This window comes from Populus alba, chromosome 1 (genome assembly GCF_005239225.2).
Source record: "Populus alba chromosome 1, ASM523922v2, whole genome shotgun sequence".
In the NCBI taxonomy this organism is placed as follows: domain Eukaryota; kingdom Viridiplantae; phylum Streptophyta; class Magnoliopsida; order Malpighiales; family Salicaceae; genus Populus; species Populus alba.
The window spans coordinates 11079387-11140334 of record NC_133284.1 but is presented as its reverse complement, the minus strand read 5'-3'; the positions used below and the strand labels follow the sequence as shown (position 1 = coordinate 11140334).

Below are 60948 nucleotides of genomic sequence, written 5' to 3'. Positions count from 1 at the left end.
AGTGACAATAAAATACTGCAACCTAGACTCATTTGTATTGTGAATTAAAATAGTAAAATATATATTTTGTCCTTCTCGAGAAAAACAATTAATGTAATATGATATTTTTATATATTTTTTTACATGGTTAAGTGACTAACTTATTTTTCTAAAAAATATTAAACAAGCATTTATGGGATGTTTGGATGTTTTCTTTTTTAAAAACATTGTAAAATGACTAAATAATTCTTGAAATCAAATTTTATTTTACATATATCTAAAGATTTTTTTTTTATTTTCATCATTGTTTTTTCTATTATAATTAAGTTAACTTAGAGCAATTTAGTATTTGAATAAATATAAAATATTATTTAAAAATAAAAAATGGTTAACCCGTGTGTTGTACGCAGAAACGCATGGGCTACGCCCTGGCTTTTTAGATGATGTGTGTGGTGTCACCCAACTACCAAACACTAACTTTTATGAATACATTTGAATCATTTCATGTCTTATCCATCCCCAGTCAATGCGTCTAGTCAATGGATCTTTAATTTGGTGTCGACAATCTTTTTTTTTTTTTTTTTCTCTTTTTTTTTTTTTTTATGCTCAACCCTTCAAATTTCCGACGTAACCCTTCAATTTTATTTTCTTTTAGATTTGGTCCATTTTTTTTAATACTATTTTTTTAATTTGAAATAACCCATAAAATTAGATTTTTTTTTAATTCTATCTTCCTTCAATTTTTTCATATGTCAGATTTGGTCCCTTTCTTTTGATTACTATTTGTTTTGTTTTTAATCCCTTTTTAATTTATTTTTTATTTTATCCCTCAACATTTTATTTCATTTTATTTTTATGTAAAACTTGATTCGTTATTTTTTTTTTGTTGCAATTTGTTTTGTTCTATATCCTTTTTCATTGAAACTTTTCTTTTCAATTTCATCCCTCAATATTTTATTGGCCGGGATTTATGTTTCATGATTTTTTTTTTGAATTTGTCTTCTATGGAGTAATTCTGACTGCATGACTCAAGTCATGAGTTTTAAAGGTTGGCCCAGGTTAACTTAAGTTTTCATTTTAGGTCATTTTTACAATTGATTTTCTTCAATCTCATTCTTCAATTTTGGATTTGTTGGGTTTATGCTTTGTTATTTTTTTTTCTTTTATTTTTTATGGGGCTATCCCCATTTGATATGCTGGGTCGTGGATTAACCTGAGTATAGTTATTAAACTCAACTAAGATGCCAAGTCCCAGATCACATGAGTTGATCCGGGTTAACCTAGAAAAATAATAAAAAAAAATATTTGAGGTTTTAATATTTCACACGAGAAAGTTTTAAAATAATGCACGCGGATGTAAACTATAAAAAAAAATGTGAGACATAAAATGTAATATAGTTATCTCACATAAAAAAAAAAGTTAAGAAACAATCTATATGTACATAGAATATGAAAACAATAATGTGAAGTGTAGTATAATTATCTCACATCAAAAAGTAAAAACACAACATGCTATAAAAAAAGATACATGAAACTAAGTATTTATAAATTAATTATATATATTTTTGAGCTAATAAAAAAAAATACAAACAAAAATTTGATATCACCCATATTACACCGGTCACCCAAGCTTTATTGGGCTAATTGTTAGCTCAAGTTTTTATGATTTAAAACCTGGCCAATATCCGGGTCGCATGGGTTGTTTAGTGAGTGTTGAACCTTTTTCCCATTAAGCAGGACCAGCAAGCAAGACTGGTCATTTTATAGGAATAACCCGTTGAGCCAGATTGAGTTTTTATAACTATAAACTCAGCTTGATATAGATTTTATTTATTTATTTATTTATTATCACTACTTATTTTCTTACTATATTATTAAATTAACTAAATTTATTTATTAAATTAATTATTCAATTTTTGAGTTTCTCTTGCTTCTTGAAAAATGTTACCATTAAGTAAGGTTTTTTTGACGTGAAAAAAAGATCGCTCTGCAACGTGCTACCGATCGAGTAAATAAGTGTATTGGATTCCTGGAGAAGAGTCAAACTGAGCAGTTGCCTGCAGAGACTTAGGAAGGCAAATAAATTTTCCTGGCTTGGGCAGGGCCCGTGTCTCTTTCTCCTAGAGAGAAATTCATATTCGGAGATCTTCTGTAGAAATTGATGGTTTGTTTCTCGGGAAAAAAAGATGTACTGTCTCGCACATACTGACAAAATGTCTCATGGACTTGGAAATGTCACACATTTATGAAGTGGTCCTAGAAGTTAGGCCTGTGACTAATTATGAAGATCTTCGCAATCTTATTGTGTTGTTGACAAATATCAAGTTTGTAGTTTGCATTGCTTCTTATGCCATTCTAGCTAAGGCTGTTTGCAAGTGCAGTGACAATTACTTTTTAAATAGTTTTCGTGTTGAAAAATATGTTAATAATATTTTTTTATTTTTTAAAAATTATTTTTGATATTAGCACATTAAAAACGATCTAAATAGTACAAACCACACTCAATTTTAATAAAAAAAATATAATTTTAAATTTTTTCCAAAAACAGGTTGCACCTCAATGCCAAAGGGGCACTTACAGCAACTTCTTTTAATTTATCACACTCGATATATGGTTAGTGCTGTAATGATTTCCTTTTTTCACCTTTTTATGTTTTTTAAAAAAGATTTTTTTAGATTTGATGAGGCAAATTTTATTAATTCCTCTTATCCTAACATAAAAAAAAATATAAGATAATGATAATATTTAAAAAAAAATAAAAAAAAAATCAAAACACGAGTTATTAATTCAAATGAATTTAATAATCTTAGTTAATTTAATAAATATAAAAAAAAACAAATCATAATAAAAAAAACATCCTAATTATTTTTTAGATTTGATGGCTACAAATTTTATTAATCCCTAGAGAATGAGTGTGAATATTTGAAGTGTTGAGATCCATACTATTTTGTGACAGCTCTAAAGGTATGATTCTGTCAAGAATTTATTTTTATGATAAAATAAGGTTGGAATCAATGCTTTACGATGGGGTTAAGAGGGTCAGGATTGATTTTAGTTTATCTAAGACGTAACAATTTAGTCTTGGTGTGAAATTTGATATGTTGAGAATGATTTTAAATTGTTAAGTTGTGTATGGATTTTTTTTTTCATTTTTCATGTTATGTGGTAAGTTATTTTTATTTGTTATGTTGTGTGTTCATGAATTTAATACATAATTTTGTTGTGTATTAATGATTTTATTATTTACAAGGTTTTTCTAGAGTTTTGATTGGTGAATAATAAAATTTCTTAATACATTATATTACTTTAGCTTCAAAGTACTCTTCCTTTCATTTTTTTTTTAAATTTTTTCATGTATTAGTAATTTTATAATTCACATACCTACCTAAGATTAAATGAATCATTTTTAGGCATTGCCCTAGAGCTTTGATCGGTGAGTAATAAAATATATTAATACATTATATTATTGTATTCTAAATATGTTAAAATATTTTTTTCTCTTTTGCAATGTTGTGGTGTATTAATGATTTATTATTCATTGACCTAGCTAGGATAAATGAACCATCATTGAGCGTTGTCTTAGGGTGTCGATTGATGGATAATGAAATTGTTTAATACATTATATTATTGTCTTAAAAAATTATTTTCCTTCTAATAATATTATGTATTAATAGTTTCATTATTCACTGACCCACCAAAGATAAATGAATTGTCATTGGACATTGTTCTAGAGTGTTGATCGATGGGTAATGAAATTGCTTAATATACTATATTATTGTGTTTAGAATAGCTTTAAGATGTTTTGTTTTTATAAGAAAAAAGGCATATACAAAAATAATAATAATAATAATAATAATAATTCTTTTGTTGTGTGAATTTAAATTTCCCATGATCATGTGTTGAATTTGTTTATGTTTTCTTGTTCTAGGGTATCTTTGTTTGGTGTGGCAAGTGAAATTGAGTTGGATCAGTGTGATCTTATATGGACCCATGAAGTGTGAGTTGTGGTTTTTAGATCCGTTTCAATCAATATAATCTTGAATAGGTATATATCTATCATTTGCTCACCATTATTATAGATCTAACACCTGTATTTTAAAAGTGATGATTAAGCTTTATTACTGGGCCGGATCTTAAATCATTGTCTTAGGTTATAATAATACATTATCTTTAATAACAAACATACATACACTAATTTAGGCAAATTCTTAACATATAAGAAAATTAGACTTATTTATCATTACAAACAAACATGAAGAAACTTACTTAGAAACTTTAAAAAATAGTTAGGGTTTTTAGTTATCAAAAGATAACGACTCTTTTTTCTAGTTTAGTTCGCATAACATTTTTTTCATATAGTTTGCATAATTTTTAAAGATGTAATTGAAAATAAATAAAGTTAAAGCTAATAAGGTTGCCTGAAGTTGCCAAAACAAGGCTCACAAAGGTGTAGATTCAGCTAGTACTATAGCGTATGGTCTATGTGCCGTCATTTTTACAAGTACATGGGGACACATGTTGCCTCTATTAGCGGTGGTTCTTGGCTGACTAGTTGTGGATTCCCTTCCTCTTCCTCTCTATGCCAACGATAAGATGCACTTTAACATGAGCAAGGACATCGGTACAATTTAAGTTTTGGTTTTCCCACCTCCATATCCTCTTTTTTCTTAATTTTCTCTTTTTATTGGTTTTTTTTTTTTTCTATTGCTTCATCGACTATGTTATTTCTTACTGATTAGAGATGGAGTTGTTGTTGTTGTTGGTTGGCTATGGTTTTCAATGATATTGTTTTTAGCAAGAAAGGATGAGGTTGTCAATGACACTACATAAAAATAAGGTTGTGGCTGAGAATGACAATTGTCATGATGGTGGAGAAGATGGTTTGCTTTGTTGGTCGGTGTTGTGGCCGGTGATAGAAAATCTGTTGATGATCTATAATAAGGATTATGGCTTTAATGACAAGGGGGGAGAGAGAGAGGTTTGGGGTTGGAAATTTTCTTTTCTTTTCTTTTATTTATTTTTTAACTAATATTTGTTTTCTTTGAATTTTTTTTCTCTCTCTCTTTAATTTTTTTTTACTTTAAATTAATATTTTTTTTGATGTTTTCAAATCATTTTGATGCGCTGATATCAAAAATATTTTTTAAAAAATAAAAAATATATTATTTTAATATATTTCTAATTAAAAATTACCTTAAAAAATAACCACAATCAAGTTTATAATTTGTTAAACCGAGTTCAAAAAAGAGCTATAACATGGAGGTGAATACCAAACTCTAAGTTAATCTTCACTTTCTTGGTTCAAGGAAAGTGGAAAATGGTGCAGAAGAGGCCTCAACTACTGGGAACAATACAAGTTGGGCCTGAGCAAATCTTTTGGAGCCCACCTGAGCTAAAATGAGGAGAAGTCGTTTTTCTAGCCTTTCTCATTTTTGCTTGTCTTGTCATTGTGGACTTGCAGTCATGTACCTTGAGCATTATAAATCAAACCAAATTCTGTATTGAAACGTAAGAGATGGTGGACAGATTATTGAATAAGTGCCCGATCTACGAGTCAAGAAGAGCATGAGGATTCGTGTTGCTCTTTTCTAAATTACTGTCAGTATGCATTGTAAGATTTTTTTTCAAGAGAGACTCTCCAAGCATTTGATGCTGGATCAGGCCATGTGCGTTGCGAGGAATACTGATGAGATTGAGAACTCCTTAAAAACAAACACTGTGCAGGTATGAGATAGGAGCTAAACAATCAAAACAAGGCTCAAAGGATGAATTTTCATGGTAAATTTCTGAAGGCACAAGACAACTCCTGGATGAGTCTTCCTTTTGAAGTGAAAGATATTGGAAAACCAAACTAGAATCAATCAGTCATGCACAAAGCAAATTAATCAACCTTTATTAGGGAATCTTGAGAGTGCATATATACAAGTAGACCTGCTACCATTGCTGGAGAAGCATATACACTAAAAGTTAAAAATAACGAGCCTTGAAGGAGTGACATGATCTCTTTTTAAGGAGACATGAAGCTGCAGAAGAACCTTAGCTTGCAGGTGCACGATCAGTTCCAGCTTGGAAAATACGGGTGTCCTTTGGTTTGCTTTTATTGTTAAATATGAAGCATGATGTCGGGATTGAGAGATTGAATTTTGGAGTGATTATGTTCCCCTTCATAAGTCACAACTAACATGGTAGGATCCTCCAAGCTTCTTTCTACATGTTTTCTCGCAGGGCAACCCCTCGTACTGCTGCATTTGTAGTAGCTTCTTTGACACCAAAGAATGAAAGATGTTAGTAAGCAATACAACTTGTCCAGGTAGCTTTGCTCTTAGATAATGAAAACATGTGAACCTGTGACTGCCAATACAAGTAAGGCTGCTTTGGGGGCAAAAAGAAGAAAACAGTAATAATTTGTCTCAAGCTTCATAAATCACAGATGGTAAGCATGGAGAGAAATGATGAGTTAGTCCAGTCTATCCTGTTTGATTTGTGTTGTGATATTTTGGGTTGATCGAATACTGGGAAAGAAGGAATTTAAAGTTCTACACAGCTAAATCAAGTTAGTTGCAACCAGGGCGAGGGAAAAAAAATAATCTCAGAAGTTTCCCTCTCCCAGCAACGAAAGAGGATTGGCAGAAGGCAATGTCAGGATGGAAAAGTACCTGGGATATGGAGATCCTTTTATTGGCTTCTGTCCATATTTTCTCCAATAGTGATCATCAGGAGGTATGTCAACTGGTTTAGTACTTGAAGCAGGGACCTTAATTACTTTCTTGATCCTCAATTTCCTATTAGATAATATATCGAAGATGGAATTAGAATATTTCCTCGACAACAGATGGAAACATTTTGATTCTTGAACAAAATTAAGTACAAGATGATATCATGAAAACTATCATCATAACATGAAGTAAAAGTCTGAAAAGGAGCATCTCCCAAAATCACAATCCCATAGTTTCCTCACTATTTAAAGTCATTTCAGAAATAAACAAGTTAGTATACATAGAATACATGACAAATCAAAACAAGGACTTGCCTTCGCTTTGAACAGTGACATCCACCGGTTGAGGCTAGGCATTTCTCCCCACCTTTCACTCCGCTCTTGCTCTTGGAAAATATAGAGGAATCATCTTGAGAAGGAAGAATTTCTGATGTTGAATGATGAATTATCCTGCCACCTCCATCTAAACTTGAAAAAGATGTGCTTGGCTGCAAGAGGGAAAGGTTGAACCCCAGGATCAAATTAGTTTTGACGTCTACGTTGTCTTCAGTCTTCTGTTTTTCCCTGTACAAGTCGATACTATTGGCATGGATCAAAGAAGTAGTTGACTGAATACTCTGAAGAGGGAATAGCTGCTTATTGGGTTGAGAAAAGTTGTGGTCAGGGCTTTTAGACACAGAGTTGGGACTATCCATCAATTCAACTGGGTTTATATCATGGGAATGTGGCAAAGGACCTTTCCTGATCCTCTTACACCCTGACTGCTCTGATCCATCAAGGAGTCTAACTAGATTTCTGAATTCATTTACTGTATCTTGAGCAATCAGGCTTATTTCCTGAATGCTTCTTTTCTGATGTTGATCAGAGATACAGCTAAACAGATGATGAGCCTGTCTGAAACTACTTTGAGCAACCTCAAGAACTCTGAAATCCTGTCTGGGGATCATTGAAACACAGACACCTGAAGCTTCCTTCATGTTTAATCTGGAGTATAGGCTACCCTGACAACCTATTATCTAAATCTACCTGATAACAAGCCTCCAAGGTGGCTCAAACAAAGCATTTTGACAGCGAGAGCCTAACAACCATGGATGACGAGATGAACCATAATCTTATAGACAAGCTATATTTTTCTAATAGCAGGTGAACCACAGGCAGTTAAAGTAAGCAAAATGTTCAAAACCCAGTAATGAAGATATATATATATTTTTTATGCACGCAACTGATATCCAAAGATAGTCAACGGTAGCTTGGGTTACAGAATCCGTCTAATCAACAGACAACTGAATAATCCTAAACTAAGTTTGAAAAATTGAGACAAAAGGGCACAAAAAAAAAAGGCTTTATGTAGTAGTTTTGATACAATAACGCAACAAAACTCACTAAAAAATCATAAAAAAAGAAACGTATTTCTCATCAATTATAGAAGATGATGTTTCTTCACTCCAAACTCCAACTGTAGCATCAGAGTAGTGACATTGAAGTAAGTTATTAGCAACAGTATCCATAGAGATGTAATCAAGAATCTACAACTAGCAGGATGAAACATCAGATTACAAGAGAGTACTACAAATGAAAGAACAATTAATCATGTGATGTTCTTTCTTTCTTCTTCTTTTCCCCTCTTGGTAAATAACAGGCATGTAATGTTTATTCTTACATTTTAATATTTGATTTTTTTTATATAAAAAAAAACTAACATATTTATGTCTGATAAATCTTACTTATGAAGGCATGGTGTCAATATAAATTCAATAGAATTACCTCAAGAATGTGCTGGTATAAAAAACATGAAATTTTACTAGCTGTATAGTCAAACTTATTAGATATCCATTTTTATATATATAAAAATATCCATCATCCCATTATATATGTGGGTTGTGGGGGCAAGTTAGTGCATAAGAAGACACAGAGATTCAAATATTTAGGGAAGAATTTTGGCTGCATGTGGCCTTATTCCACTTCCCCATGAATCTAATCCACTAACCAGCCAGCCGGACATTGCAGATGCAGTCACTTTCACTCAAGAACTTGGACCTTTAGCATATATCCCTTTTGGGTTCATCATTGAAGAATGCTTGTTCCCGAAGGCTGGCTTTTGGTGGATTCATCTTCACTCCTCCTATTATTGCATTGTTTATTTTCCTGTCACGATAAAGAAACCATATCAGAAAGCTCACGTCAGTAATCTTACCTCCAATGTGGATCAGGTATGGCCTTAATTATCGAGAATCACCCTATCATTGCTGATATTAATATAGTTGGTGCTCATAGGGATTGTCCCAATTCCCCAGTCAGAAGATCTAATGGTTAGAAACAACTTTGCTCCCAAATATACAATCAAGAGGCAAGTTCAAGCTTACCGGAAAACAGAGAGAGAGGCTCAAGGTCCAACTTTTTGGATCTCAGTCATTGAAGTTGTCTTCGATTCCCGGAAAATCAAGGTCAACTTTTTGGATCCTAATAACCCATATTCTAACCATTTTCCACCCCAAAATATCTCATGAAACTCTATAATTTCATTTCTAACAACAAAATATATTCTAATTGGTTTACAAACTCAAAATCAAATTAAATAAAAAACATTTTCAAACTCTAATTTTGTTTTCATTATAATTGAAGATATCTTTATTATTGAATTAGTCTAATTTATAAATATTAAAATCAAAGTTATTAGTCATCATAACCCAATCATCTAAGGCCTCTCTCCTCTCTAAGTGCTAAGAACATAAATCTAAAAAAATAAAATTTAAAACCTAAATGAAAAACTTGAAAACCAATCTTGTCATAGCATAGATGTTGCATTTTAATATTGTGCAGCTGCTACCTACTGGAACAGGCAAGTGAATGTCATAGCATACATGTTGCATGTTACCAACTAAAACCAATCTTTTTATAAAACTATGTTTTGAGTGTCACCCAAAAAAATAAAATAAATAAGTTACTGGCTCTCATGCATCTACAGACTAAATTTGATTTATAAAAATTATCAATTTGAGTTTTATAAATATCAAAATCATTGAAAGCTTACATGATCATTAATTTTAGGATCTGTAGGATTAGTCGAAGTGCACATAAACTGAACCGAACACCTATATTAATTAAAAAAATAAATTAAGATTAGGGTATGTGAAAATTCATTAAAAAAACAAAAAACTTAGCGTATGGACCACCAAATCCAAATCCAATACGAGCATTTGAGGCAGTTCTCCAACGAGGCCATGACAGCTGCATAACTTGTGATACGGAAACCCCCCCATGGTGCTACAAAAGAGGAATAGATGTTTACTTTCGTGACAGCCAAAAGCCATACCCCATGCTTTGAAACTAGTAGTAAAGATTCCTATTTTTATAATATTTTCCAAATTGGGAATAAATTAAGTTATTTTATCTTATTTTCCATGCTGTCTTTATTAGAAAACTTTTTTTAGAATTTTATTAATGATCATTATTAGAGACTACATCAAATGAGTTTCCAGTATTTATTTGACATGATCTTTTTGTATATATTAACGATCCTTATTTGTTGAACCATTCAATGAATTTAAATATGGAAGAGAAATTTGATCTCAAACACATTCATATATTAACCCACCCAAACATACCTATTCAAATTCTAATGATTTGAATTAAAGATGAAAATTTTTATCTTTTTAATCAAAAGTCTCTTTCTTTATTTATGTATTTATTTATTTTTTAACAAAAAAACATATAGTTTTATTAAAAGATTTTTTTAAAATAAAGATTTATTATCATCGTAAAAGAAAGTTTCAATAAAATAACTAAAAAAAAAAAATCATGAATCAATTATTTTTACATGCTTGTATAATTATTTTGATACTTAATTCAAAGACGAGCAAGTGCCTCTGACTTGAATGAAAAGTCCAAGCAGCATGGGCCTAGATTACTAGACTTGCACAATGTGCTTTCTTTTGTTTCTAAAACCAATGAAACTCATTTTTAATCTTTCTTAATATAATGGATGACAAGTCATCCATTTAATCCATTCAGAATGACAAAATAATCATATTCTTGTTTAAACTCTAACCATTGTTGGTGCAAAAAAGTTAGGGTCTAAATTTTAAAATCTTGAAAACCCGAGCTTTAAGTTGTTTTAACCTAAAAATACATCAAGAAAATTCTAAAAACTCTATAAAATCATTTTCAACTCTAATACACCATTTAATTAGTTTAGAATTGTAAATCAAACTAAACCAAAACAAAAATTCATGAATCTTGATATGCTATTTCTAGCATGCATGAAGATCAAAACACCTCATTAGACTCTCCTCTCTAAACTAAATTCATTAACACTAAAATCAGCTTTCTAATGGCAAGAATATTGTTGACCAAATAGTTTCTCTCTCCTCTTATCTTTTTTAGTGACTTCCTCTCTTATTTGTCAATATTCAAGGACTTAAACGTGACAAAATAAAGTTTAGCACCAAACCATAAAATTCTAAAAGAGCAAGGATTGAATAATGAAAGAAATTAAAACTAGAAGGGCCAAGTTGAAGTTTTCCATGCTTTTTAAATAATGTAAATGAAAAAGTCTATGTTTTTATGTTACTTTTAATCTTTTAGTGATATATTGGCTAAAAATAACCATTGATTGAAAACTAAAATATATGATTTGCATAGAATATGATGTGTGTTGCACTATGACTATTAGTTGTAAATGTGATATCAATTCTGCATAGAAGTATGTTCTTGCAGAGAACATATTAGTTAAGCATAAAAAGTTTATGTGCACAGGCTATTTGTAATGATGTGTTTTGACTTCTTATAACTTGAAAAAAGTACACTGAGATATGTAGCCATAACTTGGAACATTTTATAGTACTAAATCAAGGACTGATAATCATTTTGGGTTAAAATGGTACATGTTACATTAAAAGTTTATATATTAGTGTGTGTGCAAGTCAAATTAGTATATAGAAATCTAATCAAATTTTAATTTTAAAATATGATTTTTAATCCATTTGATATAATAATATGCTATATGTAAACTATATAATACATGGCATTCCAAACAAAGAAGAAAGTTTTCATTTATCCTAGGTGGATCGCTATCATCCCTTCATTCAATCTTATACTCTTAGTTTTATTATATTAAAAAGAAATTAAAAGGCAAGTCAAAAACATTGTTCATTATGTTGTATATTCTCTCACATGTCATTGTGTACTGGACTAGAGTAATATTTTTTATTTATTTTATTTAGATCGTTAAAGTTTTTTTCTTCTCAATAGATTCCTTAAATTGGAAAATTTAAAAACAATTACTTCCTATTTATAAACCAATAACAAAATTGAAAGAATAAGGATCAAGGTGGAAGAGGCACCGAAAATAGGTGGGGTTTCAAAACTTGTAAAATCTCAATACTTGTAAAAACCTTATTTTTATTATTTTTTAGTCCATAGTTTGAAAGAAGAAGGAGAGAGTTGACAAATTCTAAAAGTCAATAGAGAGGAGTTTTTAATTTTGGTTGATATTTTTTTCTTACCACAACAATGGTTAATTTTGGTGTCAAAGAGTTCTATTAGATGAGAGGAGTTTCGTTGAGTTGTTATTTGCCATCAATATTGCCTGAGATGATAGATCTAAACTTGAGATTTTTTTTTTTGTGGTTGATTCTGGGTTTTAGAACTTATTTGTAGGTTTTTTTTTAAGTCATTAATGGGTTAATCAATGCCTCTAGTTTGTTTTTTAGGTGTTTTGGATAAAAATTAATTGAAAAATAAGGTTTTGGGCATAAAAAAACTCCTATGATTTTCCAACAACGCTCTAATCGCTGGATTCTAGGATTGTAGACAACGAACATCTATGTCTTTCTTATTAAAAAAAAAAAAACATGGGCAGACAATGCGACCTTGAACGTGGGTCAAGCCTTTTATTCATAGGCCAAGTGTGCAAGCCTAAATGCACATCTAGCCTGCTTTGGTATGACTCGTAGTTAAGCGATAGCCACTAACTAATGTGTTTGTGTTACTAAAAGCATTAAAACATTTGGGATGAAAATGTTGTTCAAATGAATAGTGAACCACTTCGCATCCTTTTTTTTAATTAGGTTCTTTTAATAATTATAATTAAATTTCGTAAAACTCACGCTTGGTGGATCATGAAATGGTGTTTGATATTATGAACATGCGAGGCAATATGAGATGGAATAAATATTAAAAAATGATGAAAATACAATATAGGAGGAAGACACAGACCATTATGGGTGACAATAGTTACCAATATTTTTTTTTATCACTTGACTTTTTAAATTCTCAATTTAATCTTTTCATGTTAAGTTGACTTAGGATTAGGTTTGACATTTTGTTTCAATTGGCTTTATACAAGACTTTTATGATATTAAAAATAAATTTTAGTGTTGAGTTAATGTTTAATTTGATAAAATAAAATTTAATTTTATCTGTTTAAATCAATTAAAACTTTATGCCAATTTCAAACGGAAATAAATATTCACCTGTTTTCTAATAAATATTTTTTTTTTATCTCAGCTTAGGACTCAATTTTTAGTTAGAATTAACATATTTATGATTATTTATTAGAGATATAGTTCTGGTTATAATTTTTCTTGGTAATAAGCAAATCATTAACGCGGCCCGCACCATTGAGAGAAGAAAAAAAATCATAAAACTAGTACATGTAAAAAAGACATTCCATGTTCTTCTAAAACTTCTAAAATCCAGCAAACTGAACTGAAGAGTGCATGGTCATCTTTTTTTAAGATAACCTTTCACTGTAATAAAAAAAAAAAAAATCCAGCTGGGACACGACCAGATGTGTCCGGTCAACAGTCAGATGTTTGGCATCCAGTAGCATGCCCACGATATGCAACAACAGATAAGGTGTAAACAGCAAGAAAATCATTGATTGATTACCAAGATGACTACTGTTACAGTCCACTTACGTGCCCTGCATCTCAGAGAGTGAATTGTCAGGGAGAAAACGTTTCCGTTGATACTGCTATGAACCATGAAACTACAGAAGCTATCATTATATATATGGCAATAATCGCAATGCACAAAATGAGACTTCAAGCATCCGCTTCTATCCATCGAATATTATAGCATATAAATAATAAATATCAACTTTCTCTCGGTAACTTTCTTTGCCATCAGCAAAATTTCAACTTTCTCGATTAATACCGCACCGAGGGAAAACAAACATGTAAAAGTTGCTCTGATAAGAGGAAAAAAGAAAGAGAAAAAATGAAGCATTGAGGGTGCTGAAGATAGGTGTGCGTGAAGAAAAATATTGCTCTAGCAAGACTTGGAACAAAATGTGATGACCAACCATCTATTTGAAGCACTGGGTTCTGTTTCTAAAGCTAGGAAATGAGATCGAACTATGTGTGCTGCTATATATGCAAAGATGTTCTATAGACCTAGAATGGATATGATCAGTTATCAAGCTGTTAATGACTTCTAGTTGAACTTCGATGAACTTCTTCTCCTCCCAACATTATTGAGTCTTGACCGTCTACTTCTCACCAGTGGAGACCAGTTCTCTCCATTTGTTGCCATCTTGCCTCTGATTTTGCGGTATTCTCTTGATCTTAAAACTCCCTCAATAATGTTTATATCTTCATGAATTTCATGTCTAGAAAGAGATGCCAGAGCAGGCAGTATCTCCTTCTGGAAATCTTTCATTCTCCTTCCTCGTCTCAGTTTAGAACCAAAATCTTTTGTTTCCATATCATTTACTTCATATGGCTTTGATGTCACTGAATTTTCATCCACATTGCTCTCCGTTAGTTCCATAACCATTAATTCAAAAGAATCGCAAGTATACTGTGGCTGCTCCCTTGTCTCTTTTCTCATCTCCTTGGACCCTTCTTTGGCAAAAGAATCTTGATAGCAAATTAAATTCTTCAAAGACATATCTACAAGTGATTCAGCTGCTCTTTTCATCAAAACATCAACTTCAGCTGATTCTTCTTTCTCGTCGTAGCATTCATTTTTCAAATCACCACTGTCAGAAGTTCTTAGGTCATGCTCGTCTGATGAGGCACCGGCAACTTGTGACCCTGAGAGGGTTTTCAAATCAGTGTTCACATCACCAGACATACTGCCAAAGTGCACTGTCTTTCCACTGTTTGAATCATTATCATAAATACCAGACTTGCATGATACAGGAGATTGATTGCCATGTCCATCATTCTGACACTCATCAATACATGAAAAGACAGCATCTTCCACTTGGCTCTTCTCAGAGCTCAGTTCTCTAGTATCTAAAGGCATTTGATTTAAATCATGTAGAAGACAATTCGCGAGTTTCGCCTTCATCACAAGATTATCATTCTTGTGGTCGCCAGTGTACCTGTCGACGTCTTCAGAAATTTCTACAGGGGGGCTGGGTATGGGCTCTGGGCCTGTAGGGTTTGGTACAGTACCACTTATTCCATCCTGCTCAGAATTTCCGGTCCAAACATCTGTACTCCTAGTTGTGCTGTTTAAATCTACTTCAGTAGCATTTATGTCAGAAATTTCATTTGAGCAGCTATTGACCTGTTTCTCCCAAAATGTGGTTGGACAGGTTTCTTCGTGCATGCTCCTAATAACTACCGCAGAGTCACCAGCTGATCTAGCTGGTGAAGGACAGGTCACTAGAGGATCATTTGAGAAACATGACGGGTCATCAAAGTGAGCTTTGTTGAGGTCCCAATCAGCTCCTTTATGTGAAGAGGACTGTTTCATTTTGGTGGAAAGATTATTACGCAGGTTATCATCATGGCACTCCATAATTCCTGCTTGCAAGACCGATAAAAATAGATAAATACATGATGGCAAAGCATATAATTATTGCACAAGATCAAAATCCAGAAACATACATTCATGCACAAAATGCTGTAACTAATTTCAGGTGGTTGATTATCAGTACCTTCATTAGAAGAGGTCTGCTCTTGGCAGCATTCACTATGTTCTTGAAAATAGCTGCTTTCTGAAATCTCGACAGATGGATCTTTCTCTGCACTAGTTGAGAAAATTAAACTAGAGAAGGCAGAAACTTTTTTGTACTTCCCTGGGGAATAAGTTTCTGGAGTAGCACAGCCAACAGAAGTTGTGCATTTTGCACTGTCATCTGATATCCTCTCTTCTGATTCCAGATCAATCACGGAACAGTACTGATGAGTTCTCTTATCAAACCAAGTCCGCAATGTACCTTCTGTTCTTCTATAGTCATCTCTAGTGATCAGGGAAAGCTTCAACTCCGCTGTACCTGAAGAGCAATTAGCAGAGAGAGGATGCTCAACGTCTATTGGTTCTTTTAAGGGATGATTCCAGGCATGTCCTCTGTTTGGGCGATCTTCCTCGACATGGTTGATGAGTTTGTTAGCAGAGAGTTGAAGATCAAGAGGCCTCTGCTTAAGTCTATAATATGTATCTTGGCACCCATGTAACAACTCCTTGCTTGCAAAAGGTGCTGAACCCACCGGAAGGACAAGCTCCTACATTAGCATTATGAAAGTGTGTATCGTCATTTTTTGAAAAGCTCTTTATATGTGGTACATCACAAGTCTGTTCTTAATGATACAACAAACACATCTTCTTTGAAGGACCAAAAAGAAACGAACAATCCAATCAAGGAGCTCATTGAAATTAATTACATGTAGGTCTCTACTAAATGTATTTAGAACAATTATTGTAATTGTTAGTGGCTAGACTTTCATATGGAATGCCATGGAAGACTGGGGCTTGTGTTGTGCCGCAAAAACACCGAAGAAGCCAAAAAACCATGATTGAAAAAGGAAAAAAAAGGAACCCTCATCTCCCTCCACAAAGGATTACTTTCAATAGCAAGCTTATAGTTGGTGGCTTCATTTACCTTGGAAATTGAGGAAATTCCTGTTTCTTTCACCAATGGTTCAATTCTTGAAGGGTTCGGAAAAGGCAGTAGAGATGGTTGTACATTCACATCCCATGAATTGTATCCACCACAACACTTACTACCAAGATCCTTCATCAGTGTTTTTTGCGTCCTATATAACTGATGGAGTTCATGGACCTGAAGAAAAATAAGTAACAATAGAGATAAGAGTATTGCAGCAAACTTCTATGCTTTATGCCATCAACCATGACCTCATGATTCACCCATAAGACAAGCCGTTTTTAGCAAGTATAATCTCAGAGCTCCGCTTAGTTTAAACAAGTAGTTCAAGCTACATGATAGAAGTGACCCAAGATTTTAACCAGACTCAAAGGAACCATATGATGCCGTATTTATCTATGAAGTTATCATGATGCAATGTTGAGGTTAATACCTGAGTCCTAAATATAACCTCCTGCTTGAGAATTGTCTGCTTTATAACTCCTTTAAATGAATCTGCATGTCGCTGTACAGAGTTCAGATCGAAATCTCCTTGCATCAACATCTTCTTGCCAGGATCGAACAAGTCCATCATATCACACCACATGTTGTATCCTTAAAAAGCTGCATTTTGCGATGATTTGTCTCTAAAATCTATATTCCATCCAGCAAATTCAAAAGCAAATTTCTAGTTATGAGATGGGCAGCGCCAGTAAGAACCAAGATGCCATCCATTCGCCATACCTGCATTTTTTAAAGAATTGATAATATGAGATGCACGGCATCAATCAAGCAACTGGCCATTCTATGAAAGACTAAGCAGCACCAATCAAATAAGCTTCCCCTTCTTAAAACACTTGCAAAATCAAGATAAATACCAAGCAGCACTCATCATTCACATAAAAAGTAAGCTCCAGAGAAGCAATTTATGCATAAAATAAGAAATGATGTACATATCAACTGCATGCCGGACAACAGAAATCATCACCAGAGCCTCTTACATCCTTGCAGGCTCGAGATTCTGTTTTCAGCACACCCAGACGTCACAGACCACCAACAGTTAGGCATGTCCCAAACAAAGCAAATATATGATCTGACTCGCTCTACCTTGATCACTAGTCTCTAGCAAACAAAGTTCAAATTCGAAGAAGCCAATGCATACATGGACATGAAATTTGACCGACAAAAACCCAGATATGACTTAACGTTTGGGCACTGATGCTTTCTCAAATTTACTGTTCATGCAGCCAGCCCCAAATCTCCCAATGGCATCCAACCCACAAATGAAAGTAGCTCATTTTTCCAAGCCACAAGGGATGGCTCTGATGCCTTCATATCCAATCAAAGTTTAATAAAGCCTTTAGATGATGAGACTCATGTGCATTGAAAACTAAGCCAATTCTCACCAAAAAAAGAGGCCCAATAATTTTCATTTAATGACATGGATTTGCATATCATCAACAGAAATAACTTTTGTTAATGACTCATGAACCAAGTAGAATCTTAACAAGTGTTCTTTGGCATGTAAAGTTTTTAGCTTGAAAACATTTTAGCACGATTTATACAAGGACAATCAATACAGATCAAAACTCCACTTCCATCCAGCTCATAAACAACGAAACACTGTTATACAAAACCCAAGACACGCGCAAAAGAACAAACATTACACAACAAAAACATGATGTCAACAAACAAACAAAAAAACTCAAATCCCAAAATATGTATAAAAAAAAACAGAGATAGAAAAAGAAAAAAGAAAGTACCACGAAGCAAAGAACCCATTAACATGGTAATCTTCTACTTCTTCTTTACAAACCCAGATGGCAAAAATGAAAGTAAAAATCATACAAAACCCATCGTGAAAGACAAGACAAAAGGAAAGGGAATCAGATCAAAGAGAACCCAATGAGAAAGATGAATTCTTTTTCCTCTCCTTTTTCTTTTTTCTTCTCTCTCACCGAATATATGAGAGAGAGGGGAGAGGAGGGAGGGTGGGACTAAAGATGAGCTACTAATATAGGAGTAGCTAACAGTGAGGGTTGTGTTACTGTACTATCATTTCTTTTTCTGGGTTAACTTTCTGTCTCTTTCTCTCCTTGCTTGCCTAGTTGCTTTGTTGGATGATTGTGATTCCATCCCTCTCGCTCTCTCTCTTTCTCTCTCTGTATGTGTTGTGTATTTTTTTTTTATGCCAATGAGATTTTTGGCTTTTAAAGAGACTGACAGTTTCAACTGCAAAAGCCATGTTGCTGCTGATGGATATTTATTTATGTCCTTTTTATTCTCCTTTTTACCTTTTTGTCCCCTTATTTACTGTTTTCTACCAGCAAGGTCCCCTGCACCACAACAGCTATGCCGTTGCCGTGCAAGGTTGTATCAAAAACAAAAAAACTAATAAAAAATTGAGGTGTTTTGTTGTACATATAAACATTAAGCACCATAATGTTTTCCAAATATTTTAGTAAAGAGAATAATGCATATATTTTCAATTCATATGAGCTAAAATGTTAACTGATTTTTTTCTCTGGTTATTAATAAGTATTTTGTCTCATGATACTAATTAAAAAAAGGATTCGGTCTTTAATTGCCTACATAGCTAAAAGGACTGAACTTTTTTTTTTATATGGTAATGGTGAAATTTTTTTCTTTGTTAATTTCATTCTTAGATTTTTTTTTTATTTCATTTTTTTTGGCCTTATTCCTCCCCCTTTTTATTTTATTTTATTTGTTTTTTTTTAATTTCATTCTTAGATTCCCCCCCCCCCTTTGATTTGATCATTTCTTAACCTAATTTCATGAGATAAATTTTAAATTGAACTAGAAAGATAAAATTTAAAGTGAGAGGAATAAAATGTAAAGCACGGAGAAAAATAGTGGTGAATCTAAAAATTTTATAATTTTTATTTTGATTCAAAAGTTTATTTTTTTTATTTTTTAGTCCTTAAGTCAAAAAGATAAAAGAAAAACCAGCTGAAAAACAATGAATGACAAAAAAAAAAAGTTGTTATTAAGCCACAATTTAACCACTTAAAATGAAGATTTTTATATCAATAGATTCCTTTTCTCGAAATAAATTCATTGGAGATGACCTTTCCCTCTAAACATGGCCGGGGGAGACAAATCAGGTTCAATCTTGATCTTATGGATTCTATTGGTTTTTATTTTTTAAATGATTTAAGAGTGTTTTGGTGTTGTTGGGTGGTTTATATAGGTTTTATAGTGTTTTAGAGGGTTTTTTTATGGTGAAAATGGATTTTTAAGGCAAAACTCTGCTTGATTTTTCAGTCACCATAGGAAATTGAATTTTATTAAGGAGACGATCTATTTCCTAATTAATAAAAATAGAAAGTGAATGATATGTCATCCACCTATTTAGTCAAATAAAGAAATAGAAAGGGTCGAGTGCATGAGGCCCTTATCTCTCAACGGGCCAAGCGTATGCCCTGTTTTCTTTAGCTTGGTTTTATCTTTTTAGAAATTTTTATCTTTTTTTAAAGATTTGAAATATATATATATATATATAAGAAATATATTTTTTAATATTAACATGATATTAATTTAATAAAATTATTAAGCAATTTTGTTTTCCAGCCTTTCATGATTTGTCTTTGTTTCTCTTCTTAAGTTTAATTCTTTGGCTTTTATCTACAATTTTGTCTATTATTGCAGGATTATATTGAAAACAGGCTCCAAAAAATTTCAATATATTATTTTTATATTTTTGGTATATTTAAGGTACAGTTATGAAAACATTATTTTTTATTAAAATTTTCTTTATGATTCTCATAAGTTCTTGGTCCAAGAAATAAATATTTTGATAAAAACAATTATCAACAAACCAAATAAACTTTAAATAGCATTATCTCTTCTATTTTTTTTATAAAAAAAATGTTTAGTGCACACTTTTTAATTAGTAGTTTTATTTTAAAAAAAAATTGATGATCTTTCAAAGAGATTGTTGTAGTTTATCTTTATTTTATCCTTTTATATTTATATATAAATAATTTTTATTTTCATGATGTATTTATAAAAATAAAACTCATTTGTTTTTGGTTAAAGAAAAGCCTCCAAAAAAAAAAAAACATTAAGGCCCGTTTGTTTTAAGTAAAATATTTTACAAATAAAAAAACATTTTACATGTAATATATTTTTCACAATTTGGCTCAAAAAATATTTTACATGTATTTTTTTTTTTCAATGGTGGTGCTAGTGATGAGATGATAGTGGTGATGGTGGTGGTGATAAAAGAGGACAGAGTGGTGAGATGAAGAAAATGGTGGTAGTAAAACGGTTGTGGTAATGGTGATGAGGTTGTCGTGGTAGTGGTGATGAAAAAAAAAGAGTTGAAGGATGAGAAAATGATAATGATAGAGGAGGAAATGATGGTGGTGAGATTGAGCTAATGGTTGAAATAAGTGAATTATATTGTAAATAGATTACTAATCGAAAGATATTTTATGAAATTGTATGAATTGAAAATATTTCTTAGTAAATGAACTAAGTTTGAAGGTGTACCGTAAAATATTCTTCATTTATTAGTTTTCTAGTAAAATATTGTACAAGAAATTAATATGGAAAAATATTTTATTGAAAGGAACATGAAAAATTCTAAAAAATAGTTCTATATAAAATGTCTTACGCAAAACAAACAAACAAACCCCAAAATTTAAAAACAAATAGCATTTATACGTTTTTTAGTTAAAAAAACATGATTTTTAAAGAAGTTACTGTTATATTAATACACTATTTTATTATATTTAAAATTAATTTAAACTTTTACCCACGGCACAGCAAGGAAATCAAACTAGTCTCTTATAAACGCTAAATACTGTTGAAAAAAAATGTAAAATTAAAGAGAGATGAAACATATCATTGAGAAGTTAATAATCCATCTTCATCTAACATGCATCGAAATAATGACTTATTTCATAATTTTAATTGTATTATAATTCTTGGTAATATAAATCATTCAACATTTTCAAAGTATAATTCTCGTGAGATTTTTTTTTATTGTAAAGCATTTTATTTTGTTTATTATTATTCTTTGGATGACAAGAACAAGAGGAAGACTAATCCAAGATCACGACTCTTGCGGTCAATCTCTAGAGTTGTTTTTTTTTAAAGAAGTTTAGAGTATAAAGAAGGGTATTAAATGTTAGAGGAAGTTTAGGAAAATAACCAAATAATGAATTAAAGGAATTGTGGGGCAAAATTTTAAAGTTTAAAAACTTCCGTCTCTCTTTTACTTTTTCCAAGGCCGGCGGCAACACATGAAAAGAAAATGAGGAGAGCATGAAAAATTTCAAAGGAATTTTTTAGAGAGATTAAAGGTTGAGTTGGGTTTAGGGAAGGATTAAACAAAAAAAAACACTAAGATTATGGAGGATTTGTAGAGAGAGAGAGAGAGAGAGAGAGAGAGAGAGAGATTGTTTAGAGAAGAAAGTGAATAGAAAAGGAGAGAAAGAAAGAGACTAGGAGAAAATCTAAAATGGTTAGTGTTTGAAACTTAAATTACAACTCGGTAGGATGCTTAAAATATGTTTATGTCAACTTGAATAAAACTTTCTTGATTTTCATTATAAATCTTGCAAAATTGAATTAGGATTCTAGATTGAAATTTGGGGGAAATATAAATTATCTTTAAATTCATTTTCCATGATCATATAGGAAGTAGAATGAATGAATTTATGATGAATTGATGAAGAAATTGGAGGATTATTGAGACCCTAAGTTGTCGGCCATGTATAGAGTAATGAATAGTAATTTTTCTTTGATAGTTTTTTATAAATTGTGTTATGAATTTGATGAGTAAATATGCTAAACACATGAATTGGGCAACCCGGGTCAATACTTCAAACCTACAAACTGGGTAATGGACTCATAAGAATTAATAATTTGTTTTTTCTTTTAAATTATTGTTTATTTAACTATATAATAACAAAAATAAACAATCGCAAGATCGAGCATCAAACCAATACTAAGAGGTTTTTTTTTAAGACTATGATAACCTTATGTAAAGCAAAACGAAACAAATTATAAAATTCAATTCTCAATTAGTCCAATATTAAATGATAAAATAAAAAAAATTAAAAATAAAGAAGAAGAAAAGTTAAACTCGTCATACCTGTCAACAAGCCCATGAACTTTCTAAAATTTAATAACATTTGTTTTTTCAAAAATATTTTTTTTAACTATATGATAAAAAGAAAAATAAACAATCACATAATGGAGTTCAATTATAAAAAAAGTGCCCCGTTAAACCCGCAAACCAGGGCAGTCAAGGTTACCTTGTCAAACTCACAAATCGGGTAATTGAATCCATAAAGTTTAATAACCTAGTTTTTTTAATCATTTTTTATTCAACTAAGCTTTTTTTTAAAAATAAACTTTACCACGATGCTAGGATATTTTTCTAATACCAACTCGATGCTGTGATATTTTTTTGATATTGTGATAACCATATAAAAGATAAATTAAAATAAATTATAAGCTCTGAATTCCTATAAACACATCATATAATGACTAAATTAAAAAAATAATCAATAACCAAATGAAAAAAAGAGTCAAAATATAAAAGAAAAGAAAAACTCTATGGATTACTATTATAATGGTAATCCACAATGTTAATGGACGTGAAGAAATAATATTTTTTCTATATATTTTAGATTTATATTTAATTAATTTTTTCATATATAGAAAAATAACATAGTTGATGAACTTTCTTATATAAAATTAAATTAACTTGTGTTTAGTTTGAATCCTTCCATTCCGTGTTGAAACTAACAACCTATAAGAATATTTTTTTTTTTATGGTAAAATATAAGATTTAAACATATATATATATATATATATATATATATATATATATATATAATACGAAGTCAATTCTTTCGATTTAGAGTTCATAGATGATCATAAAAATTAGTATCCAATGTTTTATTAGAAACTTCATGTAGCTTGACCAACCTTCTTCTTTCTCTATCCTTTTTCTTTGTAGTTTATTTGTTTTAAGTGAAAGCAGTGACTAGTTTTCAATTATTAATATCAAGATCATATTCTGGAGCATCTTAGGCCATACCAACCTACTAAACACGAATCTTTATATATATATATATATATAAAAGCCCAACACTTACCAGAGAAAGAGGTTCTGGGCCACCTTGCCTGGGGTTGTGACAATGACTTGTCATAGGATGTTGTTCGCCGAGTCTTAGACCACCGGTCAAGCCGATCGTTTCTAAAGATTGCACGGAGCCACAGACTAAAGTGCTGTGTTTACTTCTTCTTCCCCTTTTTTTTTTTTTTTTTTTTTAATAATAGGATTAAGTTCTTTTATTTTGGGGTATTTAAGAATATAATAACAGTTTTTTTTTTAAAATGCTACTTAGAAATGCACTAAGAGAATATATTTTTTTATTTTTAAAATTTTATTTTTAATATTAATACATTAAAACAATCTAAAATAATTAAAAAAAAAATTAATTTGAAATAAATAAAATTTAAATTTTAATAAAAAACAGGTTAAAATTTAATCTCAAACACCGTTATTATCTCGTTGGTCAAAGATAAATTATTTTTTTTGCTTAAAATTATTTTTTTATATTATTTAATTGTATAATTTTTCAAAATTAAATACTTATCTCAATTAATCAATTACTTTTCTTCATTACTCGATTTACTATTATCAGCTTTCGTTACAATTCTACTGATACATCACCCATCTAACCTCTTTTTATTGAGTTTTTTTTGGATAAACTGTATTTAATTGACTAAAATCAAATATAAAAGTGTTCAATTGATCAAATTAATAATAAAAAAAAGAAGTTTTTTAAAAAGAATTAATGAAAACAAAAGGTGTATATAATGGCTCCAATCAAGGAAATTCAATAAAAATACCAATTAAATTAAAAAAAAAACTAAAAGCCATAGATGAAACACTATGCGCATCGACACGTATCACTATTCATTAGGAAGTATAATTACTTTTTTGTCATTCCAACAAAGAACATGTTAACTTGCTTTTAAAGGTAACTTGATATTTTTCATAGGAAATACTAGTCATTATGTAATTTTTTGGTGCCAGTTTGATCCTTTTATCTTTTAATAGCACAATATAAAAATTATATTACCCATAAAAAAAAATAAAGGTTGATCAGGATTAATTTGGTATTTTTATATTTTTTGGGGAATAATGTCAAGACTTTCACTCTTTTAAAAACAAAACAAAAAAAAACTTGCAACTAGAGATATTTATATATTTTTATGTTTTTTTTTAATTAACAACGTGATTGAGGTCGATTTGGTTTTTTATATGTTTTTAAAAATTATTCATACCTTTAGAAGCAAATAAATTAAAACTTGCAACTACGGGTATTTGTGTATTTTTTCAAGTTTTTTTTTTTTTTTTTAAAAAAGGTTGGATTGAGGGCAACTTAATCTTCTAATATTTTTCATATTAATTAAAAAAAATTATTAACATGTGCAAGGAGTTAAGTTGAGAGAATTCAAGGTTGATCTGTTGAGTCGAATTTAATGACACTGTCATAAAGTTTCCTATGACCTAAACATTCATTTTTTACATTTAAAATTTTATGGTTCAACTCGTAGTGTAGTAGAGATGGGTTATTAACTATGATTTGGATTAGATCAAGTCTTTAATTCAACCATTCAATTAATTGACAAATCAAAAGCAAGAGAAACCTCACTTCTCTCAAAATCCAATATCCAATAGAACTTCTCAAAATGAAATTAAATCATTAATAAAAAATGATTATTTTCTTTGTTCCTTAACAAAAATAAAATAAACATGATGTACATATTCTTCAACTTATAAATTGATTTGATAACCTATTAATCTCAAACCATCTATATTTGACAACTATATGCAATGTTGTATCTAAATAATGGCTTGCGCTAAGTCGCGAGCTGGACCAAAAAAATTTTAATGTCAAAAAAAGATATTCAAGTGTTGTTAATATGTTTTTAGAAAGTAAAAAAAAATCATGATTTGGGTCATAAACCCAACCAGGTTGAATAAGTTGGTTTCATTTAATTATATAATAAAAAAGATAATAAATTGACTATATTTTTTTAAAAGTGAGCATGATGACATGCATAAAAAAATATTTTTCAAAAGAATAAAAAATTATAAAGTTCAATTTCTAGATAATCCAATGATGAATGACAAATTTGAATTAAAAAAAGGACCAAATAGTGATCTAAGCCAACCTGAGTTAGCATGCTAAACACATGATTTAGGTTATGAGACCAAAATAATCCCATATAAAACAAATTTAAAAAAACTATGATGCCCAATTTCCAATACCTAAAAATAGAAGAATAAATAAAAAAACCAATTAACAAAAAGGAAAAAAAAAAACAACAAAACTAGGTAAGCTCGCTAAACCCTGTGAGCTGGATCATTTGAATAATATAACCTAATAGAAGGGAAAATGAGAAAATTTATGAAGTTCAATTCTCAAATTAACTTAATGTTGAAAGACAATATAATAAAATATTAAACTTAAAAAAAGCCCAAAAAGACCCTAGTTAATCCAGGTTAACATGTCAAACCCGCAACTTAGATCTTGAGACTAGAACAACCCCGTAGAAAGGAAAACAAAGAAAATAACAAAGCTCAGTTTGCAACAAAATAAATGTTAAAGGATAAAATTAAAAAAAAAATCAACATGAAAAATGATCTAAATAAAAAATCAATGTTAACTCGAGTTAACATTTCAAACTCGTAACCTAGGTTATGAGATCGATATCAACCCATAAGAAAAATCACAAAACTCAATTTCTAACCAATCTAATGTTGACAGATAAAATTAAAAAAAAGAGAACCCAAAGTAAAAAATAACAATCAAAATAATGAATATGAGATTTAAAACAAAAACAAAATGATAGGATATCATTAATATTTTGAAAGATCAACGTGAATTTTAAAGAGAGGGAAGAGAAAAGACTACTAGAGGCTCACCACCTTGCCTTTGTGGATATGCATTGCACTATTAAAAAGAGCTAGCCATAGCACTTCTAATGTAATTATAAAAGCAAAATGTTCCACCATCAGAGCATATACATGATTAATTTCTTCACATGTTAACACATATATTGCACATGCCCACCACTTTTCTTTCTTCATCAAATATTTTCTTTTACATGCATAAAACTATATTTTCATTAGAAATGGAATTAAGGCCCCATTTGTGTTTATAGAAAGTAGTTTTCTAAAAACCATTTTCTAAATTTTTTTGTGTTTATTTACTTTTAGAAAAGTTGGTCAATGAAAAACATTTTCCAATTAAAAGAAAAATTAATTTGGTTTGCATGAAAGTGTTTTTCTTTTATTTAAGATAGAAATTTTTTTCTAAAAATTATAAAAAAATAAAAAATATCTTGTTGTTTGTTGAATACATCAAATTTGATACTCAATCTTTTGATTGCTATATATTTTGTTTTGAATCTTTTTTTTAAATTTTCTTTTTAATTTTATCCCTTAAAATCTGATTTAATTTGATTTTTATATCAACTTTGATCCTTATTCTCTTATTGTTATCTATTTTTTCTCTTATTCTTTTTTTAATTGAGATTTTTATTTATCAGATTTGGATTTTTTATATATATCTTGTGATTGCTATTTATTTTATTTGAAATAATTTATGAAATTAGATTTTTTTAATTTAATTCGTTTTCAACTTTTTTATTTGTTATCTTCATTTTTTAATTAGCATTTTTTTTTTATTTGAAATAATTTATAAAATTAGATTTTTTTCAATCTCATCCCTTTCAATTTTTTTATTTGTTAAATTTGGTATCCATTCTTTTAATAAACTTGAAAAAAAATTAAATTTTTTTTTCAACTCATTTTCTATAACATAGCCAAACACTAAAAAATACTTTTAAATTTATTTTCAATGACACCATCGAACATAAAAAATAATTTATTTTCTAAAATTTCATTTTAAAAAAATTATTTTGTAACAAACAAACATATCTAAATGGGGTTATGCATGTCCCAATTGTCTCTAAAGAAAATATGGAAACGCATGAGCATGAACCATGGACGATCCAGATAAAACAATTGAGATTGATGAAAGTACTCTACTAAGTGTTCTTTACTATACTTTCAAAATATTCAGAAAACATTCTACTATAGAAGTTATGTTTTTGTGCAAAACTAAAATTTAGTAGATTTTTAGGATAAATGAGAAATAAAGAGGTAAATATATAACAACTTGAACTAACTTGAAAAAATGATTTTTTTCAGAGTTAATAATAGATGAAGAACGAATATATATATATATATATATATATATAACTCAAAGGCAGTGGAGACGCAACTTTTTATACACAGTCAGACAACTAGAAGCCCGGTTTGAGTTAGACAATAATGTCAGGCCCATGAACTGGTTCCGTCACCACTCACAGGTCACAACATCGAACGGAAAAGATAGTAACAACAGATGGTCACGTGCGGGTCCGGATGGATGGGGACCCTGCCGACGCTAGCATTTCTCAAGTGTCCAAAAAACCGAACTCTCTTCGATAGTCACCCCAACACCACCAATGAAACATTTGTCAATGCCACCACCTCAACTTCCTCCACCAATCTCCCGCCACGTGGCGGTGATCGGTGCCGGAGCCGCCGGCCTCGTTAGTGCCCGTGAGCTTCGGAGAGAGGGTCATGATGTTGTAGTCTTTGAAAGAGACAACCAAGTAGGTGGCACATGGGTGTACAATCCCCAAGTCGAGCCCGACCCGTTAAGCCTCGACCCGAATCGACGCATAATTCACTCGAGCCTCTATAGCTCCCTCCGGACCAACCTCCCAAGAGAAGTAATGGGTTTCAAAGACTATCCCTTTATAGCAAAAAATGATAAAAAGAGAGACCAGAGAAGGTTTCCGGGCCATCGAGAGGTGGTGTTGTATTTGCAGGATTTTGCAAGTGAGTTTGGGATTGAAGAAATGGTGAGGTTTGATACTGAAGTGGCTCATATGGGACCTGTTGAGGATAATATTGGAAAGTGGATTGTGAGGTCTAAAAGGAAAATAAGTGATGATGATAGGGAGGTTAGTTTTGGATTTGATGTTGACGAGGAGATTTATGATGCTGCTGTTATCTGTAATGGACATTACACTGAACCTCGAATTGCTCAAATACCAGGTAGTTTTTTTATTTCTTCTCTTGAAATTTGTATTATTTAGGATTGGTTATGCTTTTGGTTGTTTTGTCGATTGAGGTTAGTATAATTCATAGAAGAATGCTCATGTTTGGGTTGACAGGTGTTTTTTTTTTTTTTTTTACTGTGGAATTATGGGTTGTTCTTGATGATTAAGCTGGTTTGATTGGATTGAAACCACTTTCTGCGAGTGTGTGTTTTGGATTCTATGCTCTGTCAAGTTTCATGCTTTGTGTAGGTGGAACTCTAGAAACGAAGTAATAGAGTGATCTTTTTACTCGTCTTATTTTCAGGGATCAGTTCATGGCCAGGAAAACAGATGCATAGCCACAATTATCGTACTCATGAGGGCTTTCAAGATCAAGTATGTCTCAAGTTTCTAGTATCATTTAATGAACTCGCTTTTCTGTTACTGTATACTACACGTATTTTCTAATAGCATTCGGCTTGTGTGCATGAATCTATAGTTTCATGGTCGAGAACTATCTGAATGCTTAGTTTATACATGTAAGTGTGTAGAGATATGCAAATATTAGCACAAAGGAGGAAATGTTACTAGTTAGGTGCGAGATTTTCTAACTACTGTATTCATTCTTTTGAAATGAAAGTCCTGTTGTAATGATAAAGGTCTTGAGCTTGCACCAAAAGGGTTGATGGTTGAGTGAGTCTTGAGGATAGCTTCATGCAAAAATATTGATGGCAATTGGCAAGGTTTCTTCCTGAATTTTCCTCTTAGGACACTGTCTTGTTGGAACCATAATTGGGTGATAGTTTTTTTTTTCTTTTTTTTTTTTGTTCTTGTGAAAAGTATAAATGATCTTGATTAGATACAAGTGAGTACGAGTACTATATGTCATGGCACCACCTATACAAGATAAACAAGAATGAAAGGAGTGCAACAACTGATGTAAAGAAACCTGAAGCGCTTGGGAAGATTAGATTACGATAAATTATTAACATGATCTTGCCCCACTCCTGTGCAAATGCACATTATCAGTTTTGTGAAAGATGCGCAATCCTTTATTAATAGTTTGTTGTGAAATCTGTAGCTCTTCAATTTTGTCTTGGGTTTGTGATCATTTCGTTTGTTTATTAGGTTGGTGTGTTGCGCGTGATCATTCTTGATCCTGCTTCTTGTAGTAACCTCCTTTTATAAGAGATCTATTTATATTTCCTGGCTGAGCAGTTTTTTTTTTTTTTTTTTCCTGTTGGAACAGGTGGCAATTTTGATTGGAAGTTCATCTAGTTCTGTGGATATATCCAGAGAAATTGCTGGAGTTGCTAAAGAGGTCCATGTTACCTCAAGATCAGTTGCGGACGAAACATATCAAGAGCAGCCTGGATATGATAATATGTGGCTTCATTCTATGGTAAAAGAACTCACCTAGATTTAGATTGGGCAACTGTCATGAGAAGTTTGTGGAGGAAGTTCTTTGACTCTGATCTGCGAGAAGGGCTTCTTCTAAGATGCTTGTATTTATTAAAATGATGCAGATAGAAAGTGTGCATGATGATGGTTCTGTGATCTTCAGAAATGGGAGAGTTGTCGTTGCTGACATTATTCTACATTGCACTGGGTACTTCTCAAATATTTCAATGCTAAATTATGCATACTGCTGCTCGTAGAAAATAAATGATGGCTGAATGTTTTGTTACAATTGTTCTTGCCTGTAAGGTACAAGTATCACTTCCCTTTTCTAGACACCAATGGCATTGTGACCGTGGATGGAAATCGTGTGGGCCCCCTGTACAAGCAAGTTTTTCCACCAGCTCTGGCCCCATGGCTTTCATTTGTTGGGTTACCGTTGAAGGTTCAACTCTGTTTATGTCTTATTCCTTTATTTTGACTGAACATTAAATTGCAATGTTAAAATAATTTGTCCATGGTTGATGCTAGGCTGTCCCTTTTCCCTTGTTTGAACTTCAAAGCAAGTGGATTGCTGGTGTTTTATCAGGTCATATTGCACTTCCGTCACCTGAGGAGATGATGGAAGATGTTAAAGCCTTCTATGAGACACTAGAAGCTTCCAACATACCCAAACACTACACTCATAATCTGGCTGGTTGTCAGGTATGCCTCCTGTATGGTGTACTTTGTATCCCATTTTCCATTTTCCATATCAATTTGTTACTTGTTCATCAGAATGCATCAGTTAAGTCCAATGGTCATCAGGGTTTATAGTTTGAAGGTTATACATGTAAATAATCCTCTTTGAGTTTGTTAGATGAATGATAAGGATGGAGAAGTCATCAAATCTTCACTTTATTAGTCAATTTACCAATGATAACAGAAATCTCAATGGCAATTGTAATTGGTCTGTTGTTGAATATGATCTATACTTTCACTTTTCAGCCATTACTACCGTGTTGAGCCTTAACTCGTGCTGATTTATTTTCCATCTAACATCTAATGCTTAGCTTCAATACACATGATTGAACATGGTATTTAAACACCACACCCAGTTGAAAAAAAAGGGGTAAACTGCATATCTATTTCTCCTTAAAAACACCTGTGTAAAAATGTTTATTTTGACCTTCGTGAAAATGAAGGAGAGTTTTTATAGGATTTCATCGTTGGAGTCAGGAATGATTTTGACGGAGACCAACTCCAGACTTTTGATCCTAATATAGTCTTGGGAAAAAAATAGAAATATAGGTAAAAGCAAATATTTTCTTTCAAGTTAGTAGTTCTTCCGGTCCTCTTTATTTATGTCATAATTCATGTCTCAATTGTCTCTCCACCACACACACATATATGTTTTCATGGATCCTTATATTCCTTTTTTTTTTTTCTTCTGAGTTTCGGGATCCTTGCATTTCTGATTGTACATTTGGTGATTTGTAGTATGGCATAGCTTTGCGTGTTCACTTTTCCTGGTAACGTGACCTTAGATCCCTCCGTCTGCAACTTTTGATTATTCATGGTGATGTATTAAACCAAAGAGGTTACATAACCCATTAGGAATGTTCCCTTTATGACACTATCATCTCACCGTGATGTCTTAGAATTACTTCCATTAATAGATTTTGGATCTCATTTTGCAGTTCGAGTACGACAACTGGCTTGCTTCTCAGTGCAGTTGCCCAGGGATCGAAGAATGGAGAAGGCAAATGTATGATGCAGCTAGCAAGAGTAAGCGGCTCCGGCCAGAGATATACCGTGATGAATGGGATGATGATGACCTGGTCTTGGAAGCCTACGCGGACTTCACAAAGTACACACGAAAAAGTTGAAGCAACAGCTGCATCTCTCAATGGAGGTGTTTGAAGGATAGGAAAGGAAGAAGATAAATTATTAGGCTGGCCCAATTGTCAACATCTGAATTTGTGGGATCAATCATCATCGTTGTTAATTTGGACTTGTATTTCCATGATTCGCAGTTCTTTACGTGAATAAAGAATCAATGAAGATATCCATCCATATATGAATAAATGAAGCTCTTGCCTTTCTCTTTCTCACGCAGCCTCGTTAGTTTACAACGTAATAGCTGTCATGTCAACCAGACAATAATTCATCCATGGCACCTAGGAAGAAATGATAATCAACGAAGATTCCAAGTACCTTTATACTTAAAATTTGTTTGCTACTCCACCGGCTGACGTTGTGCAGTGATTCAAATTGGAGGCCTCGAGTGATTCATGTGCGGATGTGCCTGTGTGCACATTCTCTAGAAGTCTGAACAAGCTTTCAATTAGCTAGAGTCCAGTTTTGTTTCGAAAAGTTCCCAAATTTTCAGCTCTTTAAGTCGCAACTTGAAACAGTAGGAGACCCAGCCTGCTGGTTGTTATCAATTGTAGCATTTTTTTTTTGTTATCACAGAGATGGCAAGCTACATGGTGGAGATGGCATGCTATAACCTTTCACAAACAATTAATTCATGCTGCAATGTTCATCATCGACTTCTTCTACCCGAAGCACAAAATAATTTCATCTGCTCAAAGCTAATATAACTAACACAAAATGCAATACTTTCTAGCCTTATATCGTCATAGGAACTTAGAGTCTCGGAGAGGCTGAACCTAATCAACATGCAACATGTAAAATCATTACATCAGCAGAAAGCTTAGTTGTTGACTTAAAAGGAAATATCAAACTTGTGTAAGAAATTGAAAACAGGAGGTCATAATGTGCCCAAAGATCAAATTGAATACCAGATAAGTCTCAAGATCAATTTGATATTCACCATTGCTAAAACAGAACAAACAAAAACAGAGAAAGACACGGTTATAGTTTTTACTACACACGATGTTGAAAAACTCCCTATCATCTCATTGCTGCTGCCAATTCCAAGGAATCAAAAGCTTGACTGATGAAGCTCAAAAAAACTTCAATTGGACTTGGGCTCTCTTCGCGGATATTATTGAGTTGAAGATGTGACTGCTACCTGTAAAATAACACTCCGATAGCCAAGTTAAAAGTCAGTGTAGAGTAAAACGAAGAAGAGAGGGATGAATCTTCTCATTCAAAATTATATATATATATATATATATATATATATATATATATAATTTTGAATGAGAAGATTCATCCCTCTCTTCTTCGTTTTACTTCTTTTATATATAGCTTACCTCAACAAAAATATTAAGAGTAACTCAGTATGAATTATAGATAACTAAGACAAGTATAACCTTTCATACATATACGTTATACCATAACAGTTGAATAGCGTAAATGAAGCGTAGATAAAGGTGTGGTCTCAACAACATGACATCCTTCTCGACATATAGGTTGTCAACATGAATAATAATAAACTAGAGAGAAAAAGAAAAAAAAAAGTTGGAAGAAAGAGAAGAAAAGGACCAAAAATTCCAATTGAACTAGGTTTAAAATGAGCCAAACCGAGCTAAAGGTGGGCTTGATTGGACTAGGTCAACTATAATCTTGGGTTTAGCTCAATTTGATGGTCAAAACGATCCAAAAAAAAACCACTTTCAAAATAGGCCTAGTTGAGCTTGGTTTGACCAGGTCAAACTGGACCCCACGTTAGATTTATTTTGATTGTGGTCTAATCGAGCTTAAAAGAGTCAATCAGAGCCAAAACAAATAGGCTCAGTTTGACTAAAGTCAACCGAACTTGAAAGGAACAAATCCAACTCATGGGCTTAACACAAACTTGTACTGCACCTTTCTTCTTCTTTGAAACTCATATCATCATTTACCTCTAATCAGTTTTTTAACATTCTGTTAAAAATTTGACTTGTAAATATCAAACTATAATGTGAGTAATGAATTTTGATGGCCAGTAATGCATGTCAAATCATGGTCCACCCTAAACAAAATAATGCTTGACATGTGAGTCTGTAAAAGCAGGGGATATAAGACATTACCATATGACCTGTAAAATTAGGGGATACAAGACATTGTTATGTGATCTGTAAAAGTAGATTTGTTGAATTAATGATGTCATGCCAAACTTGATCATTTCTTTTGGTGAGTTTGAATGTACTATTTTGTTGGCAGACACCATTATAAATATCTTGCCATTCTCTTATCTTCACAAGATATATAGTTTATCAATAATCTTCAAGAGCTTCTAAATAAACTCTTTGGTTTTAGTTTTTTAGTGTGAGATTACTACTTTGAAAAGTCAAGTGAGGAAAGCCTCTTCTCTTGTTTTTTGCTTTTCATTTTCAAATATGTCACAGAAAATGACTTGTTGGCTTAACGATAATTTTAGCTAGGGAGATTCTCAGGCTAGCAAAAGTGCTGGATCTAATCCTTCTCACACTATTGGTCATGATAGAGGAGTTGGGTCTTCCTAAGATGGTGTAACGCATCCATCTTCCAAATCCTAAATAACTCATACCAAATTAATGACTAATATGCTAGTATAGTTGCCATAAATGACATTATTAAGATAAATCTAAGAATGCCAGTATGATATATGGTTAGGATTCATTTTTCTCACTAGAGAATTAGTAGAGAACATGATGCTCATAATATGGAGTTGGAGATAACTGCTCCTCTATTTTTGTTTAAATTTTGATATTTATTACCTTTATATGGCTTTGTAAAGAAGATGTTTGAATATATGGCTTTGTGTGTGAGTTAGTTATATCCTAATAGGTAGATGTCACTTGCAACTTTTGATAAATATGTAAAATTTAAAGGTCAAGTTCCTACTTTAGGACTATTTAGGTATTGCTTTACTTTATTAGGTTCTTTGAAGGGTAGAAAATGGGTGAATTAGTTTTACATTTTTGTTAGGAGAAGGAACTAAAACCTTTTGAATAATATATTTAAAGGTCAATTAGTGAAAAAAATAAAGATATGAGCAAGTTGTGGTTAGCTATGAAAGATTGACAACCTTTCTTGATAATATATGAGGATGTTCCTCAATTTAGAATGTGACTAGTGGAGTTAACACTGCTCATCCTTTAAATCCATATAAGATAAAAGCACTTAAAAAACTCCTAAGTAATCATAAGTATCATATCTTTTGGCTAGCCAAAGGGTTATCTTTGAAAAAATAGTTTATATGGTATGAATATTAATTGCTTATTGTCTTTTCAATCTATTTTATTTTTATACTCATGCTTTTTATGCAATCTTGTGGGTGGCCCATGAAACTTAAGGAAAAGTAGAGCTCGAAAAACTCCTTATATTAGTTTTACATCAAAAGATAACGAGAAAGCATTATAGAAAAAGGTTGAGCAAGAAGAAAATAAATAGAAGATTGAAGTAGAGGTTGAAGATTTTAAGGAAAAGGTTCTTCATGATGTCGATATGAGGTATATAAAGATTGAAAATGTGGCCTTCACTCTGGTTAGTGCTGCTAGGAAGCTGAAACCATATTTCAAATCAAGTGATTGTGTTGACTAATCTGCTTTTGAGGCAAATCCTTTATAAACCTAACCTGTCAAGTCATTTGATCAAATAAGCTATTGAGCTGGAATAGTACGAGCTCTAATATTGGCCTAGATCAACTATCAAATACCTAACTTTAGCTGATTTCATTGTGGAATGCACCTTTACCAAGCCATCTTCTCTAGAGGTTGAAACCAATGTAGTAGAGGACCAACTCACCACTAGACCTTGGGTGTTACATGTTGATAGAGCATTTAACACGAATTAAAGTGGAGCTGGGCTTGTTTTGAATAGCTTTGGGGGGGAATATTTGAATATATAACATAATATAAAGCTATCTTATGAGGCCTTTGTTTAGCAAAGAGTTTGGATGCTTAACCACTTATAGTGTTTAATGACTCTCAACTAATGATGGGATAATGTGAGGAGATATATGGGGCTAAAGAGCCTTTTATGATAAAGTACCAACAAAAGGTGCTTTCACACACCAATTCAAAGAAAAAAGAAGGAAAGTTGATCTATATCTCTAAATTTCATGAGAAGATAATAGCCAAGTTAATCTCTTTCCAAGCTTGCTAGTAGGAAATTGGTGGAATTTCCACATCAGGTATAGATTGAGGTGTTTGAAAAAAAAATGTGAAAGAAAAAGTATTATGATGGTATTCATATAAGGAGCTATAGGAGAAGATTGGAGAACCCCTCTCAAACAATACTTGATTAATGGAGAGCTGCCATAAAAAAAAAGGTCAAAACCATCATGCTGTAAGGCATTGCCTCTAAAATGATGAATTATATAGAAGGTTTACTACCTCTTTATCATTTAAGTACATATCATATGAGAAAAATAAGTATGTGCTCAAAGAGATCCACGAAGGCATATGTGGACTCCATATAGGGGTAAGAGCCTTGGCAACCCGAACAAATTAAGCATGGTTTTATTAGCCTACACTCTTAAAAGATGTTGTAGAAATGGTAAAGATGTGTGACAAGTGCTAGAGATTTTCCCCATTGCCTCACCAGCCTTTTGCTAAGTTAACCACCATTTCTTCTTTATGGCCTTTTTCACAATAAGAAATGAATATATTGGGACCATTCTTAAAAGCCTTCGGAAAAAGACAACTTATCTTGGTAGCTGTTGAAAACTTTACTAAGTGGATGAAGGCAAAGGCACTAGTAGAAATAACCACCAGCAAGGTTATCTCTCTTTCATGAAAGAACATTGTGTATAACTTTGGACTTACACACATGCTCAATACTGACAATGACACCCAATTTGACAATAGAAAAATGAGAGAGTAATGTCAAAGGCTCAATATTGAGCGTAGGTTCTCTCGTCTCCCATCCTCAGACAAAAAGACAAGCTGAACTCACCAACAAGATATTGTTAAATAGGTTAAAGAAAAAGATATAAGAGGCTAAGGTTGAATGGATTGAGTTATTAGATAAGACTTTATGAGCATACCAAATAACTCATAAGATTTCTACTTGTGAAAAACCTTTCTTCCTAACATATGGAATAGAGGCAATGATCCAAGCATAAATAGAAATACCCTAACTATAAGGTATTATATTTATCTACTGGCACCAATAACCAAGGATTGAGGTCAAACTTATAATTTATTGAGAATTTAGAGTTAGTGTAATGAAGAATGAGGTATTTCAAAGTTAAGCTACTTGGTCATAATATCAAAGTAAAGAATAAGACATTTAAAGTGAAAGATAGGGTATTGAGGAAGTTAGAAGCAATGAGCAATGTTGAAGGAAGAAGAAAGTTAGTACTAAAATAGGATGAACCATTTAGAGTGATTAGAGTGATCAAGGCTAGCACTTATCACTTATAAGATGAAAATAAAAAAGAATGTTTCATATGCATAGCATTCTAACCACTTAAAGATGTACTTTAGTTGATTTTTTCTATATTGAGCCTAAGTCTCTAGAATTTCCAATATATCTCCAAAGTTTATGTCTCTCCATTTAAAGATGTACTTAATTAAGTTTATTCTTCATTTCTCTCTTGGTTATTTCTCCAAGTTAATCACCATTTTAAAGTTGGATTTTTCTCCAATGTATCTCCATGTTATTTTTTGCCAAGTTAACTGTATGTAGTGGCGGAGCCACAGTGGGTCAAAAGGGGGCAATTGCCCTTAGTTTTTTTTTTTTTTTTTTTTCTTGTTAATGAATTATTGCTACAGCTACGGAAAGTAAGGAAAGTTACAGTTACGGGGGCTAATGTGATTGTTACAGTTACGGAAAGTGTGTGTATATATATATAATTACAGCTCCCAATATTTTTTTATATATATATAATTATAATTTACAGCTCACTAATTTTCCCTCTTTCACTTTTGTTTATTTATCTTCTCCTTCTCCAGTAGGGTTTTTTTTTTCAGCCGCCGTTCCTACTCTCCTAGTCCTCCTTTATACAAATTTATCATCAATTAAGCTTTTTGGCCTTTTGCTTTATACTTTAGGTAAATTTTCTTCATCTTTTCTATTTTATTTTATTGTCTAATTTTAGTTTTATTCTTTTATAATTAGTTATTAAAAATATTAGGGGTTATGATAATTTATGGGTTTTGTTATGAATATGTTCTCTATAAATATTTAAATCTGGTAATTTAATCAATTAAGTGTTTCTTTTCTTATTATAAAAAAATAAATTAATATTCATGCAAAACCGCTATTCTTGACATCTCTTACATTGATAGAATAGTTTATTGAAATTTAATATTTTTCACATGATTTATTTGTAAGTAAAATATCAAGAAGAAAACATGTTTTTCAAGTATTGTTCCTCTTACACATACACTAAGCATTGTTCCTTAATTAAATGTTTAGAAATAATTAAGTATAATTTAATCAACATACTTATTATATGCATTTATATACGAATTGAAATAGGTTTTGATTTTGATAAATTGACATGTATTTTGTTATTAATTTCATATGAAAGATTTAGAATTATTGTGTAATTCAATTGACTTTTGTTTAATAGTGAATTATTGTGTACTTGTGTTAATTATTATGTAGACACTAATAATGATAAAAAATCCAGCAGGTTCATATTAAATTAACATGTCACTGGACAAGTATTTCAAGCGTAAATCCCTTGAGGATGAGGAGTCAATCAAAGCTTCAAGTCATGTAACTCAATCAAGTTCAAAGAAAAGTCATATTGAAATCAACCCCGACACTCTTCTTGCTGACCCTGGCTTAAGAAGACCAATTTATGAGTACCATATAAATGATAGGGATGCAATCCGAAGAGCTTATCTACAAAAAGGTCCTTGTCAACCTTCACACTATGATTTTCCTCAAAAACAATTTGGGAATATATCAACACTACGACGCTTTTAATCCGGCTTGGTTTTGGTGCATACCCAACATGGTTAGAGTACAGTATAGCCAAAGATGCTGCTTTTTGCTTGTATTGTTACCTCTTCAAGTTAAAAGGGGGTGTTGATTCGTTTGTGGGTGATGGGTTTTCAAATTGGAAAAAAAGGGAAAGATTTGATCTTCATATTGGAAAGTCTAATAGTAGTCACAATGCAGCTCGGATAAAATGTGAGAATTTGATGAATGAAAAACAAAAGTATCATGTCTTTGTTGTCTGAGCAGACAGTAAAGAGTCAAAGTGATTATCGAACTCGATTGAATGCTTCAATAGAGTGTGCTCGTTTTTTGTTGCATCCAAGGACTTCCATTTCGTGGCCATGATGAATGTGAATGTTCAAGCAACCAAGGAAATTATCTAGAGCTCTTGCATTTCCTTTCCAGAAACAATGAAGCTATTTAAAAGAGTTACTTTCAGTGAAGCTCCTAAACATAACAAATTGACTTCTCCAGATATTCAAAAAGACATTACTCAAGCTACTGCAGAGGAGATTACAAATGTGATTATCAAAGATCTAGGTGAGTCATTATTTTCAATTTTAATTGATGAGTCACGTGACATATCAATCAAGGAACAAATGGCAGTTGTTATACGATATGTAGACAACAATGGACATATAATTGAACGTTTTCTTGGCATTCAACATGTGTCAGATACAACTGCTAGTTCACTCAAGGCAGCTATTGAAGCTTTGTTTTCTAAGCATGGGTTAAGTATATCAAGATTGCGTGGTCAGGGATATGATGGAGCTAGTAACATGCGAGGTGAATTCAATGGCTTGAAAGCACTTATTCTAAATAGCAATCCAAGTGCATATTATGTACATTGTTTTGCTCATAGACTTCAATTAACTCTTGTGGCTGTTACGAAGAAGCATAATGAAGTTGGAGATGTCTTCAATTTTATTTCTAGCATTATAAACATAGTTGGAGCATCATGTAAAAGGATGGAGGTGATTAGAGAAAAACAATATGCTAGAATTATTGAAGGACTTGAAAATGGGGAAATTTCTAGTGGACGAGGCTTGAATCAAGAAACTTCTCTTAGAAGGTATGGTGATACTCGTTGGGGCTTCCCACTATATTACAATTATTCGTTTACTTGCAATGTTTTCATCAGTTCTTGATGTGCTTGAGATTATAAGGGAGGATGGGATGAACTCAGAACAGAGAACGGAAGCGATTGTTTTAACAGGTATTATGGAATCATTTAATTTTGTGTTCATGCTTCATTGTTTGAGAAGGATACTAGCAGTTACTAAATGAGTTATCACAAGCATTACAAAGAAAAGATCAAGACATAGAAAATGCTATGAGTTTATTGAAAACATCAAAAGAACGATTCAAATTGATGAGAGAGAATGATTGGGAATCTTTACTGGAAGAAGTGTCATCTTTTTGCATCAAACATGATATTGATATTCTAAACATGGATGATGAGTACAAGCTTCGTGGGCGTTCAAGGCGAAAATCTCAAGGGATTACAAACTTACACCATTTTCGTTATGAATTGTTTAACAATATCATTGACATACAACTTACTGAATTGGATGATCGTTTTACCGAGACGAGTATGGAGTTACTTCTTTGTGTGGCATGTTTAAGCCCAAATGACTCTTTCTCTACTTTCAACAAAGAAAAGCTTATTCGTCTTGCTCTTTTTTATCCTAGTGAATTCTCTATAGTGGACCTTATGGTACTTGGTGACCAACTTGATACGTATATTATTGATCTACGTGGTGATGATGAGTTCTCTGGTATTGAAGGTATTGCTAGTCTTGCAGAGAAAATGGTAAAAACAAAGAAGAATTTGATATTTCCATTGGTATATATGCTTATCAAATTGTCATTACTTCTACCAGTTGCAACTGCTACAGTGGAGAGAGTTTTTTCTGCTATGCATATTGTCAAGAGTAGATTGCGGAACAAGATGGGAGATAAGTGGATGAATGATAGTTTGGTTGTATACATTGAGAAAGATATCTTCAATAAGATTGATAATGAAGCTATTATGAAGCGGTTTCAAAATATGAAAACTCGAAGAGAACAATTATAATTTAAGTTTTTTCATTTTAAAAGTATTTTTGTATTAATTTTACTTGATATGAATTACTATATATGTTTTGAATTGATATGAATTAATATATATGTTTTGAATTGATTTTTAATACATGTCTATATAATATAGTATTTGTTAATAATTTGCCCCCTCAATTAAAAATCTCTGGCTCCGCCACTGACTGTATGACTGTTAGTAAATCCTTTATAACCATTGAAGATCAACTACACCTCATACTATCCTAAATGACCACCATTTCGAAGAGAGTAGAGTTCATAGAGATTTTCCAAATAAGACAAGCTACTAAAAATAAAATTTTTAATACTAACTAATAAAGGCATGTTCACTATAGACACCATCAAAATAACTATAACTAGGGTCACTATAATCATAATAACCCTGGTGAGCGAGTCATGAGGCGTATCAAAATAAAAACCCCCACCTTGAAGGTTCATTTTGACCCTTAAATTTTTACTAGGTGAATTTGTGACATAGATCACTTATTTGATTGGTACAACTTGTTTAGTAAATAAAAATTATATTTATTAAGATAAAACTTAGTGGTACCATCTAATTTTACAAGAGAGTATTGAGGAATATCTAAAAAGAATGTGTGAATCTCTTATAACTTATCGGGTTGAAATAAAATAAAAAATAATAATTTTAAGAAAGAAAAATATAACCACAAGGGCGCGAGCTTGGGAGAGTGAATATTGTGATGATTGTTTAGTACTCTTTTAAGAACTTATGTTATGTGTTATATTTCTAAATGACCACACATATTCATACACCTTATTTGCATGGGTTTAAGTGAAATAACAACGAAAAAAAATATGTTTTCTCGCAAATAAACTAGAAAAAAAGTTGGTTGTTGTTATGCCTTATTATATCGTTCGTTGGTGAAAAGATGTACGCCTCCAGCTTGAGGTGTTTGGAGAAAATAGTTGGCACTTCTAGAAGACATGTTGACAATCTTGCAAAGAAACAGGTGAGGGGAGATAGCCATTTACAAGAACATAAGCATCATATTAACAATTTATGCGTAAATATAGAAGAACGACGACGCGTGCTAACTTTTTTGGAGTCAGTAACTTTACATTGCAGTGTAAAGTCAGTAACTTTTTCGGATCGCACTAGAAAATCACGATGAGATTGGGATTCGATACTAGAATTGTGGAGGAGGCGACGGCCAGTTTGTTGCTGAGAGCCTTGAAGGACAGCCATCCCTTCCATTTGGGCCATCAATCTGCCCTCTGCACGTCCCTCTTCCTTTTCCTTAATGTCAGGCCCATGAACTGGTTCCGTCACCACTCACAGGTCACAACATCGAACGGAAAAGATAGTAGCAACAGATGGTCACGTGCGGGTCCGGATGGATGGGGACCCTGCTGACGCTAGCATTTCTCAAGTGTCCAAAAAACCGAACTCTCTTCGGTAGTCACCACAACAACACCAATGAAACATTTGTCAATGCCACCACCTCAACTTCCTCCACCAATCTCCCGCCACGTGGCGGTGATCGGTGCCGGAGCCGCCGGCCTCGTTAGTGCCCGTGAGCTTCGGAGAGAGGGTCATGATGTTGTAGTCTTTGAAAGAGACAACCAAGTAGGTGGCACATGGGTGTACAATCCCAAAGTCGAGCCCGACCCGTTAAGCCTCGACCCGAATCGACGCATAATTCACTCGAGCCTCTATAGCTCCCTCCGGACAAACCTCCCAAGAGAAGTAATGGGTTTCAAAGACTATCCCTTTATAGCAAAAAATGATAAAAAGAGAGACCAGAGAAGGTTTCCGGACCATCGAGAGGTGGTGTTGTATTTGCAGGATTTTGCAAGTGAGTTTGGGATTGAAGAAATGGTGAGGTTTGATACTGAAGTGGTTCATGTGGGACCTGTTGAGGATAATATTGGAAAGTGGATTGTGAGGTCTAAAAGGAAAATAAGTGATGATGATAGGGAGGTTAGTTTTGGATTTGATGTTGACGAGGAGATTTATGATGCTGTTGTTATCTGTAATGGACATTACACTGAACCTCGAATTGCTCAAATACCAGGTAGTTTTTTTATTTCTTCTCTTGAAATTTGTATTATTTAGGATTGGTTATGCTTTTGGTTGTTTTGTCGATTGAGGTTAGTATAATTCATAGAAGAATGCTCATATTTGGGTTGACAGGTGTTTTTTTTTTTTTACTGTGGAATTATGGGTTGTTCTTGATGATTAAGCTGGTTTGATTGGATTGAAACCACTTTCTGCGAGTGTGTGTTTTGGATTCTATGCTCTGTCAAGTTTCATGCTTTGTGTAGGTGGAGCTCTAGAAACGAAGTAATAGAGTGATCTTTTTACTCGTCTTATTTTCAGGGATCAGTTCATGGCCAGGAAAACAGATCCATAGCCACAATTATCGTACTCCTGAGGGCTTTCAAGATCAAGTTTGTCTCAAGTTTCTAGTATCATTTCATGAACTCGCTTTTCTGTTACTGTATACTACACGTATTTTCTAATAGCATTCGGCTTGTGTGCATGAATCTATAGTTTCATGGTCGAGAACTATCTGAATGCTTAGTTTATACATGTAAGTGTGTAGAGATATGCAAATATTAGCACAAAGGAGGAAATGTTACTAGTTAGGTGCGAGATTTTCTAACTACTGTATTCATTCTTTTGAAATGAAAGTCCTGTTGTAATGATAAAGGTCTTGAGCTTGCACCAAAAGGGTTGATGGTTGAGTGAGTCTTGAGGATAGCTTCATGCAAAAATATTGATGGCAATTGGCAAGGTTTCTTCCTGAATTTTCCTCTGAGGACACTGTCTTGTTGGAACCATAATTGGGTGATAGTTTTTTTTTTCTTTTTTTTTTGTTCTTGTGAAAAGTATAAATGATATTGATTAGATACAAGTGAGTACGAGTACTATATGTCATGGCACCACCTATACGAGATAAACAAGAATGAAAGGAGTGCAACAACTGATGTAAAGAAACCTGAAGCGCTTGGGAAGATTAGATTACGATAAATTGTTAACATGATCTTGCCCCACTCCTGTGCAAATGCACATTATCAGTTTTGTGAAAGATGCGCAATCCTTTATTAATAGTTTGTTGTGAAATCTGTAGCTCTTCAATTTTGTCTTGGGTTTGTGATCATTTCGTTTGTTTATTAGGTTGGTGTGTTGCGCGTGATCATTCTTGATTCTGCTTCTTGTAGTAACCTCCTTTTATAAGAGATCATTTATATTTCCTGGCTGATCAGTTTTTTTTTTTTTTTTTCCTGTTGGAACAGGTGGCAATTTTGATTGGAAGTTCAGCTAGTTCTGTGGATATATCCAGAGAAATTGCTGGAGTTGCTAAAGAGGTCCATGTTACCTCAAGATCAGTTGCGGACGAAACATATCAAGAGCAGCCTGGATATGATAATATGTGGCTTCATTCTATGGTAAAAGAACTCACCTAGATTTAGATTGGGCAACTGTCATGAGAAGTTTGTGGAGGAAGTTCTTTGACTCTGATCTGCGAGAAGGGCTTCTTCTAAGATGCTTGTATTTATTAAAATGATGCAGATAGAAAGTGTGCATGATGATGGTTCTGTGATCTTCAGAAATGGGAGAGTTGTCGTTGCTGACATTATTCTACATTGCACTGGGTACTTCTCAAATATTTCAATGCTAAATTATGCATACTGCTGCTCGTAGAAAATAAATGATGGCTGAATGTTTTGTTACAATTGTTCTTGCCTGTAAGGTACAAGTATCACTTCCCTTTTCTAGACACCAATGGCATTGTGACCGTGGATGGAAATCGTGTGGGCCCCCTGTACAAGCAAGTTTTTCCACCAGCTCTGGCCCCATGGCTTTCATTTGTTGGGTTACCGTGGAAGGTTCAACTCTGTTTATGTCTTATTCCTTTATTTTGACTGAACATTAAATTGCAATGTTAAAATAATTTGTCCATGGTTGATGCTAGGTTGTCCCTTTTCCCTTGTTTGAACTTCAAAGCAAGTGGATTGCTGGTGTTTTATCAGGTCATATTGCACTTCCGTCACCTGAGGAGATGATGGAAGATGTTAAAGCCTTCTATGAGACACTAGAAGCTTCCAACATACCCAAACACTACACTCATAATTTGGCTGGTTGTCAGGTATGCCTTCTGTATGGTGTACTTTGTATCCCATTTTCCATTTTCCATATCAATTTGTTACTTGTTCATCAGAATGCATCAGTTAAGTCCAGTGGTCATCAGGGTTTATAGTTTGAAGGTTATACATGTAAATAATCCTCTTTGAGTTTGTTAGATGAATGATAAGGATGGAGAAGTCATCAAATCTTCACTTTATTAGTCAATTTACCAATGATAACAGAAATCTCAATGGCAATTGTAATTGGTCTGTTGTTGAATATGATCTATACTTTCTACACTTTTCAGCCATTACTACCGCGTTGAGCCTTAACTCGTGCTGATTTATTTTCCATCTAACATCTAATGCTTAGCTTCAATACACATGATTGAACATGGTATTTAAACACCGCACCCAGTTGAAAAAAAAGGGGTAAACTGCATATCTGTTTCTCCTTAGAAACACCTGTGTAAAAATGTTTATTTTGACCTTCGTGAAAATGAAGGAGAGTTTTTATAGGATTTCATCATTGGATTCAGGAATGATTTTGACGGAGATCAACTCCAGACTTTTGATCCTAATATAGTCTAGGAAAAAAAATAGAAATATAGGTAAAAGCAAATATTTTCTTTTAAGTTAGTAGTTCTTCCGGTCCTCTTTATTTATGTCATAATTCATGTCTCAATTGTCTCTCCACCACACACACATATATATGTTTTCATGGATCCTTATATTCCTCTTTTTTTTCTTCTGAGTTTCGGGATCCTTGCATTTCTGATTGCACATTTGGTGATTTGTAGTATGGCATAGCTTTGTGTGTTCACTTTTCCTGGTAACGTGACCTTAGATCCCTCCATCTGCAACTTTTGATTATTCATGGTGATGTATTAAACCAAAGAGGTTACATAACCCATTAGGAATGTTCCCTTTATGACACTATCATCTCATCGTGATGTCTTAGAATTACTTCCATTAATAGATTTTGGATCTCATTTTGCAGTTCGAGTACGACAACTGGCTTGCTTCTCAGTGCAGTTGCCCAGGGATCGAAGAATGGAGAAGGCAAATGTATGATGCAGCTAGCAAGAGTAAGCGGCTCCGGCCAGAGATATACCGTGATGAATGGGATGATGATAACCTGGTCTTGGAAGCCTACGCGGACTTCACAAAGTACACATGAAAAAGAAAGCAACAGCTGCATCTCTCAATGGAGGTGTTCGAAGGATAGGAAAGGAGGAAGATAAATTATTAGGCTGGCTTAATTGTCAGCATCTGAATTTGTGGGATCAATATCATCGTTGTTAAAAACTTCTTTTTATTTTTTAAAAATTAATTTTAAAGTTATCACATTAAAATAATTTAAAAATATTAAAATTATATCAATTTAAAACAATGAAGAAATTAAAATTTTTAAAAAATATTTTTAAAACATAAAAATAAATAAAATTTTACAAAATTTAATTTAAAAAATATGTAAATATTATATTTCAAACTTGATTTTGTACTAGGCTCTGCATTATAAAATATAATTTAGTTTGTATATTTTATTGCGTTTTGTTTCATTACAAACATAGAAGTTGATGAAAAACAAACGCAGCTTACTAATGCAGTGTTGGTATTCGTGGCTAACGTTTGTACCTAACCTTTATAAATATCTTCTGGTGTCACTTGATATGGACCGTGTCAAACATGCAAACATCAAATACTACTTCGCTCACCTCTCGCCACGTAGCTGTCATCGGTGCCGGCGCCGCCGGGTTAGTGGCGGCACGTGAGCTCCGGCGTGAAGGTCACCAAGTGGTTGTTGTCTTTGAGAAAGATAGCCAAATTGGTGGGACATGGGTGTACACTCCACAGGTCGAAACCGACCCTCTTGGGCTAGACCCGGCCCGACACATCGTCCACACCAGTTTATACAAGTCCCTCCGGACCAACTTGCCGAGAGAGTCCATGGGCTTTATGGATTATCCGTTCGTGACCCGAGCGGGTGAAGGGAGCGACCCTAGAAGGTTCCCGGGTCATGCAGAAGTGTTGAAGTATTTGCAAGATTTTGCTAGGGAGTTTGGGATTGAAGAAATGGTGAGGTTTGAGTGTGAGGTGGTTAGTGTGGAGATGGTTGATAAGAAATTGAAAGTGAAGTGTAAAAGGATGAGACCTGATGGTGGTGGTGATGATCTGCTAGATGAGGTTTTTGATGCTGTCGTTGTTTGTAATGGACATTTCACACAACCTCGTATTGCTGAAATCCCTGGTATTTTTAGCTTGTGCTATTTTTTTTTTCCTGGTGATTTTCTAAATTGAATTATGTGTTTACAAGATCGGGCAATACCCGTGTTTTTATTTTGGGGGAAACAATATCCATCTTCCTGTCTTATAAACTGGCATGATATATTACAATTCCTCGAAAATGTTTTGTAACGGTGTTTTAACTATGTCTTTAATCTTCTAGTTTGTATTCCTTTCAGGCATCAACTTGTGGCCTGGAAAGCAAATACATAGCCATAACTATCGTACTCCTGAATTCTTCAAGGATAAAGTATGTCTAAAGTTTCTATTTCTCTTTACCTTATAGAGTGCTTCTACGGAATGTCTCTTGAAGTTCTTTTTTTAAACTTAATTATGGCGTAATTCTCCTGTTTGAATTGGTTAGAAGCCAAACTTCTTTCTTGAGTTATTGCAATTAAATGGATAAAATTGATCGGTTTTCCTAGATGACAGAACTTGGGAGTACCTCGAGCTTTCAAAACTTAACCACAATTGTTTCACAAGCCAGGCCACAGGGGACATTCTTCTTCTGTACATTTTAAGATGCTTTCTGTAACTTTCATGTCAATAACTGTCTGTTTGTGTGTGCATTTTAATTTTCACTCATATACTCTTAACTCCGTTATCTTTTACAATGCATTTTACTTTTGTGCTGATGTTTTTCTATGTCAGGTTGTAATTTTAATTGGCAGTTCTGCAAGTGCTATTGATTTATCCCTTGAGATTGGTGGAAATGCCAAAGAGGTGCACATTGCATCTAGATCAGTTGCCGATGATACATATGAAAAGCGGGCTGAATGTGATAATATATGGCTACATTCTATGGTAAGAGTACCAACCCATTTTGAGAGTGAATGCGAGAGGGCTATCATTAGAAAGTTTGCATCTAAAGTGCTTCCCCCCCACCAAAAAAAATTTTTGCAGATAAAAAGCGCACATAAAGATGGTTCTGTGGCTTTCCGAGATGGTAACACTATCGTCGCTGATATTATTCTGCATTGCACAGGGTAATTTTAACTGTCTTTGATTTGGTATAGTTTAGGAACTCTCTCTCTCTTTTCATGTAGATTCATTCTGAATGACATATTTAGGCAATGCTGTTGATGACTGAATGTTAAATTTGCAATTTTTTCATGTTTATCAAGGTACAAGTATTGCTTCCCATTCCTCAAAACCAATGGCATTGTGACTGTGGATGACAATCGTGTTGGACCACTCTACAAGCATGTTTTCCCACCCATTTTTGCCCCGCAGCTTTCTTTTGTCGGACTACCCTATAGGGTTGAGCTCTGCTGTGATACATGTCCGTTTCTTTTTAGTGGATGTTAGCCTTTACTGCTGAAATTAATCCTTTGCATACCATTTTTGCTAGAATTTACCTTTCCCAATCTTTGAAATTCAAAGCAAGTGGATCTCTAGTGTTCTATCTGATCGAATTGTGCTCCCTTCACAAGAGGACATGATGGAAGATGTTAACACCTTCTACTCGACACTTGAAGATTCTGGTGTGCCTAAGCATCACACTCATAACATGGGGGACAGAATGGTAAGCCTTGTGTTTGTGCCTGTAGAAATTTTGTCCATCTTTCACCATAGTTTTAGTATGGCACCTGTTTCATTGCTAGAAATTATGTAACTGAACAGGGCTCATCCTAAAGGCCTTGCACTAATAAAAATCATTAGCCATCACGTGTTGTCTTCACTCAATATGTTAATGATAATTAACAAAGATCTTTTCTTTTTTTCCATTTGAGGATAAATTATCCCTGCCTCAAATGTGGAATCATACTTCACTTTGTCAATTTTTTTCCAGCAATCCCCACCCATTCTGAAACCTTCATTCCCAACTAAAGGTTTTTTTCATTTTAGTCTGCCACATAAATCAACTGAACAAAAGACCCAAGTTCCAAACTTAGTGGCTAAACTCAACAAAAGCCTATGTTCTGAGCTTAGTGGAAATAAGACAGGGACTAATACAAAAGCCTTTGTCAAAACTCTTTGTTGCATCGAGCATATCATTGCTAGTGATGCCAGAACAACTTTCCTCTGTGTTTTTCATAACAATGTGATTTTTTATGGTGTGTTTGTTGCCAATCTTCAAGTTTTTTTGCTTAACCACACTTGGAATTTATTTTGTAGGTTGTCCATACTATGTGCATGTTTTGCAACCAGAAAGATGACACATTTTCTTAAACAACCATTTCACACATGCTTTTATTACCTGATATACTTTTTTATTTGGGTTATAATTTTTGCAGATTGACTACAATGCTTGGGTTGCTTCTCTGTGTCAATGTCCTTGCTTTGAAGAATGGAGAGTACAAATGTTCTATGAAACAGCCAAGAGATTGAACACCAACCCAAAGACATTTCGCGATGAATGGGAAGATGACAACCTGGTTTTGCAAGCCTGTGAAGATTTCAGCAAATACATCTGAAAAATGTTGTTAATGGTAGCATCAGTGAGTGAAGGAATTCAAATTTCTTGCGTTATAAGCTGAAAGTAATCACCCTTGCATCATTCCAATTCCTGCTGCTTGTTGCAGTGGATGATTCCTGTTAGCATGTTTTAATATTGTTCTCGTTTATGGTGTTTCTTTGGTTTTCAAAAGAAACTTTAAATTGTCCAGCCTCACTGGCTTAATACTATCGATCATGTAAACACCATAGAGAGTTACAGGGGAGCTCATGATTTTCTCTATATAGCTGTGAACTAGCCTGTCTAATAAAAGACTAGCAGCGTTCCTTTTCTTTTTCAGGTTACTGATTATCGAACTTTAGAGCAAAGATTCAAAGAGAAACGCCCAAAGAGAGCTGTATGGCAGAGTGGGATACCAGAAAGGAAAAATACATTTGGGCATGCATCTGCATGGTTTTAATCCTTGTGCATCTTATTGGGCCTACGCCATACACATTCCCTCTCCCCCTTCAGTGCTGTCAGCGTTGGTTGCGCTGAAGTAATGCCCTAGGGCTGCCTCAGCCACATCTACCGGACCATCAACCTAATCAACATGCAACACATAAAATCATTACATCAACAGAGAGCTCAGTTGTTGACTTAAAAGGAAATATCAAACTTGTATAAGATATTGAAAACAGAAGTCATAATGTGCCTAAAGATCAAATTGAATCCCAGATAAGTCTCAAGATCAATTTTGATATTCACTGTTGCGGAACGTGCCGACGCGATGTCGTCTGGAGATGGCGGAGGCGCTTTGTTACACCTCCTGCAGGAGGTTTTGTGTGTTGGGAAATGTTTTTTGGATTTAATCATAAAATTATGATTAATTTTTAGGAGTCGCCACCTAGTATTATGGTTACTAGGAACTTATGGTCCACATGAGTCTGGGTAAGGAACTGGTTATGCAAGGGGAAAGACGCATCACCCTCAATGCACCCTATCTAAGACAAGCTGCATTGTTGTTTGATTGTTTTTTTCTAAGTCGGGTTGGTCTTTTTGTAAGGTTCAAGGCAGATCTCTCTTCATGAGAGAGTCTTTACCTTATCGGGTTAAATCCTAACCGTTCTAAAGTCTAAATTTTTTTTAGCATTGCATTTATTTACATCTTGTATCTTTAATACTTGAGGATGTACTTTATCGTGTAATTTTACACCCCACAAATATTAAAGTCTACATCTAGACCTTAAGAAAATATTGGAAAATTTTTTTTTGACATGTTGGCCAAATCCTAATGGATAATCATAAACCGGTTATAATATCCATTTTTGGATTTTTTTTTTTTTTTTGAAAAATATGCTTGGAAAAAATTTTTAGGATTTGGCCGTATGCAACAAAATATTTTTCTTTTTGAAAATGTTTTGATTTTTTTTTTGAAAAAAAATTTCGGAGAAAAAACCGGGTATTTTAATACGGATTTTTATTTTACAATGTAAATATACAACCTGATATTATGCAAAATGGATAGAAAAATATTTGAGAAAATCACAAATTTTTTTTAAAATGATTTTTGGATTTTTGGATTTTTTTTGTTTTTGTTTTTGTTTTTTTTTAATAATATTATAATGTATATTATATTATATAATAATATATGTGGGCCAGATAACTGGGCCAGGCGCAGACCCAGATAACTGGGCCAGGTGCAGACCCAGATAACCGGGCCAGGCGCAGACCCAGAAGTGGCTAGGTCAGACTCGGCCCGTGGTAGTTGGGCTGAACTTGGCCCAAAATCTTCTTGGAAATTCTAGGGATGGACTGGACCCGCCCCAGCCGAATGGGTTGGGCTTGGTCCAGCCCACAACAACATAGTCATTGGCAGCCCAGTGACTAAGTTGCATGAGATGGTGCAACGTGAATTAATTCACGTTGCACCATCTTCATGCACTGGCAAGAAGAAGAAGGAGGGAGAAGGGCGGCTTACCTGGCGTTGAGGGAGCTAATGATCTGACCGGCGGCGCGCGGCGTGGCTGAAGGTGGAGAGATTGGTTGCTGGCTCTGGTCACCGCTGGAAGAAGAAGAAAAAAGCGCATGCCGAGGAGGAGAAAGGTTTTGCAGAGGACAGAGAGACAAAAGTGGTGTGACCACCGCGTGTGGTGTTTTGATGGTTACTTGAGGTGGAGATGACAGTGAGAAGACGAGTGATGGTGGTGGTGGTGGCTGAAGGCCACGGCTGAGAGAGAAAAAAAAAAAAGGCTGGTTGCAGGAAAACTGGGCAGGAAAGGCTGGTTTTCGTCCAACTTTGCGTTCAATTCTCTCCACCCTCAGGTCATCAACAGAGATTCTATTTATAGGCGGTGGAAGAGGGCAATATTGTCTACATTGGAGAAAATTTTCAGCCCTTGATTCAGTTGGGAAGGATCCCAACCGTTGGCTCAAAGTAGGCTTGGTGCACTGTCAAAACTGCAGAAACGGCTGCCTGAGGTGGCATTTTAGGTCGGCGCCGGTGCCGCTTAGTTGTCATTCAGACCAAAATATTCACATGGGGATGTAGATTGACTGTAGAGGATCATTTTCGTGCAAGTTTGGATAAATTTGGTGGACGTTTAGTGCATTAAATGCACCTGCAAAGTAGGCTACCGAACCAGTTTTAACCGGGTAAAAGAAGAAGACTTTTTTTAATGTAAAACGGTGTCGTTTTGGACTGAATTAGGGATTTTTACTGAATTTCAATTTAGTCCTCTGTCTTTCAATTGCTTTCAATCGAACCCCTAATTGACCTTGAACTTTTGATTTAATGCAATTAAACCCCTGATGAATTTCAATTGGAGCCCCGAAGTTACACGCCTTTTACAATATGGTCCTTGGTCTCGGAAATTGCCAATTTAACCCCTAATTAACCATTAAACTTTCAATTTCTTCAATTTAACCCCTGATTTTTGTCCATTGAATCCCTATAGTTTGCCGCTTATTGTAGATTGGTCCCTGGTCTCGGATTTCTTCAATTTAACCCCTAATTGACCCTAAAACTTTAATTTTCTTGCAATTTGGCCCCCAATTTCAATCAATTAACTTGGTAAAAATTAAATTTGGTCTTTTAAAATTCCAATCTTCTCAATTAAGCCCAAATTAAGCTCCCAAACTTAATTTTTCACCAATTAAGCCCCAAATAAAATTAATTTAACCCATTTAAAGTATAATTAAGTCCTTGCACTTAATTAAATCTTTCAATTGGACCCAAATTAATTCTTAAACATAATTAAAATTCAATTTGGCCCATGATTAAATCAAATTGGCCTATTAAAAAATTTCATTATGTCATTGGACTTAATTTTTCACTAATTAAGCCAAAAATAAAATTAATTTGACCCATTTAAAGTATAATTAAGTCCTTGCACTTAATTAAATCCTTTAATTGAATCAAAACTAATTCTCAAACATAATTAAAATTCAATTTGGCCCATGATTAAATCAAATTGGCCTATTAAAAATTTAATTATGTCCTTGGACTTAATTTTTATGCAAATTCGTCCAATAATCATTTAATTTGACCTTGAATTTGCATTGTATTATGATTTTTGGGCATAATAGGAGACAATTAGGCCTTGAATTTCCTCCAAAAATTGCAGCTTGATTTCCCGACCTACTTTCTCCACGTTGCCAGCCTTTATTTTATTTTTTTATTTTTATTTTGAAAAACAGATTGATTTTTAAGGAATAACCCAGAATTGGGTTATGACATTCACTATTGCTAAAACAAAACAAACAAAAACAGAGAAAGATACAGTGACATTTTTTAGTACACACGATGTTGAAAAACTCCCTATCATTTCATTGGTGCTGCAAATTCCCAGCTATACGCATAAGGAATCAGAAGCTTGACTGATGAAGCTCTAAGAAACTTCGATTGAACCTGGGCTCTCTTAACGGATAATGTTGGGTTGAAGATGTGGGTGTTACTTATAAAATAACATTTTGATGGCTAAGTCACTGTAGTGTTTGAAGGGTGTTTATATACATATATAAGAAAATATAGAGAGAGTAATTGTAGATATATAATTTTGAATGAAAAGATCCATCCCTCTCTTCTTCATTTTACTTTATTTTATATATAGCTTACCTCAACAAAAATATAAGAACTAGCTCATTATAAATTATAGATAGCTAAGGCAAGTATAGCCTTTCATATATATGTGTTACACCATAACAGTTGAATAACGTAGGTGAAGTGTAGATAAAGGTGTGGTCTCAACAAAGTGACATCCTCCTTGAAATATGGATTGTTGACATGAATAATAATAAACTAGAGAGAAAGAGAAAAAAAAAATTAGAAGAAAGAGAAGAAAAGGACTAAAAAGTCCAATTGAACTAGGTCTAAAATGAGCTAAATCGAGCTAAAGGTGGGTTTAGTTGAACCAGGTTAAACATAACCTCGGGTTTAGCTCAGTTTGATGGTCAAAACGATCCTAATAAAGGAAAACCATGCCCAAAATAGGCCCAGTTGAGCTTGGTTTGACTAGGTCAAACTGGACCCCATGTTGGACTTAGTTTGATCATGGTCTAATCGAGCTTCAAAGAGTCAATTGGAGAAAAAAAAAAAAAAGGCTCAGTTTGGGCTCAGTTTTAACTAAAATCAACCGAACTTGAAAGGACCAAATCCAACTCACGGGCGTAACACAAACTTGTACTACACTTTTTCTTCTTCTTTGAAACCCGTATCTTCATTTACATCTAATCTTTTTTTTAACATTTTGTTAAAAACTTGACTTGTAAATATCGAACTATAGTGTGAGTAATGAATTTTGATGGTCGGTGATGCATGTCAAATCATGGTCCACCCTAAACAAAATAATGCTTGACATATGAGTCTGTAAAAGTAGGGGACATGAGACATTGTCATGTGATTTGTAAAAGTAGATTTGTTGAATGAATGATGTCATGCCAAACTTGATCATTTCTTTTGGTGAGTTTGAATATATTGTTTTATCGGCAAACACCAATATAAATATCTTGTCATTCTCTTATTTTCACAACATATAGTTTATCAATAATCTTTAAGAGTTTCGAATAAGCTATTTGATTTTAGTTTTTTAGGGTGACATTACGACTTTGAAAAGTCAAGTGAGGAAAGCCTTTTCTTTTGTTTCTTGCTTTTCATTTTCAAATATATCATATAAGATGACTTGCTAGCTTAACGATAATTTTAGCTAGGGAGACTCTCAGGCTAGCAAAAGTGGTGGATCTAACCCTTCCTACACTATTGGTCATGATAGAGGAGTTGGGTCTTCCTGAGATGGTGTAACACATCCATCTTCCAAATCCTAAACAACCCATACCTTTTAAATTAATGACATTATTAAGATAAATCTAAGAATGCCAATATGATATATGGTTATGATTCTTTTTTCTCGCGAGAGAATAAGTAGAGAACGTGATGCTCATAATATGGAGTTGGAGATAACTGCTCCTCTATTTTTGTTTAAATTTTGTTATTAATTACCTTTATATGGCTTGTAAAGAAGATGTTTAAATATTAATGCTTGTGTGTAAGTTAGTTGTATCCTAATAGGTAGATGTTATTGGCAGCTTTTGATAAATATATAAAATTTAAAGGTCAAGTTCCTGCTTTAAGATTATTTATGTATTGTTTTACTTTATTAGGTTCTTTGAAGGGCAAAAAATGGGTGACTTGGTTTTACACTTTTGTTAGGTGAAGGAACCAAAACCCATTGAATGATATATTTAAAGGTAAATTAGTGGGGGGAAAATAGTGATACAAGTAGGTTGTGGTTAGCTATGAAAGATTGACAACCTCCCTAGATAATGTATAATGATGTTTCTTAATTTAGAATGTGACTAGTGGAGATAACACTGCTCTTCTTTTAATTCCATATAAGATAAAAACACTTAAAAAACTCCTAATACACCATAAGTATCATATCTTTTGGCTAGCCAAAGGGCTATCTTTGAAAAAAAAAAGGTTTATATGGTAGGAATATTAATTATTTATTGTCTTTTCAATTTGTTTTATTCTTATACTCGTACCTTTTATGCAATCTTGTGAGTGGCCTAGAAAACTTAAGGAAAAGTAGAGCTCGAAAATATCCTTCCATTAGTTTTACATTAAAAGATAAGGAGAAAACATTAGAGGAAAAGGTTGAGCAAGAAAAAAATGAGCAAAAGATTGCAGTAGAGGTTGAAGATTTTGAGGAGAAGGTTCTTCATGATGCCAAGATGAGGTATATAAAGATTGAAAAGGTGGCCTTGACTTTGGTTAGTGCTGCTAGGAAGTTGAAACCATATTTCCAAGCACATCAAGTGATTGTGTTGACTGACCTGCTTTTGAGGCAAATCCTCCATAAACCTGACTTATCAAGTCATCTGATCAAATAAGCTATTGAGCTGGAAGAGTATGAACTTTAATATTGGTCTAGATCAATTATCAAAGGCCTAACTTTAGCTGATTTCATTGTGGAATGCTCCTTTATCAAGCCATATCCTCTAGAGGTTGAAACCAATGTAGTAGAGGACCAACTCACCACTAGACCTTCAATGTTACATGTTGATAGTGCATTTAATATGAATAAAAGTGGAGTTGGGCTTGTTTTGAATAGCTTTTGGGGGGGAGACCTTTGAATATATAATCTATTTGGAACTCTCGTCCTTCAATAATATAGCATAATATGAAGCTATCTTAGGAGGCCTCTGCTTAGCAAAGAGTTTGGATGCTTAACCACTTATAGTGTTTAATGACTCTCAATTAATGATGGGATAATGTTAGGAGCTATATGGGGCTAAAGAGCCTTTCATGATAAAGTAACAAAAGAAGGTGCTTTCACAACCAATTTAAAAAAAAAAAAACAGGAAAGTGTTGATCTATATCTCTAAATTTCATGAAAAGATAATAGCCAAGCTAATCTTTTTCCAAGCTTGCTAGTTGGAATTTGATGGAATTTCCACATCAAGTATAGATTGAGGTGTTTGAAAAACTAAATATGAAAAAAAAAAAAAAAAGTATCATGATGGTATTCATATAGGGAGTTATAGGATAAGATTGGAAAACCCCTTTCAAACAATACTTAATGGAGAGCTACTATAAAAAAAGATCAAAACAATCATGCTAATTAGAAGAGTTGCAGGTTATTGCCTCTAGAATGGTGAATTATATAGAAGGTTTACTACCTCTCTATCATTGAAGTGCATATCATATGAGGAAAATGAGTATATACTCAAAGAGATTCACGAAGGCATATGTGGACTCCATATAGGGGTAAGAGCCTTGGCAACCTAAAAAACTCGAGCATGGTTTTATTAGCCTACACTCTTAAAATATGTTGTAGAAATGGTGAAGAGTTGTGACAAGTGCTAAAGATTTTCTCCACTGCCTCACCAGCCTTCTGCTAAGTTAACCACCATTTTTTCTTTATGGCCTTTCTCATAATAAGGAATGAATATATTGGGACCATTCTTAAAAGCCTTCGGAAAAAGATAACTTATCTTGGTAGCTGTTAAAAACTTCATTAAATGGGTGGAGGCAAAGAAACTAGCAGAAATAACCACCAACAAGGTTATCTCTCTTTCTTGGAAAAAAATCATATATAAATTTGGACTTACACACATGCTCAATACTAACAATAACACCCAATTTGATAGTAGAAAAATGAGAGAGCAATGTTAAAGGCTCAAGATTGAGCATAGGTTCTCTCTCATCTCCCATCCTTAGACAAAAAGACAAGTTAAACTCACCAATAAGACATTGTTAAATAGGTTAAAGAAAAAGGATAAAAGAGGCTAAGGTTAAATGGACTAAGTTATTAGATGAGACTTTATAGGCATACCAAACAACTCATAAGATTTCTAATTGTGAAAAAGCTTTCCTTTTAACTTATGGAATAAAGGCAATGATCCAAGCATAAATAGAAATACCCTATCTATAAGGTATTATATTTCTCTACTAGCACCAATGACCAAGGATTAAGGTCAAACTTAGACTTTCTTAAATAATTTAGAATTAGTGCTGCAATGAAGAATGATGTATTTCAAAGTCGAGCTACTTAGCCATAATATCAAAGTAAAGAGTAAAAGATTTAAAGTGGGAGATAGGGTATTGAGGAAGTTAGAAGCGACGAGCAGTGTTGAAGGAAGAAGAAAGCTGGCACTAAAATAGGATGAACCATTTAGAATGATTAGAGTGATCAAGTCTAGCACTCATCACTTATAAGATGAAAATATAAAGAATCTTTCACATGCATAACATTTTAACCACTTAAAGATGTATTTTAGTTGATTTCTTCTATATTAAACCTAAATCTCTAGAATCTCCAAAGTTTATGTCTCTTATTTAAAACTTAATGAAGTTTATTCTTCATTTCTCTCTTGGTTATTTCTCCAAGTTAATAACCATTATAAAGGTGGATTTTCTTCGATGTATCTCCATATTATTTTTTACAAGTTGACCATATAACTATTAGTAAAGCCCTTATAACCATTCAAGATCAACTACACCTCATACTATCCTAAATGACCACCATTTCGAAGAGAGTTGAGTTCATAGAGATTTTCCAAACAAGACAAGCTAATGAAAAAAAAAATTTAATACTAACTAATAAAGTCATGTTCACTATAGACACCATTAATATAACTATAACTAAGGTCACTCTAATCATAATAACTCTGGTGAGGAGTCATGAGGCATATCAAAATAAAGGCCCCCACTTTAAAGGGTCATTTTGACCCTTGAATTTTTACTAGGTGGATTTATGACATAAATCACTTATTTGATTAGTACAATTTGTTTGATAATAAAAATATTATATTTACTAAGATAAAGTTTAGTGGTACCACCTAATTTTACAAAAGAGTGTTGAGGAATATCTAAAGAGAATGTGCGATTCTCTTATCACTTATTGGCTTGAAATAAAACAAAAAATAGTAATTTTTAGGAAGAAAAATATAATCACAAGGGCCAGAGCTTGGGAGAGTGAATATTGTGGTGATTGTTTAGTAGTCTTCTATGAAACTTGTGTTATGTGTTATATTTCTAAGTGACCACACATATTCATACACCTTATTTGCATGGGTTTAAGTGAAATAACAATGAAAAAAAATTATGTTTTTTCGCAAATAACCTAGAAAAAAAGTTGGTTGTTGTTATGCCTTATTATATCGTTCGTTGGTGAAAAGATGGACGCCTCCAGCTTGAGGTGTATGGAAAAATAAGTTGGCACTTCTAGAAGACATGTTGACAATCTTGTAAAGAAACAGGTGAGGGGAGATAGCCATTTACAAGAACATAAGCATAATATTAACAATTTATGCGTAAATATAGAAGAACGACGCCGTGCTAACTTTTTTGGAGTCAGTAACTTTACATTGCAGTGTGTGCCTGCTACGGATCGTACTAGAAAATCACGATGAGATTGGGAATCAATATTAGAATGGTGGAGGAGGCGACGGCCAGTTTGTTGCTGAGAGCCTTGAAGGACAGCCATCCCTTCCATTTGGGCCATCAATCTGCCCTCTGCACGTCAATCTTCCTTTTCATTTTTTTTTTTTTTTTTCACAGTTTCCCAACTAAGGGGAGACTATTCAATTGCAGAAATGATCCTGCATTTTCTGACTTGAGAGTTTTATTTTGCCGGGAGCTTAGGAGGGTGCAGAGTACAGTAGGGGCTTTATTATATCCATGCGCACAGCGGACAACAATTTATTATTTAGGGTACGTTACATTTTTTTTTTTTTAAAAAATGTATTTATTTGACATTAAAAAAAATTAATTAATGAAAAAAAATTTATTATCAAAAAAATTTAGCTGTTTTATTTTGGGTGAAAAAACACATTTTAGAAATTGTAAAAAAAATTAAAAATATTATATTATTTTCTGATTATATTAAATTTAATCGTTAAATTTTTTATTGCTATATATTTTGTTTTAATCTTTTTAAAAAAAAAAATTCATCCCTTCAAGTTTGATTTAATTTGATTTTTATATTAACTTTAAATTTTATTTTTATGATTATTATTTACTTTTCTGTTATTATTTTTTAAATTGAAATTTTTTATCTATCAAGTTTGGTCCTTAATTTTTTTATTGTTATTTATTTTATTTAAAATAATTTATAAAATTTTAATTATTATTATTTTAATTTCATCATCTTTAATTTTTTATATGTTAGATTTGATCTCAATTATTTTTATTATCATTTATTTTATTTGGGATAATTTATAAAATTATAATTTTTTTTAATTTCATTCTTAATCAATTTTTTAATTTGTAAGATTTATTCCTTATTATTTTAATAAATTAAAAAAATATATATTATTATTTCTAGCTTATTTTTTTATAACATAACCAAATATTAAAAAAATATTTTTCCAATTTATTTTTTTATGATATTACTAAATATAAAAAATAATTTATTTTTTTAAAAATTTATTTTTCAAAAAAACTGCTTTCCTACGTATAAACAGGGCTTAATGAAAAACCCGTGAGCTTTATTTCATTTCCCAGGCTGTTGAACTTCAATTCCAAAATATAATAGCAGCGTAGTTTGAAGCAACATAACATAAAGTGTGTTTGAGAATGTGGTTGTTATTATTTTTTAAAGTGTTCTTCATTCAAAAAAAATATGTTAATAATATATTTTTTATTTTTTAAAAGTTATTTTTGAGATCAGCATATTAAAATGATTTAAAAAACAAAAAAAACATACTAATTCAAAATAAAAAAAATCAAAATTTTTAAAAAATATTTTTTCTACCGCATTACCAACGACGTCTTAGAAACATCATGCTACTATGCAGATTAAATTGCTTTATTTCAATTCCAAACATAGAACTACCATGCTATGTAGATGTTAATTTTTTAAAAAAGTATTTTTTTTTTATTATTTTTTAGATTATTTTAATGTACAAAAATAATTTTTAAAAAATAAAAAAAATATTATTTTAATATACTTCCAAACTAAAAATACTTTAAAAAATAATCCTTATCACACTTCAAAACACCTTCTTATATAAATGGAATCCAAGATTTGATTTCTTTCATGCAGTGACAATCTTAAATGATTTCATCTATAGTTGTTTTTGAATTTTTAAAAGCCCCTTAAAAAAAATTATTTTTTTAATTTGTTTTAAATTGATATTTTTTCATTACACTCTAAAACACCCCCTTTATATAGATAAAAAATAAAAAAATATATATTCTTTTACTTCAAATTA

At 32.7% G+C, this 60948-nt stretch overlaps 5 protein-coding genes and 1 pseudogene across 8 annotated transcripts; 4 read left to right on the top strand and 2 right to left on the bottom strand.

Annotated features, from left to right (window-relative positions):
- Positions 1–5852: 5852 nt before the first annotated feature.
- Positions 5853–7959, bottom strand: LOC118035996 (probable WRKY transcription factor 17). Of its 2 annotated transcripts, none has more exons than XM_035041675.2 (3): positions 7010–7959; positions 6636–6761; positions 5853–6236 (listed from the first exon to the last, which is right to left on the bottom strand). In XM_035041675.2, the coding sequence occupies exons 1-3, from the start codon at positions 7669–7671 to the stop codon at positions 6083–6085; spliced, it is 942 nt and encodes a 313-aa protein (XP_034897566.1). In that variant the 5' UTR covers positions 7672–7959; the 3' UTR covers positions 5853–6082. The 2 variants fall into 2 exon arrangements, with proteins under 2 accessions (XP_034897566.1, XP_034897565.1); XM_035041674.2 differs by having other exon boundaries at positions 5853–6239; positions 7010–7885.
- Positions 7960–13747: 5788 nt separating this feature from the next.
- LOC118035994 (uncharacterized) lies at positions 13748–18741 on the bottom strand. Of its 3 annotated transcripts, none has more exons than XM_035041671.2 (5): positions 18278–18741; positions 16969–17258; positions 16533–16712; positions 15588–16155; positions 13748–15453 (listed from the first exon to the last, which is right to left on the bottom strand). In XM_035041671.2, the coding sequence occupies exons 2-5, from the start codon at positions 17119–17121 to the stop codon at positions 14132–14134; spliced, it is 2223 nt and encodes a 740-aa protein (XP_034897562.1). In that variant the 5' UTR covers positions 17122–17258; positions 18278–18741; the 3' UTR covers positions 13748–14131. The 3 variants fall into 3 exon arrangements, with proteins under 3 accessions (XP_034897562.1, XP_034897564.1, XP_034897563.1); XM_035041673.2 differs by having other exon boundaries at positions 15588–16141; positions 16534–16712; XM_035041672.2 differs by lacking the exon at positions 18278–18741 and adding an exon at positions 17516–18250.
- A 9216-nt stretch (positions 18742–27957) lies between these two features.
- Positions 27958–32156, top strand: LOC118035992 (flavin-containing monooxygenase FMO GS-OX-like 4). Its single transcript, XM_035041668.2, has 8 exons — positions 27958–28683; positions 28993–29063; positions 29917–30069; positions 30194–30276; positions 30375–30510; positions 30597–30770; positions 31545–31576; positions 31745–32156. Exons 1-8 carry the CDS (start codon positions 28086–28088, stop codon positions 31965–31967), a joined length of 1470 nt encoding a protein of 489 aa, XP_034897559.1. The 5' UTR covers positions 27958–28085; the 3' UTR covers positions 31968–32156.
- Positions 32157–38582: 6426 nt separating this feature from the next.
- Positions 38583–41885, top strand: LOC118036089 (uncharacterized; annotated as a pseudogene).
- Positions 41886–42156: 271 nt separating this feature from the next.
- On the top strand, positions 42157–46415 carry LOC118035991 (flavin-containing monooxygenase FMO GS-OX-like 4). Its single transcript, XM_035041667.2, is given in 8 exon segments — positions 42157–42392; positions 42395–43012; positions 43318–43388; positions 44238–44390; positions 44515–44597; positions 44696–44831; positions 44918–45091; positions 46069–46415. Coding segments are annotated over 8 exon segments (1476 nt in total). The 5' UTR covers positions 42157–42331; the 3' UTR covers positions 46249–46415.
- Positions 46416–46558: 143 nt separating this feature from the next.
- LOC118035993 (flavin-containing monooxygenase FMO GS-OX-like 2) lies at positions 46559–50085 on the top strand. Its single transcript, XM_035041670.2, has 7 exons — positions 46559–47319; positions 47534–47604; positions 48006–48158; positions 48258–48340; positions 48479–48614; positions 48706–48879; positions 49592–50085. The coding sequence occupies exons 1-7, from the start codon at positions 46758–46760 to the stop codon at positions 49769–49771; spliced, it is 1359 nt and encodes a 452-aa protein (XP_034897561.1). The 5' UTR covers positions 46559–46757; the 3' UTR covers positions 49772–50085.
- Positions 50086–60948: the final 10863 nt, after the last annotated feature.

Excerpts from the sequence above, each read along its gene's own strand:
- LOC118035996 (XM_035041674.2), bottom strand. The coding sequence starts at position 7,671 with ATGAAGGAAGCTTCAGGTGTCTGTGTTTCAATGATCCCCAGACAGGAT. Across the intron at positions 6,762-7,009 it reads TGTCACTGTTCAAAGCGAAG|GAAATTGAGGATCAAGAAAG; the intron begins GCAAGTCCTTGT and ends ATTATCTAATAG. Across the intron at positions 6,240-6,635 it reads AAAGGATCTCCATATCCCAG|AAGCTACTACAAATGCAGCA; the intron begins GTACTTTTCCAT and ends TTGGTGTCAAAG.
- LOC118035994 (XM_035041671.2), bottom strand. The coding sequence starts at position 17,121 with ATGTGGTGTGATATGATGGACTTGTTCGATCCTGGCAAGAAGATGTTG. Across the intron at positions 16,713-16,968 it reads AGGTTATATTTAGGACTCAG|GTCCATGAACTCCATCAGTT; the intron begins GTATTAACCTCA and ends ATTTTTCTTCAG. Across the intron at positions 16,156-16,532 it reads GAATTTCCTCAATTTCCAAG|GAGCTTGTCCTTCCGGTGGG; the intron begins GTAAATGAAGCC and ends ATGCTAATGTAG.
- LOC118035992 (XM_035041668.2), top strand. The coding sequence starts at position 28,086 with ATGAAACATTTGTCAATGCCACCACCTCAACTTCCTCCACCAATCTCC. Across the intron at positions 30,277-30,374 it reads ATTATTCTACATTGCACTGG|GTACAAGTATCACTTCCCTT; the intron begins GTACTTCTCAAA and ends CTTGCCTGTAAG. Across the intron at positions 31,577-31,744 it reads TTGCGTGTTCACTTTTCCTG|TTCGAGTACGACAACTGGCT; the intron begins GTAACGTGACCT and ends CTCATTTTGCAG.
- LOC118035993 (XM_035041670.2), top strand. The coding sequence starts at position 46,758 with ATGCAAACATCAAATACTACTTCGCTCACCTCTCGCCACGTAGCTGTC. Across the intron at positions 47,320-47,533 it reads TCGTATTGCTGAAATCCCTG|GCATCAACTTGTGGCCTGGA; the intron begins GTATTTTTAGCT and ends TATTCCTTTCAG. Across the intron at positions 48,159-48,257 it reads ATATATGGCTACATTCTATG|ATAAAAAGCGCACATAAAGA; the intron begins GTAAGAGTACCA and ends AAATTTTTGCAG.